The following is a 60,948-nucleotide window of genomic DNA, read 5'->3' as shown; positions in this document are numbered from 1 at the left end:
TGACAAAGAATCTTCTTGGTAGGAACGAGGAGTAGAGATATTACCTAAAATTTTAGATTATGAAAACCAATTAAAAAGATAATGCTGGTTGCTGATATGTAACACTTTAGACTGAATATAATACTTAACTCTTGATTTGATCATTTTGAAGCATATTGTTTAAGATTTTCTGAAAATTTTTATTTAATTTCCACGTTGCTGCTCTTACAGATAGTCCTACCTATTAAGTCATTGATAAATATTTAATCCCCAATTATACCTGGATTAATGCGGGAAGAACTTATCTCAATGCAAAAACGTTGTCAAATACTAGTACATAATTATTGTGTCACGTCAGAAAATGTTTTAAGTCTAATAAAATAAATTCAGATCCACTGTTTAAGCTGAAATTTAGATACAATGTTATTTGTACCATATCACACATCATATATAAAAACAAGAAAAAACTCTTCAGTATTTACGATGAAAATCGACATTACAATGAAATGACTTATCACTAATTTTTAACTATACATTTACTTCGTTATTCCTGTTAACTTGTGTCATGCAGGTGAACAGGTAAATACAGGATAGGATTAGTATTTGTGTCATTGATTGATCTCTAGGACTATGTCTACGAGGAGGTCGTCCTGCCAACATCTTCCTCTTCCAAAGAACTAGCACAAAATTGCAGCGACTTCTTCATCGAAAAAAAAGATGGAATAAGAAATTAAATTAGATCAGAAACCGAATTACAAACCGGTGCGGTATTGAGAACACGCAAATAGATAAACTTGTTAAATTTACCTCAGTCTCACAGGATGAAGTGGAAAAAGTTATTTCAAAATCTAGAAGTAAATCGTGTGAGCGTGATCGAATTCCGACATGGCTTTTGAAAGAATGCTTAGAAGAGCTGCTACCATCTTTCATGAAAATAATCAATGATTCTTTGGAGAAAGCATATGTACCGGAATCCTTCAAAAGTTCGTTGATCAGGCGACTCATCAAAAAGTCAGATCTAGATGCAAATGTTCTGAAGAACTATACCGTACGTGTCTAAAATTGAAAAGGTAGTCGATGCTCGTTTGGAAAGCCACTTGTCTTTGAACAATCTCCACGAAGGACACCAGTCTGCATACAGAAAATTTCACTCCACTGAGACTGCATTACTGAAAGTTCAAAATGACATTCTCAACACCCTTGACCAAAATGATGTGAGAATGTTAGTGATGCTTGACCTGTAAGCTGCTTTCGATACCATCGACATTATTGCATCGCTTCGACGACAACTTTGTATAGGAAAGAAACCCCACTCGAATGGATAACTTCATATCTGAGCCACTGCTACCAAGCTGTGACCATAGATAGTGAATTGTCAAACAAAGTGCGAATGAAATAGTGCTAAACAGGGGTCCGTTCTCGGACCAAAACTTTTCACAATGTACACTAAACCAGTTAGTATAATAGGCAAGAAACATGGACCAAATCACCATTGTTACTCCAACGATGGATGCTTTACGCTGTGTTGGAAACTGTCTCGTCGAAATTGCATCTTGGATGAACAGCAATATGTTGAAAATCAATGCCGATAAAATTGAAGTCATTGTATTTACATCTCAAAGAAACGAAAAATATATTGAATCCGTTCCTGTGAAAATTGGAGAAGAGAACATTAAACCATCTAAATGTGAAAGGAATCTTAGTGCTTTTCTAGACTCCAAAATGAGTATGGAAAAACATATTAACTCTGTTTGTAGATCAGAATACGGACAGTTACGTCAAATAGGCCGCATCAGGAAATATCTAAATCTCGTCACGTCACGCCTTGATAATTGCAATGCGCTCTTGTATGCTGTTCCGAAGATTTCAAAATCTTCAAACATTGCAGCTCGCATCACAAGTTATGATCACATTACACCGGTCTTAAAAGAACTGCATTGGATACCAGTTACTCAGAGAGTGGACTTTAACATTCTAGTTTACACATACAAAGCATTACATCACCAATCACCGATCTATGTAAAAGACAAGAAATTTGAGATCCAAGAACAACTCAAAACAACTAGTTGTTCCAAAAAGCAGAGCTGTGAGTTACGGTGATCGTAGTTTTTCATCAGCTGCACCAAAGTTATGGAATGTTCTTCCGGCTACCATTAGAGACGCTAAATGTTTGGATGTTTTCAAATGATCATTAAAAACACACTTTTTCATTAAGATCTATGGAAACTAACTTTGCACTGGAAAGCAAGCTGTTGTAAGACTGTGCAATAGAAGTTATTTTACTGTTGTTTATTGTTCTTTATAATATCTAGTATAATTGATATATATATAGTCAAACCTTATTTTAGCTAACTTCCTCTGGTAATTTTAATGCCGATATTTTAAATATATTTTTATGTTGTATTGTGTGTCCATATCATTCTGTTATATGTAGTTTGTACAGCGCTTTTGAACGTTTACTTTTTACATGAAAAGAGCGCTACAAAAATCTGGTAAATAATAACAATAAGACATGTAACAATAATAATAATAATAATGATAATAATAATGATAATAATATAATAATAATAATTTATATAAGCCGCTGTGGTCACGACAGCATGACTTTACTTTAGCGGAGAAGTTATCAGTTCGAGCATGTGTAAGTAGCTTCCTTACATCAGCTCATTGTTCTCTGTATGCTTGATCGTCATGTTTTGTTTCATATTCTTGTTGATTTCTGACATTTTTGTTCTGTCCCTCTATCGAATGTTTATATGTTTATGTTACAGGTGGTTGTGTATAGTCTAACTATCATTGAGCAAAGTTCTATAATGCTATTTCATTTCACAATATCAGAAAGTTAAAAGGTATTTTACATTCTATAATATACTTTATGGTAAGCTCACTACTTTAAGCATTGCGTTTCATGTTTTTGTGGAAATTGTAAATGTTGATGATCATATGGGCCAAACATATGAAAATAAACTTGTAAACTTGATACCGCCAAAATGACAGAACGATAGTGTGCGGTTTTCGTATTGTTTCGCCCCTGCCACAAGGACAGAACGATATTGCGCGGTTTTCGTATTGTTTCACCCCTGCCACAAGGACAGAACGATATTGTGCGGTTTTCGTATTGTTTCACCCCTGCCACAAGGACAGAACGATATTGTGCGGTTTTCGTATTGTTTCACCCCTGCCACAAGTACAGAACGATATTGTGTTGCTGTCTCGTTGTTTCTAGGTCTCGTTCTGTCTCTCCCGCCAAACGATAGAACGACACAAAGTGAAGATCGGCTGCTTTGTACTTTGTGCGAAGTGGAGCAAGAACATAAGTAGTCCGCGTAGCGATGTTGGAGATGTGTAAGTGCATGTGGTGCAGAAAAAATGTACGCCAACAACACGCACCGTAATAACTGTCTTATATGAGAGCTAAAATCTCTCCACTTCTCTTGCTTTAGCGAGATACATTTCTAATCAAGCAAATAACAATTAGCTACAAGTTCGCCAATACCATTTACACTTTTTATGTGTTTTCGAACACAATTTTGCAATCTGTATTTATATTTTAATTGTTTATACAGTAAAGGAGACTTCTCGGGATCTTGAAGTGACTTTTGTAAACGTCCCCGAATATATGCCGGAGCATTTCTACATGAACACCATTTCACGTGAATAATTTTGACAAAATTAGGCTTTCGACACGGCTACTTTATCCACAGATACTACATTTGTCCTGCAAGCAATTTTCAAAAAAACCTTTATTTGTTTGTTCTGTGCTAGTTTATTTGTCTGTACTTTGTCTATGTACTTATGCGTAAATGTCAATCTTGTAAAAGGTACACATGCGCTTGTTTCAGTATAATATTAAATTATATTATATTTCACCGCATAAACAGCAGATGCAGTAGTTTCACAAATGGATCTCAGCCACGAGAGAACATAGAACTTCTGGAACTCTTAACTTTAGTTCTAAAGTGAAAGACATTTTTCATCTTGCATGTAAAACAAAAACATGAAGATTTTCAGTAAAACAAGGCAATATTGATGTCACGTTAACCTGTTATTTGGCGCTATAAAATGGCTGGAAAGAGTGCTACCAAATTTGATCTAAAAGACGTTTTAGAATAGAAATGTTTATTAGAACGGTGTTACGCACTGAAATGATTATTAAGCGCGCAGGATAACTCACTAGACTACCTCTAAGTTATTCATCGTGATGTGTTACCTCCCGTACTTTAACACTAAAAAGATCCTTAATTAAACATGGTTTTGCGTTGACGTCACGTCGGCCTACTATATTTTGCACCATAAATGAGCCATGAATAATGTTTCCCTAATTCATCAATTGTTTACATTAAAGACATACTAGAATCATAAAAACATATAGCAGGTCCATGTTAACACTCCGAATCAGTTATATGCCGCGCGTAATAATTCTGCAGGCGACTATCCACTTCGTATTGTTTCGATATATTAAAACACGGTTCTGCTTTACATTTTTTTTTGAAGAACATGAAATACTGGAAACAGTTGGTTGATTAGGATAATATATATCACCACTGAAAAGCAACAAGTAACCGACAATATATTTATCTGTCAAATAGAAGTTAAAGTTCCATATATTCTTGAATACAGATTAAAGTCCCGGTTCGCTGTATTAGTAAAATACAATAGGGTTATTATAATAATAGCTCGAACTGGGTGCTGTATTCGGCTCGAGTGGATTTTGCCAGATCGGATCTCACGAGGGGCGCAAGCGCCGAGTGTGATCTGTCCTTGCCAAATCCACGAGAGCCGAATACAAAATCCCAGATCTAGCTACTGTTGTAATGATCCTTTTAATATGTTATCGAACAAAATCTTAAATCTTTGTCGAAGCTAAAATAAAAACAAGTGAAATTTTTATGTTCGCTATTTATAGAAGTATGTCAGGTTATGTATATTAAATGAACGTAGTCCGGCAACATACAATACAAAAGGTACAATACGGATTTTTTTCTGCCAGTTCAAATTTACTTGTAAAATACACGCTGCAATTTTGACAGAATTTATATAAGTATATAATAAAAATGCATGTCCCATCTAGCATTTGAGTTCTCGATGTAGTTATTATACACAGACTAGAGTCCCATGTATTCTAGTTCTCGCTGTATCTGGCACATGACACAAAGTTGACAGCATTCTGTAGCCAAATAATCTTTACAGATTGATCCCTGAAAATAAATAATCGTCTTAGTATCACTTTCAAGCAACTTGTATTTAAAAAATTAACAGCCCTTCATCATCAGACTGGTTCTAGTTTTTCAAGGAGATGCACAGTGAACAGTATATTACTTATAAACAAAGATACTTTCTTCAATTTTACACATATTTTCAGTAAATTTCTCACAGAAGAAAATTGTACATTAGCTTTGATCTATGACTATTGAATATGTTTAGAATAATCGAGATGGATCCGACTGCATTTCGTTAGCTACTGTGTGGATGCAACTTTTCATTAAGTTCTACAAACCCTGATACCACCAAGAGTTCGAACACGTGTACGGATAGTAGCGATTCCCCCGGGAACACAACATGTCACGAAAGCACATTCTCCAAGCCTAGCGGAGATATCAGCTAGTACGCAACTCGGGCAGCACCATGTCCACATACCTGAAAATGTGTCAAAGTGAATATAAACTAGGACTTATCTCTGACAGTACGTTGAGGCCATACCAAATTGATATGTCGTTCGTCGGAACTACCGCATCAATAATTCCATTCCCGAGAAAAAAAAATAAAAATTACCCGCCCGCACGTACATAAAAATCTCCGAAAAAAAATTTTTTTTTCGATTACGCGGTCCGGAATAATAACGGCAAAACAGGTTTTATCGCTGTTTTAATGCGTCAAAGTGATATTGATCGGATTTCATGAGTCCGTAATACATGTAGCTGATGATCCAAACTCAAAAAAGTCAGGAATTATGGTGTTGTTCATCATCTGTTTTAAATCTGGAGTGTCTGTGCTAGTGCCACACATGGCCTTCGATGTGCCTGTAGGTAATGAAATAGGCACATTCTACTTTTGTTCAGTACAGTGAAAAGAACGAAGTCCGACTTGTAAGACGTGCACGGGGATGCAGTTAAAATATTTGGAAATATTGTTCAGATGATATAAAGTTTCCAAACCTTTTGTTATCAGTTGTTTAATTCAGCATGTTAGATCTAGAGCCCAAAGCTGAGGCCAACTACTATCTTAAAAAAATATTTGTTCACGGATCCTGACCGACCTATCACATTGTCTCGACCCAAATATTTTTGAACGTAACTCCTTTAAATAGTACATCAGTCAGATATTCTATCAAAAAGCATTTAGTCAATTTAAAAATTGTTTAGCTTTTCAAATAAGTAGTGTTGGTATGAAAATAATTTCTAACAAATTCTGTCCTTTTGTAACCTCAGTTTTGCCTGTTTGTACACATGATGCCAGGATATATTTGAAATTGGCTGTAAATTGATTGAACGAAAGAAACTGAAAAAAACCAGACTTCCCCAACTCTAAATTTCTAGTTCAGTCAAAGCACAACAAACAACACTTTTAAGGGTGGTCATATTGGGATCGTTCTTTGTCCGTCTGTTATTATTTTTGCCTGAAATGAATCTCTACCACAAAAGCTTAAGCTAGCCTGATCATGATCTGTTAAAAATTATTCCAAAGGGATTCGAGCAATGTCTAAGCATCTGTATGCCCAGTTCTGTCAGGTCTCACTGGTCAAGTGGTTTATTACTTCCCCTGTGCGTTGGAGTTCCACTAGGGGCACAAATTTGTTCATGTGTCAAAGCCATCTAACTGTGTTTCAGAAGAAATGTTATTCCACACAATCATGTGCCTGTTTTGTCTTAAATATTCCTCATCCTGTGCCATTAAATAAGCACATCTTCAGATTAATGTAGAAAAATCAAAATTAAAAATAAGACACTCATTCCTTAGTAATTAAAATTACAAAATAAAAAAGTGATTCATTGAGTTCTGGCAATAATTTATTTGCAAAATCATTCATGTAGTCTTTAAAACATATAGAAAAGCTATATACTGTGTTACCCACACTGTAAATATTTGATTTCTGTGTTATTTCTAAAGAAATGTTAACTTTATATATAATCATAACCGCCTCCTCAAGGGTTCAAGCTGGGGAAAAAAATAAAAAAAGCCCGCTCGCTCCATGTAAAATCTACCCGCCTCTGAAAAAATCAAAATTGAGAAAAAAAAATAAAATAAAAATTTCGCTCGCCCGCTCCTATTTTTTTTGAAAATTTTCCGAAGAACTATTAATCAATTTGGTATGGCCTGAACGGTATGTTCATGAAATAGCCCGCATTCCTGAAAGTATGTCAAAGTGAATATTAACTTTAACACAACTCGGAAAGTACATTGACCACATACCCGAAAGTATATTCATCTAGAATATCTGACAGCATATTACCCACATCCCTGTAGGTATGTCAAACTATAATGCCAGAAATGACACAACTCAGCCACCACATTGTCCACATACTTGAAAGTATGCCAACGTACATTATAAGCTAGGACTGGCGAAAACGATCCAAAGTTACAAGACAGTCAAAATCAAACTTTATTCGCCAGGTGTTATATTAGAACAGCAGTATGAAGCTAGTTATACACATATACCTTTTAGCGTCTGATAAGGATCGGCGTTCGATTCGGAGTTCCTTCCGAAGTAGTGGAACATACTGATGAAATAGGGGTTAGGCCGAGTCACGTACTGATTTTAGAATTGAATATTGAACGTATCAGAAATAAATTGCAATTTGATTTTGCGAAAAGTACTTCTAAACTAGCTATATACAGTAGGATTGTTAGAAACTTAGGATATAGACATGTCATAATTTAAAATGTTTTTCCCCAGGAATTTGCAATCATCATTTGCAAAACAGTTAAAAAAAGGAATTGTCATAACCTTGGAGGTACTATAGTTTAACTGCGATAAAGTGCATCTAATGATGTAAAGCGTATTAATGAAGATATACTGTACGGAATTTCAATAAAATGACGAAAACTTTCCATGATCGAACAAATATTTTTTGAATGTTTGCATTTAATTTCCACCAGTAGGTTCTACATTTTATGTGGATAAAATGGAAACAAGTTTTCAGTATTCAGAGTCAAAACTCCTAAAATTTGACTATATAGATAACCATAACTTATTGAAGTGTCTTGATTTTAATGCCTGAACCGTAGAAGCTGCTAGCTACGTTGTTTGTGAAAATGTGATGAATGTGACTCGAAAGCCTTAAGATACAATAACTGATAATTTCAGTCGAATTTAGATTGTTGTGGGTCCTCCGTGGCCGAGTGGTTAAGGTCGAAGATTTTGAATCAATTGTCCCTCGCCGATTTGGTTCGAAATCTCGTTTTCGGTGTAGACTTTTTACCCGAGGAAGTCATCTAGTTGGCTTCCGGGCGGTCGGTGGTTCTGCCAAGATCATTTTTCTTGCCTACCGTTAATATTATTGCAATATTTACAAAAATATTGTAAATTAAAAATCGCTCACACGCTATACGTAATAATATGACGTTAAATTACGATGATATGTGCACGTGTAGCTTACGGTAATTTCCTAACAGAATAATCTTTTATCCTACCGCAGTGCAGGCCGATATCTGCCTGCCGTAAAAACTTCAGGTTTACATGCAGTCTAAACAACTGACGGACCATTTTTCAAGTACATTCTACCTGAATACGAAATAGTGCGTTGACTTTGTGCATTTTAGTGTTTTTACTTTTTGGTCAGAAATTCAATATTTTAACCAGTTTTAATCAGTCGTTTATTAGCTCGACTTTTCGAAGAAAATGTAGAGCTATTGCACTCGCCCCGGCGTCGGCGTCAGCGTTGGTTAAAGTTTTTGATAAAGTCAAATATCTCTGTTACTATCAAAGCTATTGACTTGAAACTTAAAATAGTTATTAACTATCAAAGTCTTCAGCAGGAAAAACAATTCCCATAACTCTGATTTGAATTTTGACAGAATTATGCCCCTTTTTAACTTAGAATTTTTTGTTAAAATTTTTGAAAAAGTCAAATATCTCTGTTACTATCAAAGCTTTTGACTTGAAACTTAAAATACTTATTTACCATCAAAGTCTTCACCAGGAAAAACAATTCCCATAACTCTGATTTGAATTTTGACAGAATTATGCCCCTTTTTAACTTAGAATTTTTTGTTAAAATTTTTGATAAAGTCAAATATCTCTGTTACTATTAAAGCTTTTGACTTGAAACTCAAAATAGTTATTTACTATCAAAGTCTACACCAGGAGACACAATTCCCATGACTCTGATTTGAATTTTGACAGAATTATGCCCCTTTTTAACTTGGAATTTTTTAAATGTTTTTTTGATAAAGTCAAATATCTCTGTTACCATTAAAGCTTTTGACTTGAAACTCAAAATATTTATTTTCTATCAAAGTCTACCATAGGAGACACAATTCCCATAACTCTGATTTGAATTTTGACAGAATTATGTCCCTTTTTAACTTAGATTTTTTTTTACTGGCAAAGCTTTAATTCAGAGTCAAGCACTGAGAAAAGTAAAGCGCGCTGTCTTATTGACAGCTCTTGTTGTCATTGTTATGATGGAAGGAATTTGAATAACTTCACATTGTCCCACACAAAAATAGAGTATATTTAAGGTATTTGATAGAGATAGGCCCTAAAATTTTCAATGATAGAACTACATTAGATAAAGTCTAGAAATTAATTTCCAAGTCCTTGAAATAACCAAAAATGATTTCACAAATGTGAAGTTTATGATAGTTTTGTTAATATCAATAACAGAAGTTTTAATTTTTAATTTAAAGTTGTGATCCACAAAGAATGACAACTCTTGCCTTGGGCTAGTACTTATAAGTAGAGATCTATTAGTTTACTTCCCTTGCAATTACACAATTGAGTGGAAAATGAAAACTGTTTAAGACACAATATCATACTTTTTTGCACAACAAAATCATTAAGGATTTATTCATTTGTGTTTGATTTACCCCTCAAGACATGGTTCCTATGATTCTGTCAACTTACATATGGTAAAAAATTAACTTTTAACAAGCCAATAATAAAACGAAGTACCAGTAGGTAAATAATAGTGCAGATAATACAGTTTTGCTTGTATCAAAATGTCACAATAGATCCATTTTTGTAATACAGAACACCTGGTAGGATTAGTAAAGGTGCAATTATATTGATCTCTATTTCCTATGCCTATATTTGAATTTATTTCCAGCGTTGTTTTCGGCTGTATTTTATTCAAGTAAAACCACTGCTTGTTTTGTACATGAGCACTCGGTTGGCACCTATTATTGGTACAAGATGTATTGCACAGAAGGCAAACTATTAGCTAAGGAATAAAGTTTTTACTGTAAGGAATCGTGTGTTTCTGAATCAAGCAAAGGCATAGGAATTTACAAATCAGTAAAAATCTGAATGGATTATTTTTGTATCAGAAAACATTTTCAGCCAGTGCACATTAGACTAAACATGGGGCGCACTGGATGATAGTAGTAGCAAGTGCACAACTTAGACAGCATATGGACCGAAAACACACTTGTTAATTAAAGTGTCGGTCAGTTACACACTGGTCACATACAACCACTTTGTCGTCAGTTACATATGGGCCACATACATGTAAATATGTACAATAACTACTTGATCGGTGCAATAGCTTGACAGTATAGCATTGTAATGTAAAAACATGATTTTACATAAGAATGTAAGAATGAATATCACATCCTGAAATTTAGCAGTACAGACAGTCAGGTGAAATGCTTTTGCTATAGAGTAGTCAAACTTTATATAAAAATTCATACGGTAAAATTATATTTTTCTATATATATCCTTTTTCAAGCTTGTACCTACATTTTTCAACATCATCACAACAAGAGAAAAGTCCACTGCTCCAATCTCTATGTCCGTCTTTATGGCCAAGGATACGGTCGTTCTGAACGGCTGTCGGTTGCTGGACGATCACGGTAGTGGATGTGTGATGTTGGGGATGCATCATCATAGGTTGCGGATGTTGGCCGTATTGTTGCTGGGGATTCATTTGACCTGGATCATATGGTTGACTGAGAGCAATATGTTCATACGGCTGTGGCTGCGGACCTCCTTGTCCATACGGCTTTGGCTGCGGACCTCTTTGTCCATACGGTTGTGGCTCAGGACCTCTTTGTCCATACGGTTGTGGCTGCGAACCTTTTTGTCTATGAGGTTGAGGTCTACCTTTTTCATAATATTCTGGCGGCGGATTGCTCATTTTGAAATATATTCAAGCGCGATTACTCCTGAAAACCAATATATATATTTGATGTTATATCTCACTAGCTACGCGTCAAAGGATGTAAGGTCTCACTAGTTACGGGTCATGCGATATAATATACTACCAACTACGAGTCCAACGATGTAAGATCTCACAATTTACGAGTTGAGCAATGTAAGATCTCACGACGTACGAGTTGAGCAATGTAAGATCTCACGAAATACGAGTCGAGCAATGTAAAATCTCACAAGTTTCCATTCGAGCAATGTAAGATCTTACGAGTTGCTAGTCGATCAATGTTAGATCGCACGTGTTACATATCGAGCGACGTAAGATCTCACGAGTTATGTGTCGATCGATGTAAGATCTCACAAGTTACCAGTCGAGCAATGTAAGATCTTACGAGTTGCTAGTCGATCAATGTTAGATCGCACGTGTTATGTGTCGAGCAATGCAAGATCTCACGAGTTATGTGTCGATCGATGTAAGTTCTCACAAGTTACCAGTCGAGCAATGTAAGATCTTACGAGTTACGAGTCGATCAATGTTAGATCGCACGTGTTATGTGTCGAGCAATGTAAGATCTCACACGCTTAAACACATTGCTAGCAAGGTAATATTTGACACACCAATAACTACAAATAAAATGTTTGGCTGCCCGATCATGCGCTGTTTCTTTTAGATTTGATCAACCTTTGTAGCAACCTTCATTAAATGCCATCTGGCGGCTATAAAATGCGAGGGATGAGGTGGGGTGCGTGTGTCATCTGAAAAACCGAGTCTGCTATTATTTAGCTACTTCTGCAATGTCTTCTTGTAGATTTCATTTTATTGATATGAAATACGAATGCTATATCTATACAAATTAAGTTTGGAGTCTCAGAAGGATATTCATTTCAGACAATTCTCGTGTAAATAATGCATTCAACCTGTTCAAGTGAAGAAAAAATGCTTATTACAATGACAGGATTTGAATAGACCTGTTATGTACCGGTATCTTAAATATTTACTTAAGAATTTTCATTTACAGTTTCAAAAGAAGAAATCAATTTCGCATTTTCTTCGTTATGTAATTTACTCTTTTGTTGTAACCGCTTTTCAAATAGACATAGATCATAAACAATTTTTAACATGGTTTAAACCGGTACACGTCAGATTCTGTATAGTGAAGAAATTTTGAATATTGACAACAGAGTAATTATGGGGTACAACTTTACTGTTCAATAACACTTACTGATATGTCAATGGATTCTAAATGTTGGTATCACATATTTGAATACTTGATGTCACCGGTTAATTTTGGATGTGTGATTTTATACAAACAACAAAGGCCAGTCGCCAGTCGGTATGATGGGATATTATTATTAAATATATAATACATGGCCACATGATTATTGACTCGTAGGTGGGGACAAATTGACCTGGTCGGAAAAAATCTTTTTCACCGATGTACATGTACTTTACATACTGTTTTTATGTTTATCAGCTATGTGCAGTGTTGAATAAAATGATAGAGCGCTGAAGTTTTTTTTTTACAATTTTGTTAATCTGTTGGTGAAGCTTAGTAAATGTAAATCCTGATCAGTCATAAATTGAAAATAAAGTAGGTTGGATTTAGATCGGTATCGACCTGGGAAATGGCAACGCCCTCGGTCGATATCACTTGTCCAAGGTCAATCAATCCCCTTATGGACCTCAAAAAAGGCAACACGTGTAATTGTATACTGAGTTGCACGTATTTTAGTGTGCAGTTATATATACTTTACGTATAATTTTACAAGTGTACGTGTATTTACAAGCGAACGTATATATGCGTGCATGTCCACATATGCGCGCACCGGCATACGTATAAAAAAACTACATGCATGAACGTATACAATCATAAGTGCACGCATAATTTCATACATGCACGTATATTTTGAAATGTGAGTGTGTGCGAAGCGGAGCTTTGATCTTAAATATTCCGTGCACTTGTACATTTATAAGTGCACTGGGTCAAAAATATACATTAACGCAAAGTTTTACAAAGTGCACTGTGCTCTTATTTATATGCGTACACGTTCATATATCTTTGCACCTTCATACTTGCACGTACACCTACAAAATGTATACATACACATATATATATATACTTATGCGTGCATGCATATTTTTATATATGCACGTTTTTTTTTGCTCACACGCAAAGTAAACTTTCGATCAAAATAGTACACCATAATAGTAGGTATAAAATTCAAGATGTAAAAAAACAATCGCACATCGTAGTAGCGACTCGGTCCCATCGCAGCATTGACTCGGCATGTAACTATGTCAGCTGCCATTCAGCAGCAACTCATCATAGTTGCATGAGCGATAACTCAGCATGTATTTGCGTGCTTGACAGGTAACTGTGTTAGTGATTGCTCTGCAAATCACCGTGTTAGCGATAACTCTGCATGTAACTTCGTTACACATTACTCGGCATGTATAACATTGTTAGCTTTATTTGGCGTGTAACTATGTTAGCATGTAGCTATGTTAACGTTAGTTCGGCATGAAACTGCGTTAATGATAACTCGGTATGCAACTGCGGTAGCGATAGTTCGGCATGGATCAGCGTTAATGAAAACTCAGCATATACCTGTGCTAGCATAACTTCGATATGCAACTGTGGTAGCGATAACATTTCATGGAACTGTTAGTTAAACATGTAACTATGTTAGAGATATCCAGGCACGTTTGATAAACCGGAAGTGATGGCATAACGTCATTTATCCGGAAAACGTAGAATAAAGCCTGGATTCGGCGTACGGAAATGAAAATCATTTTATGAATTAATGACACATTGTGAGTAAATTTATTAAAATGACACCATATTTCTAAAGTCAAAATATGATATTAAAACATATGACATGTTAAATTATTCAAAATAATGTCTTAAAATTAGCGTGAAATATTCGATTCACTTTAATCATGGTCAAGTATCTCAAAACTAAGCACACGGACCTATACATTTTATTTCACCACATAGGCCATATGTTTATTTACAACTGTGAAAAGTTTCATCAAAATCCACATCGTAGAAAAAATCCCATTCGCGAAAATATGTTTTGAAAAGTTTGACTCCCATGTTTTGACTCCCATTATGAAAAATTGCCCGAGGTCCAAATTTTTCAAATCAGTCTAGCAAAAAATCAAGCACACGACTTATACTTTTTATTTGCTGAATTTCCTAAGTATATTCTGAAGTTTTGAAAAATCAGAGTTAAATCAAATTCTACATTGTAGAAAAAATTTCGATCCAAACGTGCAGAACTCCCTTAAGAATGTAACATGTGTGTTAGAGATAACTAGGCACGCAGGCATGTAGCTCTGTTAACGATAGTCAAGCATGTAACTATGTTAGAGATAACTAGGCATGTATGTTAGAGATAACTAGGCACGTAGGCATGTATGTTAGAGATAACTAGGCACGTAGGCATGTATGTTAGAGATAACTAGGCACGTAGGCATGTATGTTAGAGATAACTAGGCACGCAGGCATGTAGCTCTGTTAACGATAGTTAAGCATGTAACTATGTTAGAGATAACTAGGTACGTAGGCATGTATTTTAGAGATAACTAGGCTCGTAGGCATATATGTTAAAGATAACTAGGCACGTAGACATGAAGCTGTGTTAGCGATAGTTAAGCGTGTAACTATGTAAGAGATAACTAGGAACGTAGGCATGTAGTCTGTTAACGATAATTAAGCATGTAACTATGTTAGATATAACTAGGCAAGTAGGCACGTAGGTCTGTTAGCGATAGTTAAGCATGTAATATGTTAGAGATAACTAGGCACGTAGGCATGTATGCTAGAGATAACTAGGCACGTAGGCATGTATACTAGAGATAACTAGGCACGTAGGCATGTGGCTCTATTAACGATAGTTAAGCATGTAACAATGTTATGGGTAACTAGGCACGTAGGCATGTGGCTCTGTTAACGATAGTTAAGCATGTAACAATGTTAGGGGTAACTAGGCACGTAGGCATGTGGCTCTGTTAACGATTGTTAAACATATAACTATGTTAGAGATAACTAGGCACGCAGGCATGTAGCTCTGTTAACGATAGTCAAGCATGTAACTATGTTAGAGATAACTAGGCATATATGTTAGAGATAACTAGGCACGTAGGCATGTATGTTAGAGATAACTAGGCACGTAGGCATGTATGTTAGAGATAACTAGGCACGTAGGCATGTATGTTAGAGATAACTAGGCACGTATGTTAGAGATAACTAGGCATGTAGCTCTGTTAACGATAGTTAAGCATGTAACTATGTAAGATAACTAGGTACGTAGGCATGTATTTTAGAGATACTAGCTCGTAGGCATATATGTTAAAGATAACTAGGCACGTAGACATGAAGCATGTAGCGATAGTTAAGGTTAACTATGTAGAAACTAGACGTAGCAGTAGTCTGTTAACGATAATTAAGCATGTAACTATGTTAGTATACTGCAGTAGACTAGGTCGTTAGCGTAGTTAGGCATGTATATGTTAGAGATAACTAGGCACGTAGGCATGTATGCTAGAGATAACTAGGCACGTAGGCATGTATACTAGAGATAACTAGGCACGTAGGCATGTATGTTAGAGATAACTAGGCACGAGCAGTGGCTCTTAACGATAGTAAGCTGTAACAATGTATGGTAACTAGCACGTAGCTTGGCTTTAACGATAGTAAGCATGTAACATGTTAGGGTAACTAGGCACGTAGCATGTGTCTGTTAACGATTGTAAACATATAACTATTAGAGATAACTAGGCATGCAGGCATGTAGCTCTGTTAACGATAGTTAAGCATGTCACAATGTTAGGGATAACTAGGCACGTAGGCATGTATGTTAGAGAAAACTAGGCACGTAGACATGTAGCTCTGTTAACGATAGGCAGGCGAAAGTTCAGTATGTAACAATGTTAGGGATAACTAGTCACGTAAGCATGTATGTTAGAGATAACTAGGCACGCATGCATGTAGCTCTGTTAACGATAGTTAAGCATATAACAATGTTAGGGATAACTAGGCAAGTAGGCATGTAGCTCTGTCAGCGAAAGTTAAGGATGTAACTATGTTAGGGATAACTAGGCAAGTGGGCATGTAGCTCTGTCAGCGAAAGTTAAGCATGTAACTATGTTAGAGATAACTAGGCAAGCGAGCATGTAGCTCTGTCAGCGGAAGTTAAGCATGTAACTATGTTAGAGATAACTAGGCAAGCGAGCATGTAGCTCTGTCAGCGAAAGTTAAGCATGTAACTATGTTAGAGATAACTAGGCAAGCGAGCATGTAGCTCTGTCAGCGAAAGTTAAGCATGTCACTATGTTAGAGATAACTAGGCAAGCGGGCATGTAGCTCTGTCAGCGAAAGTTAAGCATGTAACTATGTTAGAGATAACTAGGCAAGCGAGCATGTAGCTCTGTCAGCGAAATGTAAGCATGTGACTATGTTAGAGATAACTAGGCAAGCGGGCATGTAGTTCTGTCAGCGAAAGTTAAGCATGTAACTATGTTAGAGATAACTAGGCAAGCGGGCATGTAGCTCTGTCAGCGAAAGTTAAGCATGTAACTATGTTAGAGATAACTAGGCAAGCGGGCATGTAGCTCTGTCAGCGAAAGTTAAGCATGTAACTATGTTAGAGATAACTAGGCAAGCGGGCATGTATCTCTGTCACCGAAAGTTAAGCATGTAACTATGTTAGAGATATATAGACTAGTAGGCATGTAGCTGTGTTAGCGATAGTGAAGCATGTAACTATGTTAGAGATAACTAGGCACGAAAGCATGCATGCTAGAGATACATAGGCACGCATGCATGTAGCCCTCTTAACGATAGTAAAGCATGTAACAATGTTAGGGATAACTAGGCACATAAGCAAGTAGCTCTGTTACTGATAGTTATACATGTAAAAATTGTGCACGTAGCTGTGTTAGCGATTACTCGACATGTAACTGTGAATGCGTTAAATCAGCACGTAGGTATCTCTGTAGCTCGGCTAATGTTGTTAATAATAATTAAACATATATTGGAAACGATGAATGAATCAATTTGTTTGGCAAAATTGATTTTACCTTGTGGAAATATATACGTAATTTTGTTAAAACGTTGAATAAAAAACTTACCTGCTCTTACGACGACCAAGTTCAGCTCAAATGATCACAAGGACTGCAAAAGGTTTGTGTTAATTACAAATGAAACATTTTGTTTGCATAATGCAAACTGCATGTTAGGACTCATTCAGTGTCTATTTGTTACAGACCCGCCACAATCTAGTGACCTACTTCCCAACATAAACTTCATTAACAGGTATGATAAAGCTATATTACAAAAGGACAGGCGGACAACTTTAGGTCCTTCTTGAATTAATTGTTATCACAACTTCATCAGAATATCTCTTTTCAGTATAGTTTTAAAACATAGATGAATAACCATTTTACATTCAATAAGATCTTAAATAAATACACCAAGTATTGTGCATTCAATAAAATGTTAAGACTTTAAATTCATTGTCTTAGCTTAATATATGTCACTGTCAAATAGCAAATAGATACTTGTATTCCTCAATCTATTGGTGTATTTCTTTATTATTGCCGTCATGGAAACACAAAACAATACAGTTATTCCGTGGTGGGTCTTTAACCATTTTCAAGAGGGTCTCGTTGCTGTCATAAAGGATACCTGATAACTTGTATATCTGATAACTTGTAATCGTCTGAAGACCTTAGATAACATGCTCATGTTGAATACAGCATGACACTGAAGCATATGAAAATTAATTTAAGATGTATTGCTAGCTCCACGATCTGAATAAAGGTTTAACTTACAAAAATGTTTCGTATGAATGTCCCGGGTGATTCTTTTTTATGATTTAGGGCGGGCGTCTTAAATCAGCATTGCAATGTTTGTGGCTAATGAAAAAGGCATGTGTGTGTGTGTGTGTGTGTGAATTGTATTGAATGTTGGTTTTAAAAATGAGAAAATCGAACTAATGTGGCATAGCTTTACATTAAAAGATACCCGATTGTTTTGAACGACATTTTCTGTTTCTGGACTATTATATGGTTTAGTTCCCTTGAATGCATGCACTGAAAAAAAAGAAGTAGTTGGAATAGAACCTTTTGTTCTGTTCTGCATGGGCTTCAGACAGATATGCATGCATCAATTTTCTGTATGATAGTTCAGGTAAGATCATGCCGAATATGTACTTGTATCCCTTTGAAATGGAGACATGGAATTCGTGGTAAATCACGTTAATATGATACAGGGGTTTCTTAAACGACATAAATTGTTACTATACAGTGTAATTGTTTATAGCCAATTTAGAGAAAATACAAAAACACCAGAATTACAATAAAATGAAATTGTTTTGTGTGATTCTTTTGTGTTGTTAGCAACATTTCTCCGAGAACGATCAAATGCGCGCTTAGCTTGTGTAGAAAAAGAATGATAATTAGATGGTTTTCAGTACATGAAAAAGTCGAAGGAAGGATAAGTGTAACTCGAAAACGAAGTAAATATCATTTAAGCAGTGTTTGTTACATGCAGGTATCATTTAGTGACTAATATAGGGAAATTTTAGACGTCCTACCTTTCTAGTGTCTCATTGTCACAGGGGCAATAATTATTCAAAATGACTTTTTGGCATTTTTTCTCGGAAAACATCGTTGTAATAATTCTAAAAGTATATGGCTCACAGACCTATACAGTATCCTAGGTACGTTACTTCCACATGTAGGCACCTATGTGGTTTCGCTTATATCTACGTTCCAAAGTGATGGTTCAAACTTTTAGATGTTAAGGTCAAACCAAACATACTGTATCGGAGCGTATTGTGGGGTCTTACATAACACCAGTGCACCGAGATTGCCTACCTAGCGGGGAAAGTATACATTTTTCCGAGCACGCGCCGGGGATAGTTATTGCATGACTGCGGCATTTTCCTTTGAAGTGTTGTGTTTTCTAAATTCTGGTATCGCCACGGTTAGCCGTGCTCTAAATTCCGTTGCACACAGGTATCGCTCAGTTTTCTCTGTCTGGGATGCACATAAATTACTAGTAGCAAGTGTTGCTGTGATAAGGTATTGAGAATTGATAAGCTATTTGAAATAATTTATTACTGTAATTCTGTAGTTTAGTTCTCTACATCTTGATTTAAAACTTGATTTTTAAATAACATAAAAATATAACTGCAAAAATGATTATGATATTCTATTCAGTTTAAAATTCAAATTACGTTTCTGGCAAAGCTTTACACTTATGCTCTAATTTCATTGATACATCAAACCTTCTGCTTGTCAGGTTTGTTGATAAAATTAGCCATGTGGGAATTGTTTACATTCTCTATTTCTCCGGGGTTCGTGACCTCGTTAGCGCCGCCCCCACCCCCCGGCAAATTCAAATTTTTAGCAGTTAGTTTAAATTAGTTTTGAAACTCTATTTCACAACTTTTTGCTTTAAAAATAATTACACCAATTGATAAAGAATGTTTCAATTTTATCTATGCACTTTTTTATAACTTTTTTTTTCAGTAGGCCTAGTTTATTTAAAATTTTGAAAAAGGGATCTCTGATGTGAAGCATGCACAATTTTACATCTTCTAGCTTTTAAATAAATATGGCAGTTGGGGGTTTATCATGAAATGTTTCTAAGGGAGGCTCAAGAGGGGAAATATTTTTAAATATTTCAAATTTAAGATATTTAAAACGTGTTCAGTTTACTGTTTTTAATCATGCAATAAATCAGTTAGACAATACATACGCGTGTGTTACCGGCGAGTATCATCATTCTTGGGAGAATCTCAGGGAACGTAATTTAATAGCAAACTCGCCTCTACGAGGCTCGTTTGCTACCCAAATTACGTTCCCTGAGATTCCCCCGCGCATGATGATACCAGCCGGTAACACACTTTTATGTATTATCTAACTTATACATATTCCTGTCTTTCCCTAGGGAAAAACCTTGTCTAAAATAGCGTGCATTAAGGTGACGTCACATAGTACTAGTACCATTGTGACGTCATAAACTTTATACATAATGTCAGGAAATACTCAAACCAATTTGTCTCCACGATCTATTTTGAACAAGATAGGCAAGAAAAATGATCTAACATGTCTGCCTGTGTAAGACAGCTGTTTTCACTACCCTGGGAGAGCATGGATAAAAAACCTCGCTAACGCTCGGTTTTCAATTCCACACTGTCCCTCGGGTAGGAAAAACACCGTCTTAAACAGGCAGGCATGTAAGATCCTTATATTTTTGCCTACCTAGCGGGGAAAGTATACATTTATCCGAGCACGTGCTGGGGATAGATATTCCTGTCTTTCCCTAAGGAAAAACCTTGTCTAAAATAGCGTGCACTAAGGTGACTTCACATAGTACTGGCACTATCGTGACGTCACAAACTAAATAAATAATGTCAGGAAATAGTCTCCACGATCTATTTTGAGCGACGTGATAGGCAAGAAAAATTATCTAACATGTCTGCCTGTGTAAGACAGCTGTTTTCCCAACCTTCGGGACAGCTTGGATAAAAAACCTCGCTATCGTTCGGTTTTCCATTCCACACTGTCTCTCGGGAAGGGAAACCCCCGTCTTACACCTGCAGGCATGTAAGATTTTTATAATCTTGTATGTAAAACAGACAGACAATTTGTTATATTATGCTTTTAATTATCTTTACAAAGTTGCAGATCTACTCATCTTGGAAAAAATTAAATAGTTCTACAGTTCTACACATTTATAATTTTTTTCTATATCTAAATAAGAAGGGACGACTATTTGTCTTGTTAGAAATTATAAACCTCTACAGTATGTCGTACGAGTTCAAATGTTTTTCCGTACATTTTACCATTCTTTTTCATTCTGATATGAAAACAAAAACATGAAGATTTTCAGTAAAACAAGGCAATATTGATGTCACGTTAATCTTTTATTTGGCGCTATAAATGGCTGGAAAGAGTGCTATCAAATTTGATCTATTATTTTATATTAAAGACGTTTTAGAATAGAAATGTTTAATAGAACGGTGTTAAGCTTATAAAAACACACATTGAAATGATCCATCTACTGTAACGCCTTTAATAAAATCTTAATTGAACATGGTTTTGTGTTTACGTCACGTCGGCCTACTATATTTCACCATAAATGTTCTTTTCCTAATTCATCAATTGTTTACATTAAAGACATATAAGAATCATAAAAAACATATAACAGGTGCATGTTTCAACTTATCTAAACACTCCGAATCAGTTATATGCCGAGCGTAATTTAATTCTGCAGGCGACTAACCAGATATATTTAAACACGGTTCTGCTGTATTTTTTTTTTCTGAAGAACACTTAATACTGGAAACAGTGGGTTGATTATGATATAATATATCACCACTAAAAGACAACAAGGAACCGACAATATATTAATCTGTCAAATACAGGTAAAAGTTCCATATATTCTTAAATACAGGTTAAAGGTCCGGATACATTCCAGTTCCCGTTGTATTAGTAAAATACAATAGAGTAATTATAATAGTAGCTCGGTCTGGTGTGCTGTATTCGGCTCGAGTGGATTTTGCCAGATCGGATCTCACGAGGCTCACAACTACCGAGTGTGATCCGGTCTTGCAAAATCCACGAGAGCAGAATACAAAATCCCAGATTTAGCTACTGTTGTTATAACCCTTTTAATATATGCCTTATTTAAATCTTTGTCGATGTTAAAATAAAAACGAGTAAAGTTTTTATGTGCGCTATTTATAGAAGTGTGTCAGATTATGCATATAAAATGAAAGTAACCCGGTAACATACAATACAAAAGGTACAATACGGATATTTTTTTCTGCCTGTACATATTGTCTTGTGAAATACACACTGCATTTTTGACAGAATTTATATAGGTATATAATAAAAATGCATGTCCCATGCATTTGAGTTCTCGATGTAGTTATTATACACAGATTAGAGTCCCATGTACTCTAGTTCTCGCTGTAACTGGCACATGACACAAGGTTGACAGCATTCTGTAGCTATATAATCTTTACAGACTGATCCCTGAAAATAAATAATTGTCTTAGTATCACTTTCAAGCAACTTGTATTTAAAAAATAAAAAGTCCTTCATCATCAGACCGGTTCAAGTTTTTTAAGGAGATGCACAGTGAACAGTATATTACTTACTCGTATATTACTTATAAACAAAGATACATTCTTCATTTATACGCCCATAGTTTCAGTAAATTTCTCACAGAAGAAAATTTGTGAATTTGTGAAAATTAGCTATGATCTATGACTATTGAATATGTTAAGAATAATCGAGATGAATCCGACTGCATTTCGTGGATGCAACTTTTCATTAAGTTTTACAAACCCTGATACCACCAAGAGTTCGAACACGTGTACGGATAGTAGCGATTCCCCCGGGAACACAACATGTCACGAAAGAACATTCTCCAAGCCTAGCGGAGATATCAGCTAGTACGCAACTCGGGCAGCACCATGTCCACATACCTGAAAATGTGTCAAAATATAAACTAGTACGTATCTCTAACAGTACGTTGAACGGTATGTTCATGAAATAGCCCGCATTCCCGAAAGTATGTCAAAGTGAATACAAGCTTGAACACATCTCGGAAAGTGCATTGACCACATACCCGAAAACATATTCTTCTAGAATATCTGCCTCCAGTAAAAACTTCAGGTTTATATACAGTCAAAACAACTGACGGACTATATTTTTATAAAGAGTTCGAAGTTATCATTTTATCATTCTATGAAAATAGATCAGTTAAAAATTAGAAATTATTCTACTGTATTCCATTTTACCTGAATAGACTAGAACGATGACAGTGAGTTGATCGACTTTGATTTTGTGCATTATAGCGTTTTTACTTTTTAGTCAGAAATTTGGTATTTTAACCTGTTTTAACCAGTCGTTGATCTAAACCATTCATGTTGGAAGGAATTTCGTTGACTTGTCCTACACGGAAATAGAGTATCTTTAAGGTAGAAACAGTGGGTATTTGAATTCAAGCATGGCTTCCAATTGTATTTTATCCAAGTAAAACCACTATGCTTGTTTTGTACATGAGCGCTCGGTTAGCGCCTATTAATTGAATTACACAGAGCTGAGGAATGTTTTATGTACTAAGGAATCGTGTGTTTCTGAATCAAGCAAATGCGTAGGAATTTGCAAATCAGTAAAAATCTGAATGGTTTATTTTTGCGTCAGAAAATATTTTAAAAAATATGTATTGACAGATGTTATTGGCTGCAGAATAAATATAATATTAGGTTAGGTCTTTCTGAACTTAAGTTTATCCGACTCGTTCCCGAAAAGTTTATTCCCCGAGGTTCATACACTTTTATTCGACTCCAGAAAGACAGTAACCTACTATTCTTTATGTCTTGCCCAGATAGGTGGACAAGAATACATATTTTCGGCATGCAGTCATAGACACTGTCAGCCAGAGCACATTAGACTATACATGGGATGCACTGGAGGATAGTAGCAACAAGTGCACAACTAACACAACACATGGGCTGGAAACACACACTTTGTAATGAAAGTGACGGTCAGTAACATACTGGCCGCATACAATCACTTTGTCGTCAGTTACATATGGACCACATACATGTAAATATGCACAATAACTTCTTGGTGGGTGCCAAAGTTAGACAGCGTATCACTGTACTGTAAAACATAATTTTAGTTAAGAATGAATATCACATCCTGAGATTGTTTAGCAGTAGTGCAGACAATCAGATGAAATGCTTTTGATATAGAGTAGTCAAACTCTTTCAAAGGAAAATTCATGCGGTAAAATTATATTTACTGTAAGGAATCGTGTGTTTCTGAATCAAGCAAAGGCGTAGGAATTTACAAATCAGTAAAAATCTGAATGGATTATTTTTGTATCAGAAAACATTTTCAGCCAGTGCACATTAGACTATACATGGTACGCACTGGATGATAGTGCAAGGGCACAACTTAGACAACATATGGACCGAAAACACACACTTTGTAAAAAGTGTTGGTCAGTTACATACTGGCCACAGTGTTGGTCAGTTACACACCGGCCACATACAACCACTTTGTCGTCAGTTACATATGGGTCACATACATGTAAATATGTACAATAACTTCTTGATAAGTACAAAAGTTGGACAGCATATCATTGTTATGTAAAACATGATTTTAGTTAACTTAATGTAAGAATGAATATCACATCCTGAAATTGTTTAGCAGTAGTGCAGTCAGGTGAAATGCTTTTGATATAGAGTAGTCAAACTTTATAGGAAAATTAATGCGGTAAAACTATATTTTTCTATATACAATTTGTACCTACATTTTCCAACATCATCAAAACAAGAGAAAAGTCCACTGCTCCATTCTCTATGTCCGTCTTTAAGGCCAAGGATACGGTCGCTCTTAACGGCTGTCGGTTGCTGGACGATCACGGTAGTGGAAGTGTGCTGTTGGGGATGCATCATCATTGGTTGCGGATGTTGGCCGTATTGTTGCTGGGGGTTCATTTGATCTGGATCATATGGTTGTAACTGTGGGCCTTCTTGTACAAATGGCTGTGGCTGCGGACCTTCTTGTCCAAATTGTTGTGGCGCAGGACCTACTTTTCGTCCATGTGGTTGGGCCTGAGGTTTACCATTTCCATAGTCTGATGGTGGATCGCTCATCTTGAAATATGTTCAAGCGCGATTACTCCTGAAAACCAGTATATATATATATGTATATATATATGAGCACCACCTATACTTTCATGAATTAATCAGTACTGTTGATGTCTGGTGCTATACGTGGCAAGATATATATAGTTTTAGGAGAACCGTTGTGTAAAAACAATTAGGGGGGAAATGTAGTAATTTTAGTATCTATCCATTTTTTTGAGCTATGTAATATGAGAGTATAATATGCATTACGAGGAGCTTTATGTTTTTTGTCTATTTCCACTAGTGTCCATCTGCAGTCAAACTAAGCTACAAATCACGAGCCTCGTGTCGAATGATATTAGAAACCGCAAACTACGAGCAGAGCAATATAACAAATAGTGAGCTTTGTTATCGAGCATCTTTTGGAAAATCACGAGGTCATGGTCGAGCGATGTTAGAAATAAGGAGATTAGTGTCGAGCTATGTAAGATCTTGAGCAATGTTAGGAGTCGGGAGATGTTAGAAATCACTAACACTCTGTGTAGGAATGTTATAGATCACAAACTAGAATCGAACACTGTTAGAATTAGCCAATTCCATGTCCAGCGATGTTAGAAAGCATAAGTCTCGAGTCGTGCGGTGTAAGAAATTTTGGGTCCCGAGGCGGAAAATGTAAGACATCATGAGCCCCGAGACGAACAGTACAAGAATCCATGGGATAAAAGAAAAGGCAAGAGGTGTTACAAATCTTTCGCACCTTGTAAAACGATTTAAGACTCGTCAACTCCCAGTGTAAAGACATAACAAATTACTCTAGCCAATGGCCAAACGATGGAAGATCTCACGAGTTATATGTCAAGCGATATAAGATATTACCTGTTACGAGTCGAGCAATACGAGATATTAACAGCGACGAGTCAAGTGAAGTAAGTTCTCACACGTTACGAGGTGAGCGATGTAAGATACTATCAGTTACGGATCGATTGGTGTAATATCTCATTAATAACGTGTTGAAGGATATAAGGTCTCACTAGTTACGTGTCGAAGACTTTAAGGTCTCACTAGCTACGCGTCGAAGGATATAAGGTCTCACTAGTTACGCGTTGAGGATATAAGTTCTCACTAGCTACGCGTCGAAGGATATAAGGTCTCACTAGTTACGCGTCGAAGGATATAAGGTCTCACTAGCTACGCGTCGAAAGATATAAGGTCCCACTGGCTACGCGTCGAAAGATATAAGGTCTCACTAGATACGCGTCGAAGGATATAAGGTCTCACTGCTTACGCGTCGAAGGAAGTAAGGTCTCACTAGTTACGCGTCGAAGGATATAAGGTCTCACTAGCTACGCGTCGAAAGATATAAGGTCCCACTGGCTACGCGTCGAAAGATATAAGGTCTCACTAGTTACGAGTCGAAGGATATAAGGTCTCACTAGTTACGTGTCGAAGGATATAAGGTCTCACTAGCTACGCGTCGAAGGATATAAGGTCTCACTAGATACGCGTCGAAGGATATAAGGTCTCACTGGCTACGCGTCGAAGGATATAAGGTCTCACTAGTTACGCGTTGAGGATATAAGATCTCACTAGCTACCCGTCGAAGGATATAAGGTCTCACTAGTAACGCGTCGAAGGATATAAGGTCTCACTAGCTACGTGTCGAAAGATATAAGGTCTCACTGGCTACGCGTCGAAGGATATAAGGTCTCACTAGTTACGTGTCGAAGGATATAAGGTCTCGCTAGTTATGTATCGAAGGATATAAGGTCTCACTAGTTACGCGTCGAAGGATATAAGGTCTCGCTAGTTATGTATCGAAGGATATAAGGTCTCACTGGCTACGCGTCGAAGGATATAAGGTCTCACTAGTTACGTGTCGAAGGATATAAGGTCTCGCTAGTTATGTATCGAAGGATATAAGGTCTCACTAGCTACGCGTCGAAGGATATAAGGTCTCACTAGATACGCGTCGAAGGATATAAGGTCTCACTGCTTACGCGTCGAAGGAAATAAGGTCTCACTAGTTACGAGTCGAAGGATATAAGGTCTCACTAGTTACGTGTCGAAGGATCTAAGGTCTCACTAGCTACGCGTCGAAGGATATAAGGTCTCACTAGTTACTTGTCGAAGACTATAAGGTCTCATTAGCAATATGCTTATGTGTTTGAACTATAGGGATCAAAGTGTTTTTGAAAAGCAAGTCTGGGTGTTTGGATTTTGCCGACTTTCTCTAAAAAAAGATCGTGGATTCAGATTTTTCCAGGATCTGGACACTAGCCAGGTTCTTGAGCAAGATAAGATAGTGTCAATGTATTTGTTTAGTTTTGCTACAGTGGAGGCTGGATTTCAGCTATAATATAAAGACTTGTTTCATCAGCAAAAATCTTGATTTTATAGCCGATATTTTTAACGATGTCGTTGAACCTAGTAAAGAGCCTTAAATATATCAACCGAGTTAGAAGACCAAGAAGAGGTGAAATAATCATACTGGACCCACTTGCTCCTGGAATCTCTCACGCCAAGACGGGACAACTTGCAAAGAAGACCGCGGTGCCAAACCCTTTCAAACGATTGTGCTATGTCAAAATACAGCAAGAACTTTCTTTCCTTCACCAAGAAAGTGGCATAAAATAGTTGGTTAACTGTAAAGTGGCTTTTCACAAAGCCTGACTGGTTTGGAGTTAAGAGGTTGTTTAAGATTAAGTGGTTTTAAAGACATTTATGTCTACAGGGTTCCATTAGTTTCCCGATACAAATGAGGAGTGAAATTGGGCGATAGAGGGTAAGACATCTTAAAGATTGGAGTAACGTTGGAAACTTTCTACTGTTAGGGAAATGTAGAAGAACGAAGGAGTGTATTAAAGAAGGTTTCTCGAGGCTGTGTCAAAGCAGATGCGCCTTCAAGTGACTAACCAGGTCTTGACTAGAAGCCTTGAAAGGATCAATGGATGAGATGTCATCGGCGAAATCTTCAGGAGTTATGCAATGTTAGAGAGGACTGGTACTACAGTGTCAGTAACAGGTGAAAGATAGGTATCTTTATCGTCAACCATGGATTGTGAGCAAATGTAATTCAATCTTTTGTCGATTTGATGTTGCTTCTTGACCATTATGGTTAAGTGGAGGCAAATTGTTGATTGTTTGGTGTTAAGTTGCTTGCATAGTTTTAACCAATCTTTTGCACATAAGTTCTCAGACTTGAGTTTTTCATTAAGTTTATTCTATACTTTGTTTATATTTTCTTATGAGTTTGGTGACTTTGTGTTTGATTTTTCTACCTTTTGCCAAACTTATTTGTCGTGTTTTGTTGTTTAGCTTTTTGTGAACTTTGTTGCGTTTACATAAGTTTTCATATGTTATTTTTCATCTAATAAACATCTATGGGCCTTAAATTAGCAGTTTTGTTAAGTATAACTTTGGTAGCTTTCAAGAGTATTGTGTCTGTAAAAGATTCAGCAATAGGTTCTGAATTAGGATCAAATAGGATAGATCCGCAGTCAACCGAGTTTGGTTTATTTACGTACGTCGTGTAGTGACCCTTGTCGCAGAGCTAAATACGCATTTTGAAACTGTAAGGTTTGGTTTACTTAACTTTAAGACCACTATAGTGTGCATTTAGGGATAAAATCAGATCCACAATATTTGACTTTCCAATTTAATTGAGAAAATACATACATGTAATTTAAATATAAGGCTGATTTCTTTCGCTAACATATTAAACGTCTGATCAACGAAACCCAGTCTGGACATAGAGCGGGATACAATAAAATTGGTTCTATTTTGCAACGTCTTTAAACAAAATTGTCGTAACAAAAAAAAAAAAAAAAAAAAAAACACACCCAGGGAACTGTATGTAGTGTTTGTAGATTTCAAAACCGCTTTCAACAGCTTTTACTTCAGTAAACTTTGGTACATTCTACAAGCTGCTGCTGTTCAAGGCAAGCTGTGCAAATCATTCGAAGCATGTATAACTTGGTGTAGTCATTCGTTCGTACACATATAGTAATGGAATGTATACAGATTATTTTGAATGTCCCATCCGCTTGATTTTACATTCTTTTTAAATGAACTTACTGACCAATTGGAAAACGGTGATATAAAGTGGGATACCCGAATTAGGATTTAATACTTTTCGCTATGAATGGAAATATTTCAATACTTTTGGAAATTTCACAACTGCATGGCTTGACTAATAAACCTCGAATGACAACTTCTACTACCAAAAAAAACAACAACTCATATTTGCCGCCAAATCGTAAACCCGATTATTATTTCCTAAATACAGTATATTCTACCGATAGTAAATTCAGTTGATTTGATAATCAACTGCTTAATCAGTGTGCTGTCTACTATAGCTGTATTAGTACCGATCGTATTTGTACATGATAAATAATACATCCAGTGAACTTTGCTGATTACTTTTCTGAAAACATTACAACTTCTATGAGTCTCTAACAGAAACCATATTAACATTTCTTTTGATGTGCAAATACATATACCGTTTTGAGAGATGTCTGCTTGTCAGAATTATGAGGTTGTACTGTTACTTTGGAGTACCTGCTTCGTAAATACTCATTCGGCTATTTGACATTATTCATTGATATAAAATGATGACACGACACTTTACCATTAGAGTCGAGCACCCTCAAACATTTGTTCAGTTATACATGAGAGGATAAAGTGTACCGTTATCGTATAATTTGAATGTAATCTTCAACACAGCGATAACTTATGTATCTCTTGTACCTTTTTTTCAGACTATTTCATATTAAATTTATCTACATCGTATATTCATAAACAGTTTTTACGCAGTTTCTCATCCAAGTGTATCTAATAATACACAGTATTGCAAACTCGAAATGCCTACGGCTCTATCTCTGTTATTCTGCTGAACGTAATTGATACTTTTCACCGTTTTTGTTATAGGAAGCTGATGTTGGAGATATTTTTGAATTTGCAGTTAAAAACCAGTCCCTAATACTAAAGTGATTTCCCTATATCCTGGTGTATACAAGTAATATCGTAAGACTTCAATTTGGGAAGATTTAAAATTTACCAATTCGAGTTATGAGTAAATAATTCATTAGTACATTAAAAACAAGAACTGTCACAAGAGACAGCACGCTCAACTATTTCGGTGCCGGATAGTGAAACTGGAAACATCTTAGGGAGCTGGAGCTGTCACTGTAGTGTTTAATAACTCCACTGTGGTATATATTGGGCAATAGCTTAATTCTTTGTCAAATGTATTTAGTAATAACATAGATAGAGATGAAATGTATCAAAACATTAAATAAATATAAAGGGACATAATCCATGGAAAATTTCTGTAAGATAATGTACCGTTTGTTTTATCATGAACAAACAGTTTAAGCTTGAATCAAATCTATTTAGTAAAAACTGAGACAGAGCAAAAGTGCACCACAATTTGAACTTGAATCTCTTAGTTAAAGGGGCACATAACTGATAACATATTGATGCTAGCGTTATGGACAATGTGTCATATGTGGGTGATGATGTGGAACAATCATTTTAAGTTTGAATCAAATCCATTCAGTAACAATAGAGATATCGTGAAAAAACATAAAAATTAAACCGAAATTTTAAGCAATAAGGGGATATAATTCATGAAATATTTGCGTCACAGTTATGGCCTTTGTGTCATATGATGAGGACGATGATTGGAAGAACTCTTGTAAGTTTGAATCAAATTCATATAGTAATAACAAAGGGAAAGTAAAAGGGCACCACATTTAATATAAACAGTGAGCATAATTCATGAAAAATTAGTGCCAGAGTTATGGACTTTGTATCATATGATTTGGATGATGATGTAGAACAACTGTTTTAAGTTTGAGTCAAATCCATTACGTAATATCTGAAATAGAGTGAAAGTGCATCGTGAAAGTGTATCATTATTTTGACCTGAAATTCTGAGTAAAAAGGGGTTGTGTTTGAGGGCAATTCATGAAATATTGGTGAATTATCCTGTCATATGTGTCGAGAAGAATAATTTTCATATGTGTCTTATATGCTTTCGTTGTCACCTTTTCTGTAACATATAAGAGCTCAGCTTGAAACTTGCCGTATTATATAGTGACTACGAGCAAGAACATAACTCTTATATCATTTGTCAAAGTTATGCCCTTTTGTATTAAAATTGATTTTTGATTAATTTTGTTAGGTCCACCTCTTCTCAAAAACTTTAAAAGCTACAGTTTAGAAACTTTGCACGCCTATTTACCATCATTAGATGACTACGCAGACCAAGAACCATAACTCTAACTGCATTTTGCCAGAATTATAGCCCATTTTGTATTTAGAAATTCTGAACAATAACACTTTACTTTCATTCTGACCAGCACTTGCAGACGAGCGATGGCACCCGTAGGCGGTGCTTTTGTTATTCAAAGTCGATGTGATATGAATATAATCCGTCTGAATGAGCCGTGGTGACTAATCTGGTTCCCTGTCCAATATTGGTTCCCATTCAAAGTTCGCAGGGGACCAGTCTACCGTGGTGACGAAACGAAAAGAAATGAAAATTTTGCGTTGAGAATTGATAAAACAGAGATTACAAAAATTTAAAATAGATGAAAATTATAAAATATTTAGTAACTGCATGTGATAACAAGAGCATCGCCTGCGGATTCCATCGCTCGTCACTAAGTGCTGGACAATATGTAAGAAAAGAGTCATAGTTCTTGGCATTCTTACTCAAAGAACCAAGATATACTAACTTTCTAAGTAGAAAAAGGGCCATAATTCCGACTAAATGCATATTATAGTTATGACTCTTGGTCTACAGTCACCTAATGGCGATAAATAAGTGTGCAAATTTCAAAGCTGTAGCTCTTATAGTTGTAGAGAAAAGGTGGACCTAAACAAAAAAACAAAACAAAGAAAATCATATTTTCTAAGTACAAAAAGGGCCATAACTTTTACAAAATGCATACCAGAGTTATTGTTTTTGGCCTACTTAGTCACCTAATGATGATAAACAAACGTGCAAAGTTACAAAACTGTAGCTCTTATAGTAGTACAGAAAAGGTGGACCTAAAGATAAAATTTAACCAACGCTGACGCCTACGATCAAGTGACGACAATACCTCGTAGATTTTTTAAAAATATCAGACGAGCTAAAAATCACAGTATGCTTGCTACCAGCTCTACATACTTAGTTTATTAAACTCTGCCTTACATCCGGAACAAATGAACCAAATACATGTTTTAATAACATACAAGTCAGTTCAGATATGGATGTGAAATCTGCAACTGGAGAGATTTCATCACATATGCATAAAATCCAATCAGAACCTGACATTGTCTAATTCGACGGATATTTCCATTGGCTCTACCCAATATAAGCAGAGACTGATATGAAAAGTTCTTTGACCAGCTATGTACTCTTCAAATTAAATGAATTTCAAAAGAATTCTTCATCCCATACGCTGATCACTCATATGAATTACGATAGTCTGGCCAAATTAAAGAATTCCTGACATATACATAATGTTCATAAAATGTTATTCTTGTACTATCAGTGTTTATTGAAACAGAAGTATACATTCAACGCCAATGTATAACTACAAAAAAGAAAAACAAGAGCTGTCACTATTGGTGCCAAATGCCCCCGAATTGGGCCCAAGAATGCCACAGTTGTATGCTCAAAAATCACATATCATTTTGTGACCTTGACCTAAGGGACTTCGGTCATAAGTGTGACACATCTTCTCAATATGGTTAACATTTGTGTCAAATTATTTTCAAATCCCTTGATAAATGACAGAGTAATGGACCAGACAAGAACACCTTTGACTTCTAAGTGTGACCTTGACCTTAAACTAGGGGTCTTGGTCTTGTACAAGACATCTCATCTCATTATAGGGAACATTTATGCCAAGTAATTTTAAAATCCCTTCATAACTGGCAGAGTTATGGACCGGACAAGAAACAGACCATGTTAACATTTTACCTCTAAGTGTGACCTTGACCTTGGAACTAGGGGTCTGAATCTTGCTCATGACACGTCGTCTCATTAAGAGGAACATTTATGCAAAGTAAATTCAAAATCCCTTAATGAATGACAGAGTTATGGACCAAAATTAAGTCAGACACATGGACACTTAAAATCACACTGTGGATAGGTCATTCGAACATTTTGCAGTCTCTTCTCATTCACATACTGCTATTTGTTGCCATAAGTGTTGTAGAAATGTTGAAAATAAGACCGTTCACTTCTCGATTCGTGTGTAAGTAACTAAGCTGTGGATGGAAGTTTTACATACTCTTGGAAGTCAAATGTACTCTGAATTTATCTTAAGTAATCCTGTTATTCAGTATTAACACATTGTAGATACCTGGTCAACAACGTTGATGGTGCATTTTTTTTGGTGTGTAATCATATAGTTATCTAAACTGCTGTTTTAATATTTCTCTTAAAAACTTTGCTTCTTCACTTTGGTCCCTTATATTTCTCCCGTTAAAGGACTGTATACAGAAGCGTAACGTGGCGTGTTTCTGTACTTGCCCATAACAAGGTTCTCAGTATTATCCTTACTTCCATTTATATCCTTTAGAATGTTTCCATGTTCCATTCCACTATGTAAAGATTGTATTAATATAGTAACTTCTGTTTAAGAATATGATACATAACCATCGTGTCTTGTTAGAAAAAATATGCATTGCCGTTGTGTAATAAATCACATATAACTCTTTTGTTATGCAATGCCTGTGCAGCAGGGATGTGCCTAATTATTTTCAAAAATAATTAATTATTTTCAATTACATTGAGAAAATTGCTAATTAAATTAAATTAAATTACAAGCCATTTTCAAAAAGTAATTAATTAATTACAATTACTTTGCCAAAAGTAATTAATTATAGTTAATTATTTTTATCTCTAACAATTCAGTCATTTGCAAAACAATTTTTATTATTCAACATAATTATTTACAATTCAAAGCTTTTTTGACAAAATGTGCGTAAAAACAGAAAATCAGATCATTTACTTAATACATGCATGTTAATATCAGCAAATGTCAGCAAGAAAACATATTGAAATTCAGTCATTCAGTTCGTATCAGCAAATGTACACTGACATTCATATGAGACAGTATCCTGCAACTCACAAAGGTAATACCACGACAGAATAAGTTTCTATATTAGTTTTTCTGTACATTCCTAATTATTAGGTTTAGTGACTAAAATGTTCACCCAGTGATCACACTTTACAGAACTGAATAGGGAGTAACACCTCTAACACCTGATTGTTGATACAACAATACCTGTCAGCTATTTACTGTCACTGTGGAAATTTCACACGCCCATTGATCAGTAAAAAAGCCAAAGTAATTGAAAGTAATTAGATTTAATTGACAATTACAACCCAAATCTAAGTCAGTAATTAATTAATTTCAATTACTTTACTTTAGTTTCTGCTTAATTATTCATTATTTTCAATTAGATCAAAATTTGTAATTAATTATAATTAATTAAATTACAATTATAATTAGGCACATCCCTTTCTGTGAGCATATGATATATAATGAAGTAATTACGTAAGGTTTTGAGTAAATATGACATTTATTATATGCCTATATAAATTCTGTAAAATATTGACTTGTATTTCACAATTAAATATGAACAGACAGAAAAAAAATCCGTATTGTACCTTTAAATTTTCGTATTGTACCTTTTGTATTTTATGCCGCCGGACTACTTTCATTAATATGCATGACCTGACACAGTTCTGCAAATAGCGCACATAAAAACTTTACTTAGTTCCATTTTAATATCGATAAACATTGAAGATTTCGTTCAATAACAAAACATCAAAAAGGTAGAGGTATATAATAAAAGGCTAAATTCTGTGGGATATAGCATGGATAATCTCCGGACCGTTTAGGTGGGGATTGACCCAATCATCCGGTACGGTTTGCATGTTGTGATGCATTTCACAGGTATCATACTGATTAATTATGTCTGTTCAATATGTAGGATATCTTCTGTTCTATTCTGTTCTAACCTGTAACTTTGATAGGTCAGTTAATAGTTACTTTTTTACGCTATTGTACTTTGTTTCATGTTTAGATCTGCTTATCTTTAATTTAAAACGCTGCGTATCTTATTACCGTAATGTAATTTTAAATTTATTCTATAATAGTTCAATTACCATTTTTATTGAACATTATATGAATGCTTTTATGTAAAGCACTTTTAAACGTATTTTTATATGAAAAGAGTGCTATATAAATGTTTTATATAATAATAATAATTATAATAATTATAATAATAATAATAATAACAACAAAGGCTACAGCTTAGAGGATCAGGAAAGTTTTAACCAAAATAATTAATAATAACCAAACTTAATTCGTAAAAGGCCATTATATTGGAGAACATGTGAGAATATTGCTTGATGTTATTGAACAAGAAAACAAAATGGACGAAGAAGGTATTATCTTCTTTACAGACTTTCAAAAAGCATTTGATAGTATAGACCACTCGTACATGTTTAATCAGAGCTGCCCTATCCCGTGTCAGCATATCTATATGGTTTCCACAATGTTCTTCAATAAGTATGGTTATAATTTATGTCAGTGCAGTTTCTGTCAAGGACTTCCTTATCAAACAAGATTATTTAAAGCATACAACGCAAATAGCAGAATTTTATTATACCCATATATAGTCCAAAATTTTTGAAGTGTTATTGAACTATAAACTTTAAGATACGACTGATCAGACTTTGATCAGAACTGTTTTATTGTAAAACAAAATAGTATTTGTGTTATTTTAAGCTGACAATATTTGCTTTTAACTTTTCATGGCTTGAATTATAAGAGCTGATTAAACAACATTTTCTCACAAAACAATAAATTACATGTAAATACATATAAGTAAACAATGTAAAATTGCCAAAGACCAAGGGAGACTACTTTTATATAGCACATTTCAAACAATATTAAAGTATGATATATATATTTTTTTTTAAATATCGTCATGCCAGATGATATTCATTTGAATGACACTCTTCTGAGAGATTTTCATTTGAATAACACCCGGGTGATATCCGTTTGAATAAGAGCTGCCGGGTGATATTCACTTAAATAACATCAAGTGATATTCATTTATCAATGATACCCGTGCCAAAAAGCGTTCCAATTATTTGACCATTTGACAGAGTTTACAATGCTATGCAATACAGCGTTAAATTAAAGTCGGTCCTAATATTAGTACGGGGGCCAATGAGGTCTACCATGCACCCCCAGACTTTTTTATAGGTACCAAATGTTTCGGCAGGACCAACTCTTTCAAAATCAAAAATGTTCCCATGAAAAAACTCTTTTGAACTATGTATGATTTCACTGTTTCCATGGTAACCGTTCATTTTTTATAAGGACGATCATATAGATGATCATCAGTCATATCTTGGTCAGTTTTAGTGATAAAACAATAAAAATGGTGTTAACATGGAGCTAAGACATTGGCCTTTAAAAAGCAATATTTTTATGTTATATAACTAATTTGCATATTCATGATTATTCATGTAGGGAAGTTGGCAGTTACTTGCGGAGAACAGGTTTGTACTGGTACAGAATCCAGGAACACTGGTTAGGTTAACTGCCCGCCGTTACATGACTGAAATACTGTTGAAAAACGGCGTTAAACCCAAAACAAACAAACAAATTAATGAGAATGTTAAAAAATAACAAAATTTTGTTAAAAAACAACAACAACATTTTCTAAGTTTCAAATCAATTTGAATGTTCTAATCAGCTTTGTTCTGGTCTAAAGTCTTGAAGTGTTTTATAATGTATTATTTTGTTATTTTATGGCACATTTGTTTACTCAAAACTGGATTTGCTCAGCTAATTTGAATAAAATGAACCAGTGTCACAAGCAACGAATAAAATTCTGAAAACCTAAAACTGAATAAAATGATATAATTATTTTTTTGTCGATGAAAAACCAATTTTTATGCGGTCTATAACGTTTATAAACATAGAATAAACACTTTATTAAAGGAAGAATAAAAATGTAACATACACTACACATGTTACGTTACCATATCAACAACATTGTTGTATTGCATCAATTATTCTGAAAATATTTCATAAACCTGATTAATATTACTTATTTTATACTTTTATAATACAATATACTTCTTTACTTGTCAGAGAGTGTGATAAGTTTTCCGTAACACACTTTAAAAGACGTTACCACTACCATTGTTTTTAAAAAGATATTTGAAAAGAAGTTGAAGCCCAAATTGTCGCATACTGATTTCTTTAAACTCTTTGCTGTTAGTTTTAAGAAGATTTTCTTCTGTTATTTCAGAAATAGCTTAAAATATATATTGCACTATCCATGTAACTCTAATTTTAGATGGCATTTCAATAAAACACGCAATAATATCCATCTGTGCATCCATAATATTATGATCATACAGCTGATATTTTCAGTCTTTCTTGTTAGTAAAAGTCAAGTTTAATAAAAGGTCTTTTTGAATTTTAGAAAAAGTAGCATTAAAAGAAAACAAACAAAACCAACACTAGCTTTATAGGATGAATCATAGGGTCCCTAGTCAGGTATCTGGATGGGGCCTTTGCTCTCCGTGACGATTAAATAAAGACATCGTGTTTAAAGTCAGCTTAGTAGAAGTAGACTTACACCCACTTGTACAATACGGAGAACTTAGCACTTGCCTGCAGAGAACTGAGGAGTTCCATTACAGAATCCATGGACACTTGTTATGTTAACTGCTCAACATTACATGACTGAATTTCTTTTGCAAAGTGGTGCTAAGCCAAAACTAATAAACAAAAGAAAATATACTGGTATTCAAAGTAAACACTTTAGATTTAAAACTAAAACCAGCTGGACAAATAGTTTTAGTGATACCAAATCAAAATATAAGAAATATATAAAACTTGATACATACGAAATAAAGAAGATTATTGCAGTCATTTTAAAACATTTACAAAAATGACAAAATGTACAAAGTGTTTTTTGGTATTCTAAATTGTACAGACAAGGACTAAATGTGTTGGAATATTCCTTGATATACCGTAACATTAAAAGAAACTCTTCTAAGAGTAACTATGCATCAATCATAACAAAAAAGTTTGATTATCAATAAAGTTACATACCAAAGGTTATGACAAAAGACATTACATCTCTTTGTCAAAAGTTCAAACTGTAGCAAGAAACTCAAGAGAATGATTGCTTCAGAATCAAAGTGTAATCAAATTCCATTCATAAAAATAAATTGATTTTGAGAGGCTATGATCTTCTTTTGTCATTTGCTTTCTCTTTTATGAATGGTATGCTATAAAGCAGCATATTATTTATAACAGATAACCAACAAGAGAGCAAATATGCTATATTAGGTAACACTAAAGTGAAAACATCGTAAGTAACATCTTAATCAAGACATGCAGAATTTGATCCTTGTAACACTACTGCCTCATAATTTGTGCATTCCATATTTTTCAGGCATTTTATCTGATGTTAAGTTCAAATTTTAAGAAATCCATAAAATTATTTCGATATAACAGAACACTGTTTAAGCTAGTGCTAGGGGTATGAGGGCAGTTTCACATTTCACTACATCTAACGAACAGACATAATCAAATCAAGTCAGCTGATATTTTGCTCGTTGTGTTGTTATGCTTCAAAAGGATGCGCTTAAAAACAAATTGCTATCCCTTAAAATACCCTTTAAGTGCCATATGATGGTTTTAAATAGTTTCCCTGTACTCACTTTCAGTGTTGTTTGATTTCGGGTCCTTTTGGACTATACTTACTAAAATAGAATTCCTCTTAAGCCAGTGCTAGGGGGCGTAAGGTGCTTTTCACACTTCATTACCTCTCATAAACAGCCATGATCCAACTGAGTTTGCTATTTATTTGCTTAGTTACGATGTTTGCTTCAAAGGGATCTTCTTAAAGTCTATTGCAAAATGTTTTCAGCAACTCAGAAGTGTCGTTCATACAGCACTCAGTATCTTTCTATCAGTTTTGAATAGCATTATGTGATTGTTTTCCTAACAATTTGGTTTTCACAGACTTATTATAATATCATTCACATTCTTTCCTGCTTTTTCCAATTTTATAAGTTTGAATTTAAAGATTACTTGAAGTACCTGAAATTATATTTTGTTTTTTCTTAGTTTTTGTTCAGTGCAGCTTTTCAACCAGTAAGCCCATGACTATCTCAATACAATTCGTGCGTTTTTGAAACTAAAAAACAAAATGCTTTATTTCTCACGTAAATAACTGCGATGATGCACTTCACAATAACACAAAACAAGATAAATATTCCATTAAAACAATTTTTATGAAAGGAAGCCCAAATTGTAATCCTATTATCAGTGTATGAATGTTAGCAGGGATGTATACATTATTAATATATACAGAATATATACATGAAAATATATTATCAATATAAAATGTACGTATTGACAACACTATTGAAACCATCAAATTAAAGAACAACATATTTGAGAAACAGATATTAGTATAATTAAACTGATCAATGCATTAATTCAAAATGAAAAAGGGAACATTGAATGTGTAATGAATGATTCAGATGATTTCTTTATTGACAAAAGTGAAGAAAGAATGTTAACATTAATACTTTAAAGTTTTAACAAATCCATATCATAATATTGAATTCAATGGTTCAGATTTCTTCATATATATTTCTAAATACAGCAAAGTGCAGTGGTAATGTACTTTAAAGCGCCGTTATGGAAAAAATCTCATTGCTTGGAAAGTATGGAGCTGTACTATTTTGTAGAAGTATTTAACAACTTGAAAACTAAATATTCCTCTACCATTTTCTGAGAAAATAATGATACAATGAAACAAGATTAGTGGAATGGTAACGTACCATGTGTAAAGTATGTATCAAACAGATTCCTCCTTCTAATAAGTATTTACAATACTAGTATATTTTTATGTGCTTCAGCTTAAATAACACAAGTTTATTGATCACAGTTTAGTTCGTAATGTTTGTTCAGTTTTAGTTATAATTATCTTGTTTTCAGCGATGTTTGTTTCAGCATAGATTAATTTAAACAAATTTGCTGAAATACCTAATGTAAAAAAATATTTACCTTTACGGTAATAAAATACTATTCTAGAAAACAATGAGAGACATTAAGACCAGATCAAAGCTGTCTGATCTATATTTTTAAATAACTTGTGTAACAAAACAAGGCTATTGAAATGGTAACGTAGCATGTGTAAAGTATGTTACATATTGATTCCTTCTTCAAAAAGGTGTTCAAACTTCATTTCCAAACAATATAGCTCACATAATTGTTATTTCTTTGATAACATTTAATTATATCATTTCATTAAATTTTAGTGCTATCTTGTTTCCTGAGATGTTGGTTTTGGTTATGGTTAATATTATGCAAATTAGCTAAATATACCTACTTTGGAGTAAAAATGTTACCATCAGTGTTACAAAATACTATTTAAGAAAACACTGAGAGACTTTCAGAACAGATCAAAACTGTTTGGTACGTTTAAATAGATTTAAAACTTAAAAAATATTATTTTCTAATAAAATGTTGTCATTTTGTAACAATCTCATTAATATTCATGAATATGCAAATTAGATAATTAACATACAAATGCTGTGTTTTAAAGGCCAATGTCTTAGCTCCATTTGGACACCATTTTATTGTTTTATCACCAAAACTGACCAAGATATCACTGATTATCCTCCATATTGTCGTATTTTTCCATATGGTTCTGTAGAGTCTGTTTATAAGAGATAATGAAGCGGAATTCTATTATGGCAAAAACTGGACTTCTGGACCAGAAAATATAATAACGTTGAGTATAAGTACGGCGAGTCTTTTTGCATCCGCCGTTCGGCACTAAAGGACTGCTGCTGCGATAGTTAATAAGTTAATAAAATATTGGAAGTACAGAATGCAGACTGATTTTATTGAAAGATTTACAGGTTTTTATGATACATTATTATTCAACTTTACAATATTACACCTGTATTAGACCAATTGCAAACATCATATGAAACAGACAGAGCTAATACAAAACATAACTGAGCCAATATGAGAAAAACAGGGCTAATACGAGAAAAACAGGGCCAATACGGAATTCAAGCATTTTGATTGGTTCAAAAGAGAGGACCAATACGGAGAAGTCACTTCCGTTAGATTTTTAAATGACGCCATTTTGTTTTACATCAGAGTTATAGATAACATTTTTTTCTTTCACATTTTGACAAAAAATCATTTAACGTATTCATGTAATAACCAAGTATAACTGAGCGAGGTGCAGATTACAATGATACATTCGCTTATTCGGTATTATGTAAAATGCAAGTGTTTCCTGTCAGAAATTCTGGCAGTTGTCAAGGAAAATAATGAGAAAACACGGAAACTTAAATAGAAGGATGAGACTTATCTTTAACAGACATTTTGATAGTGTAAACAAATAGCGATTCAAATGCTGGAAAATGGATGAATAAATTGGCGAACAAGAGTGTCAGTTGTGAACTGCAAACAATTTCGGATAAGAATTAAACGAGGCATGGGAGTGTATAATGTGTGCTTGGTTGGTTGTATTATCTTGATCAACACATATGTGTACAATTTTGTGTCTCGTTGCCTGCAGCCTAAAAGGAAATGACTTTTAAAGCAGTTTTGTCACAGTTCACATGATAAGATAACTCACTACTGTAAAGAAAATAAATAGGAATTCAAAAAATAAGGTAAGTTCTAGTTACTCTTGATTATGTCACATCAAAAATATCTCTCAAAATTATTCTCAAGTACCCACATACAACTCATTCTGTTTTACCGGCTAAAATGATTATGATTTCTAAAATAAGTCTAAACAACTTGTCAAGATTTTTCACCTGAAACGCGCATAGCTGCCATAAGGTTACTCACTCACTAGTGAGTTCTTGTACTGTTACCGCCAACAGTCGAAAGTTGAATAATAATATTATCATTAATCAAGCGATTTCATATTGGCCTAGTTATTTGTCCTCGGGCAGTCGTACGGCCTCGGGCCAATACGACAACCCTTGGACAAATAACAAGGCCAATATGAAGTTGCTTGATTAATAACATTATGTATTTAACAGACTTCATAATTATTTGCTGAATGTAATTTTGTTGTAAATGTTTGTACGGATTTTTTTACTAAGCTCAAAAAGCATTACCCAGTCAAACATTTAAACACTGTTTTCTATAAGTTCTTTATTTAATGTAATTTCTTTGAATATTACACAAAAGATAAAAATATTTGATCGCATGATTTTACCGATCCTTAGCTATGAATCAGAGGTATGGGGTTGTCACAAAGCACCTGGCATTGGAAAGGTCATTAAAGGCCTTTAAAACATGAGGTCTTGGTGTAAGTCAATAAACTAAAACATCTGCAGTTGTAAGATTCTCCATTAGTGATACGACAATGGTACAGAATTATAAAATTCCCTAACTCTCTATTACACAATTAAACGTTCAAATGAAAATCTGTTGAATGAATGGTAAAAAAAAGAAACAACAACGACACCACCACCACCACCAACAACAACAACAAGCGTTAATAGACTGTTGTCACACTGGGACTTTTTGTATTAACCCTTACCCTGCTTTTCTATAATGAACTTGTCCATATTTCAATTTGGACAGTAACATTAACTGTTAAAAGGGGTGCTTACCAAAAAGATACTGCTGACTGAATGGCAAACAGCGCAGACCATGATCAGCCAGCACGGATGTGCAGGCTGATCTTGGTCTGCACTGGTCGCAAAGGCAGAAACACTTTCCGCCAGTTGGCTAAGTGTTAATTGAATAATGAAAATGTTACAAATGTGCATGTCAGTAGTACAAAAATAAATGGTCATCAATTGCAACAATGGTTTGCTGAACTTAGTACCTTTTCTAAACGGAAAAATAAAAGTTATTTCGAAAATATTTATTGATTTGGATTTATAATAAGATGTTTCTTATATAAGGTAAACTATAGATAAAGAAATATTGAAAGAAGCCAATTTTTGTTTACCAAATATAGATATAATATTAAAGGAATTAAGTTGAAATAGAAAAACACTTTAAATAATGTGACCAGTTTATAATGACTCGAAAAAATCATATTTACCTACACATTATTGGTTTTAGCCTAATATAAATAAATGCAATCTACCCAGTGAAATGTAATTATTAATTCATCAAAGTTTGTAAGTACGGCAAAACAGCAAAGGATTGAAAACTAGTTAAACTATATGTTTAAATGTTATGAATATGTATAAACGTTGACATCATGAATTAAAAAAATATCAAAACATTGTTTATACTATATTTTCTGTATTTTAATATTGTATATAGATGTGTAAACCGCCACAAAGTTATTTGGTGGTGAACATTTATGTTTGTCCCAAGAAAATATTTGATTTGACTGGACTTAACGTTTTAAAAGTTTTTTTTCTGATTTTCAACGATTTTTATTTCATCAAACTTCTTGCAAATAATTTTACAGTTAATATGCAGCACATGGCAAATATTGTAGTTATGTTTAAATAGCTATTAAAACAACAACGCTAAGAAAGAAAAAGATAACTTACCAGTCCACGACTTGAAAACCAAACAGAATTATTTTTTTGGGACCATATAGCAGTTTTGTTTACACCAACAGTAACGATGGGCACGGTTTGTTTTCTTTTGGCTAACCTGAGCGAACATTTTTCATATAAGGTGTGTTCATTTTTAAACGTGAATGAAAACTAAGAAAAAAGTAACTCAGTGAATTATATATCATTCATTCATAAACACACTAGTATGATAAGTGCAATATCTACTGCGTCTATCACTCAGAAAAAAACCTGGTCAAATGAAGAACTTTAGTGCTACTCAACTTGTACTCATAAAATGATAATGATTTACGGATACGTTTTCTGAATTCTAATTTTTTAAACCTTTACGGTTTCAGGTATTTAATAGATATTATCTGTTTGAAGAGATATTGTGTTGCACACCTCTGATTCTCCAGCTTTAAATAAACCTGGCCGCACCCTTCTAAATAACCGGCTATGTATAAACTTGGCATAACCCCTCTGATTAACCAGCCATGTATAGACGTGGCATCATCCCTCTGGTTAAACAGCTATGTTTAAATCTGGCAGCAACCCCCCAAATTTACTAGCAATGTATAAATATGGCAGCAACTCTTATAAATCAAGCTGTATCAACCTGGCAGCAACCCTCCGATTAACCAGCTATGTATAAATCTGGCAACAACCCTCTGTTTAACCAGCTATGTATAAAACTGGCAACAACCCTCAGATTAACCAGCTATGTATAAATCTGGCAACAACCCTCTGATTAACCAGCTATGTATGAACTGGGCAGCAACCCTCTGATTTACTAGCTATGTATGAACCAGGCAGCAACCCTCTGATTAACCAATCGTTGTATAAATCGGACAACAACCCTCTGATAAACCAACTATGTATATTTATGGCAGCACCCCTCTGATTTATAATCATGGCAACAACTCTCTGATAAACTAGCTGATAGAAACTCTATGATTACCCAGCTATGTATGAGCCTGGGCAGCAACCCTCTGATTAACCAGCTATGTATAAATATGGCAATAACCCTCCGACTAGCAAGCTATCTATAAATCTGGCAGCATCTCTCTGATATACTAGCTATGTATAAATCGGGCAGCAACCCTCTGATTAACCAGCTATGTATAAATCGGGCAGCAACCCTCTGATTAACCAGCTATGTATAAACCTGGCAACAACCATCTGATTAACCAGCTATGCATAAACCTGGCAGCAGCCGTCTGATTAACCAGCAATGTATGAACCTGGCAGCAATCCTCTGATTAACCAGCTATGTATAAATCGAACAGCAAACCCTCTTATTAACTAGCTATGTATGAACCAGGCAGCAACCCTCTGATTAACCAGCTCTGTTTGGACCTGTCAGGAACCCTCTGATTTACCAGCTATGTATAAATCGGGCAGCAACCCTCTGATTAACCAGCTATGTATGAACCTGCCAGCAACCTTCTGATTAACCAGCTATGTATAAGTCGAGCAGCAACCCTCTGATTAATCAGATATGTATGAACCTGACAGTAACTCTCTGATTAACCAGCTTTGTATAAATTGGGCAGCAACCCTCTGATTAACAAGCTATGTATGAACCTGGCAGTAACCCTCTGATTAACCAGCTATGTACAAATCAGGCAGCAACCCTCTGTTTAACCAGTTATGTATGACAATGGCAGCAACCCACTGATTAACCAGCTATTTATAAATCAGGCAGCAACCTTCTGATTAACCAGCTATGTATGAACTTGGCAGCAACCCTATGATTAACCAGCTATGTATAAGTCGGACAACAACCCTCTGATTAACAAGCTATGCATGAACCTGGTAGCAACCCTCTAATTAACCAACTATCTATAAGTCGGGCAGCAACCTTCTGATTAACCAGATATATATGGACCTGGCAGCAACACACTTATCAACCAGCTGTAGAAACATAGCAACGCCCCACTGATAAGTCAGCTTTACATAAGACTGACATCACCGCTCTGAGTAACCAGCTATATATAAAGCCAGTTTAAAAGCTTGCTTTTTTCAGATTGTTGAAGTTTTATATTAAGAATAAAAAGTAAATGTAGGACTAGAATTTACACTGAAATAAAAAGAGGTAATTCTTTTATTGTCCATTTAATTGCTGTTCTTAACATTTACTTAAATGTTAAAAAACATTTACATTCATTCATATATATAATCCTATATACATAAAAATAATGCAAAGAGTTTCATTTTCTCCGAGTGAAGGGAGTTTCCAATACAACTAAGTATGATCTTGGACCATTTATACATTATACGAAGGCGAGCGACTCAATAACTTGAGTTCTCTAACCATTTTTGTCGTCACCCGTTTGTCAAGATATAACTGATAAGTGAAAAATCTATATGATCTGTTTGTCCTATAAAATTTAGCTTATCAAAATAAGATATAATCATTTAAAATGAATCATGAATGTAGAACAAGTGAAGAAATGCAAAGGTGTTTAAATTTGAAGGATAAACTTTTCTGAAATTTTCTCCAACAATTTATAGTCATACCAATATTTACTGTCGTATTATCCAGAAAGACACCTTGATTTTTAAATTAAATCTTGGAAATACTTTGAGTTGATTTTATTTTCAATTCCCCATTAGATCAAATGATCCATGGGAACATACAATACATGATAAATTGCAAAACAGCATACAAAATAATTATACATAAATACAGTGTCCAGTTAGGACATCGCCGCATACTGTGAGCCCGACACAACGATTCTGCGATGTTGAATAGACAAAATAACGAAACAACGATGGTGAATAGTCGAAATCTACATGATTAGGATGGTAAAAAGTCGAAACAACGAAACATTGATGGTGAAAAGTCGAAGTTATTTCGTACGTTTGGCTTTTCAGCAACGTGGTTTCGTTGTTTCGACTTTCAGCATCGTTGTTTCGGATTTTCACCATTGTAATGTCAACATTTCACCATCGTGCTATCGACTTTCCACCATCAAGTTTTCAACACCGTAGTATCGCCTTCCTGTCAGATGTCCATGTGCACTGATCTGTTTACCAACACGGGGTAGAACGCAATCGTCGTCTGAAGATGAAGGTACTTAATTACTCTTTTTTTGTTTAGGTAGATACTCCGTTTGATTAAGTTATATCAAATATAATGTCACAATTATACCCTCAATAAAATAATAGAAATAAATCCTGCAAGGTGATGCTTTGTAGTTACTTAAATGTCAAATCATAACCGTTTAATAGTGTTTTTATGATATTCATTTGTAATTCGGTTTTAGCGTAACATTTTTCTTATGTGTCTTCCAATGTTCTTCAATCAGCTAAATTGTAGCAGTAAATACTTCTCCTGACCTTGATTAGATACATGTGTAACTGATCCATAGGATCAAACACTTCGCAAGTATCTATTTTCCGGGTCAGTTATCTGACTGACGTTGATGGAGTAATCTGATTGTGACTTTTAGGTAGCTTAACCTAGTGTTTGGGTGTAGGGCCTACACCAGACTAGTCCTTAAACACGAGTATTAGCAGTACATTTCTGTGGTATTTTTGGAATGAATACACATTTAAAGGCTAAAGTTCATAGATTTCAAATTGAAAAATGAAAAAAAAATCAGAAAAAAAATCATAATATCTAGTTCATTATTATGATAGTAACACTACTGTTATGCTCCATATCGAATAAATAAAATAAAAATAGGCGAAACTGGTATGAGGTAGCCTAGTGCAGTGGTTTTATTACCTATGACGTTCCTCGTCGTTAGAAATTATTCAATTTTCAGTATATTGTTGAAGAGACATTCTTCTTTGGAATTTTGGTATTTTTGTTATTTTTCAGGCGTTTTTAAATAGAAAAAGTCAACAATTATATCAATATAAGGCATACAATATGCACATCGGTTGTTGGGAAGTCCCACGTTTTATGACCTGTGACGCCCATTACAGTAAGATGTTGTTCAAATTTCAGTATAATATTGAAATATAGTCATTCCCCTTGAGGTGTGGTTGATTTTTGTCACTTATCAAGAGTTTTTAAGTAACACGTATTGAGCAATTATTATACCCCTTTATAACAGCCAATGCCATTGCACATTATGTTAACTAAGTTTCTGTTACGACACCCGTCACGATTTATATATAAAGTAGTAATGTTTTTTTAACCAGAGAAGTCAGGACCACTTCTTAGAAAAAAACAAGGGCTGCAGTTGAATGACAGTTATATCTCCCACCGATGCCATTTGAAAAAAAGGGCCACAACTCCAGAACGGGTTGAGCAAATCCATGATTTGTTTCTCCCTTCACAACTAATCATTAATAGTAACTCCCGAACAAGTGGAGCAAATCCAAAATTGTTTTCTTCCTGCACAGCTAAGCATCAGTAGTAGTAATCCCCTAAAAGCTTGAATCGATTCCGTCCAATAACGAATGAGGAGTTGCGGTCACAAAAATGTTGCACGGACACGTACGGACGGGTGCCATTACCATATTCTCCTCCGATGCCTGTCGATGGGGGATAATTATGTTGTAAGTGTACCTTAGACGGGTTAGGGTTAGGGTTTGGGTTAGGCGTCGTTATTCTATAGGGGTCACAATTCTATGTGAGGGACATTTTTCTACGTCTGGGGGAGTCATGATATTATGATCCCCGGTCATAATATTATGACCGGGGAGTGGTCAGTTTACAAGGTTACACCGTGACCAGCCCTGAAAAAACACGGAGGCAGAATTCTTTCGGAAAAAGAGTTGTAACATAGTTACATATTTGTATTATAATGTGTGTATGAATTATTGTTTTGTAATTAATCTTATTTACTTTTAATGTCCATTCAATGTACATGTATTACATGTATATTGCATTTCAATTTTGTCTTAAAGTTAAACATGTAACCGGCAATTTGCCGGGTCACGTATTCTTTTTGCAATGTTGTAAACAACAGCTGTTATATGTGTGCTACAACACATTCCTTATTAACAGTATCCATGTATTTTTCATGCTTTTTCACGTGCGTTTAAATTCATAATTCGTAACTTTAGTAATATGTTAGTTCAGACGTGGTATACATGATGTCTATCTAATCAATATTCTAGCTAGTGCGTGATGTGTAATATCTGCCATGCCACCAAGTAGATAAAAATTATAACTTAAATGCCAATCAAAGATGTTTTACTGTAAGTCCTTTAGACGAGATATAATTGTGAGACCCCAAGATACAGTCTATGTGCTATAAAAATTTGTGTTCTAAGATTCGTTATCATTTTTCTGTTTTGATTTTATATGAGTAAAGATGAAGTAAGAATATAAGTTGAAGTAAACCTTGTAACTTAACTTGTTGTTAGCAATTATACAATTACGGGTGTGACTACGCTATAGTGTTTCATATATGGGCTCAGGTACAAACTACGATTTTACAGGTCATCAGTTAATTTGAATATTTTTTTCTTCAACTATAGAAATCACGATGAGTTGTAGCATATGTTAATGCAGGGTTACAGGGGCCCACCCTGAGATTTTGTTTAAAATTCTGCAAGACATAATGGTGTATTTTTAGTTATTTCAGACAAAACAAATCTCGACAAAACATTTTTAAAATGTACACACAACTCGTCTGCAATACTGGAGCCAAGTTGATGTCTTGAAAAGTTTTGACACTATACAATACAACTATGCTTGTTTCAAGCGATTTCAGACAAAAATATGAGCAAAATGCCCCACTACTTGTTGGAGTTCACGTAGATGGTTGTGTTCGGGGTCAAAGCTGTGCATTTAAACAACCTTCAAAAAAAAAAAAAAAAAAAAATGAGGAAATAAGGTTAAAAAGTTTGCACTAGTCGCCTGCATAATTCGTATACAAGTAAAAATGCGATTTCAAGGATCCTCCCCAAGAGCATTTTGATATTATAAAAGACAAAATGATGCAATTTATGACATCTCTGATAAAGAATTTGAGAGAACCAGGTTGAAATGTATACATTTCCCGGCTGCATAACTAGAGTAGAAAATAGAGATGGGGTCCAGGGTCCTCCCCGCGAAATTTTTAATTGATAGAAGATAAATGGAACATTTACACTATCTCTGACAAAAAACCTTAGCAAATCAGGTTAAAGTGTACGTATACGACTACTCGTCTGTGTAATTTGAGTAAAAGTAGAAGTGGGGTTCGGGAAATGCGGAAAATTCAATGAGGCAAAACTATGCATTTAAAAGTCATTTCAGAAAAATGAATTTGAGCAACTCGGGTTGACAGGTTTACCATAATAGACTGGTAAATCGGAGAACAGGTAGTGGGCTCAGAAGTTCTTAAGTTCCACAAGAAAATGGTACGTTTGAATACTTATATGAGAAATGATTGGAGGGAAATGTGTGACTATGTTTAGGAGTTACCGTTGACTCTACAACTGCTCAATGTCTCTTTCGTACGCCAGTGTAAAAAAAGTCAAGTCGAGATATCATTTCCATCAATATGTGACACGGGCATTTCTTGATGGGACACATCAAAATGCGTTTTCAGTACACAGAAATCCTAAAATGGACAAAGAAATATTTACATCTAGGAAGAGGATCTGAATAAACCATTTACAAAAATACCTGAGTATATAGACAAATCAGGTAAGATATTTTTATCAAATGTATCTGTTTTGTTTAGAGCGAAAACAGAACTCTTATAGATATATCAAATGTAAAAAAAAAAGGAAAAAAACAACAAAACAAAACACCTTGCTTAAAAAAAAAAAGCACCGAGGAATCTGCCTCGGTGTGCCTCAACGTAGTTACGGCACTGAACATGCGAAAAACATTGACGCGAAATTGACAACTGATGTATACTTTTTATATAAAACTTGTCGTTTTCTATTCAGCCCAATAAACAATTTCATTTCGCCGATGATAACATCTAAAACTCGTCTTTAATTATTCTGCGATATACGTGATAATTTCAGTATGTGGTCATATGTAAATGATGTCATTGATTTATCTATGGTGGCTTTTAGGGTGTTTCGTGATGTTGCATTGGCGGGCATTCGGTTTAGGCAACACGTTTCTTGGTGTTATCCTGGCACACACCTCAAACATCATAACAAAATTTTAAAAGTGTGTGTGTTGTTTTGGTATGCGCACAACTTGACAAAACAAAGTGATAAAGACATAAACACACTGAAGAATTGGGCAAAAATCGATTCTATTAACTTTCCTTGTTTATTGAGGCTATATACCAATAAAATAAATTGTTCTTTGTTTCATATAAAATTCAGCTACTTCAGAACAATTTTGTTACAGTTTCTAGATTTTCACTCCATCGTAGACCTATTTTCCACAAGATATCCATACATTTGCTTCAAGAAAACGAAAATAAAAAGGGGTGTTGAATAGTATGCAGTGAAATGCAAGTCAACTGAAGTAAGGTACCCTCATATTGCCGCATTTCAGAACGCGGTCCGCAGAAAAAACACCATACTTTCGTTTTCAAGTAAACAACTCGAACACATGCGAATATTAGCATGAAAAGTGTCCTATTTTATGCAAAATTCATTCCACGAGTGGAATAATGCCCATTTGGCCCCCGATTTACGCGCCAATGCGCGAAAAATGGAAAAATTTGGATCTATTTATTAGGGATTTCTTTCGACTACACCACGGAAGCACATTTTTGACCGAATTACTGCATTATGACCTATTGAGATAAATGCTATACCTTGGTGTCTCCCTTCGACCGTCTAGCTAAATATCGATCACTATCGGATATTTTTAGCGAGTGTTGCAGATCGTTATGGTTCGGCTATCTCCGCTTTAGTTTACCTATTATTTTCATATATGTGGCTGGAAAACACCTACGTAGGCATTTCGTGAAGATGAAAGTTTTATGTGTTATATGTGAAGTATATGCTATAAGTAGTTCATTGGTGCCGGTAGTCACAATTCTAAGGTCAAATTAAGGTATTAGATCACTAATAGTAATGTTTTCAAAATGGCCTTTGCTTGGTATATTCTGAAAGGTAACCGTGTTTTGCAATATTTTGCAATTTTTAAACAACTTTTACCGTGGCGTTTTTTTATAAATTTTGTATAACTTATGGTATCTCCTCAAGCTCCAGTAGAGACAAATTTCAAAGTGATGGCCACTATCCAAAACGTTTGCAGAGAACTCATTTTACCATTAGTTTTAATAAAAGAAACATCAGACTACTGGTAAACAATTATAAAACACAAAATAAAAATGTCAATATCGTTTTTTAGGGTGCCTCAAGTAAACGGATTTAATGAGACAGAATTCATATTTCAACATTGAAAAATTAAGGTCGAATGTTGTGTTTCTGTTTTGAATTTTGCTTACTTTATTTAAAAATAACCTTGGGACAGACGTAAAACCTACCTAAATTTCTTCCATAATATATAATCTAAGAGTAAAAGCAAAATAGAGAACTTTCGCCGCGTGTAACTCAATAGTTTTAAAGATGTGTAACTCTACCCCTTCTGTTTAAGTAGTAAATTCACTTTGAACACCAAGAAATCGCTTATCTAATATATCTTTTTCCATTTTTGTACAGAAAATCAATAATAAGTCTTGAAAGAAGTAAAACTTGAAAAAGGAAAATAAAGAACAAAAAATTTGGTCCAAGTAGGGCTTGAACCTACGCCCCCACTAAGAATTGCAGTAGCAGTAAAAGTAGGTTTATGGGAATTGAATACTCTTCAAAAAGGAGGTTCTCTATTAGTGATCTGATACCTTAAGGTCAAGAAATTAGTTCAAAGGTCATTAAGTGCAAGTTTTACTAATTTCACTTATATGGCATCATATCTACGCCATTTTGATGACATAAGTGAGCAAAAATGGTATTTAATTGAAGCCAATGTATTTAACTATGAAATAAAATCACTATATGCAAATTAGCTCATTTGCTAATTAACTAATACAGTAGTAATGTAAGCGACAAAATTGTACAAAATTACGATAAAAATTGGCATGTATGCACAGCTGTACAACATTTATTGTTTTATATATAATTTTCATGATTTGAAAAACAGAAAGGTAACAAATGATATGTATAGCTATGATGGTGTGTCTGTATATATACACAGGATACACATGTTGTCAGTCTGTATAACCCAGATACCCAAAATGTCCTGCATCTATACCTAAGGTACCGATAGTTGCCTCTATTTACGCCACGGTCACTCAAAGTGTATCTGTATGTATCGCTAACCTGACCTGTTATTGTATATCCATATTACCCAGAGTGACCTGTCTACCTTGGATACATTGCCGGTCTTTCTGTATACCGGTATCAAGGATATTCGTATAGGCATACATATATAGCCCAGATAGCCTGTTTGTATACAATGGATACATCGAGAGGCCTGTTTGTACACCTAGGATACCCTAGTTTTCTGTATATATAACCAGGAAGACCTATATACCCAGAGTGGTATTTATGTATAGCAAGTTTCCAAATAGCGGTACCCAGGATCCAATAGTGACCTATATTTATAGCCAAGAAGACCTGACAGTATACCAAGGATACCCAGATAGAACTTCCGTTATACCTAAGGTACACCGGTGGCATGTATTTATACCCAGGATATTCATATGGGTGACATTAAGCAAACGGTTAGGATTCTTGTATACCCTGTCAATATACTCAACGCATATACTGGCCTAGTGTAAAGCAACGATGGTCTGCCTGTATACCCAGTTTTTTTTACCCAGAAAGGCTTATCATGTTAATCCGGGATATCCATAATGGGAAATATATATGGCCACGATGACATGTTTGTATATCCAGGCTACACAGTGGCATGGCTTTATACCGTGGTAACCTGTCTGTATACAAATTCCATCCAAAGTGACCTGAATGTATAGCCGTGATGACATTTCTATGTACCCAAGATACCCAGAATGGTGTGTATGTAAATCGAAGATACCCTTAGTAGCCTTTATATACATCTGTATAACCAAGGTGACATGCCTGCATACCTAGAATATCAAGAGTTGCAAGGAAACTCGGTTGGCCCTTCTGTATGTCCAGAATACCCAGACTTGCCTGTCTGTGTATTCAGTATACCAGTATTTGTCAGTATGTATACATGTGTAGCCAATATGACCTGTCTGTATGCACAGGATACCTCGATACCGACAGTGGCATCAGTATTAGGCTCGGATGGGATGGAGTGTCTGTAAACAAATGATACATTTTGAAAAATGGCAGCCATATTGGCTGTATGACATAGGTTCACAGTTTGAAATAACCGGTAGATATGTACTTAATACAAATGAATTACCTTGCTTTTGTGAAAACAACTACACAATTTTGCTAAAGATAACTGTTGGTCAGAAATCAACTCAACCAATCCACTTCTAGAAATATATACACATAAAACACATACTATAGCGATATAAACATTTGCGTTTATCAAGAAATGAGTATCCCACATATATGCCAGTTATACATATATTAATTACGCTTCACAACTTTGCATCGATAACGTAAAATAATGAATCTAAGTTTCAATGCATATAAAGGATACCACGGGTGACATGTATGACTGTATTCCTGTAATACCCAAAGTAACCTATCATTAATACTAATGTGGATTGCAAGACGAAATGTGGCAGTTCAATGTGCAAATGCTACCAATCCAACCAGGTTTGCATGTTTGAATGTGCATGCAAGGCTATTTATTTACAAACTGTAGAAATACACATCAACAAGGACAATAAAATTGTGACATTTTAAAACAATGTCCTCTGGTATTGTATATAGAGAAAAGACTATGAACTGTGTAAACTACGCTGTGCAGTATTTGTATAAGTGTTAAATACTATTTATATATATTCGTAAGGCATGGAATATTTACAAGCTTTTTTTGGACATTTATAAAACTGATAAGATTCTTATCAATGGTTAAGAACAGATATATGTGTGCTAAATGAACGTTTTAAATGCATATTTGATACATTTCAGTTAATATTCATGAGTATGCAGATGAGCTGAAAAACTCTAATATTTATGAGGAACATTATTCGAGAATCAAAATATCTTACTCTCTCAAAATATGGTTTATATTTGAGAAATGTAAATATTGTCAGTCTTTTAATATTTGTTCATTTTAATGATTAATATACCCCACCCACTTTTGACAGTATTTACTCTTGCAAACAATAAATAATGCTACACACAGATATATACTTATATAAAGTAATGTTTCAAAAGTAATATTGCTTATTTTTGTCCATTTATAAACACAAATAGTGAAGATTTGATCTTAGTATCATTTGAAAATAACATTTTCAATGAATTATCTGCCCATTTTTTAAGTTTTCATAAATATTCATAAGTATGTAAATAGAAAATTGTTTGATTAAGTGTTTGTAAATAAATGTACAAAGCCCTGGCTTCATTTTGATACCATTGTTGTTATCCTACACCAAGATACAAGGTATTTTATGTGACACACATGAACATATGCACCGAATGACCTTTGACCTCGTTTATTTAACTATAAAGGGCCTCTCAAGCGTGACTACCGGGCAAGTCTTTCTTGTGGCACCTAGTAGATAACGTTTAACATGGCAGTCGTCCATCTTCAGAGAATGCCTACACAAGTCACAATTTTGAAAATTCTAGGTATACTACTTATCGTATCACGGGAGGTGCCGATCATAAATCAAAGCCTTGAGATGTCTGGTGGTTGCGGGTTTTGCTAGAGTTATTTTCATTTTAAATGCCAATCTACAAATATATACATGTATAAGAAACGAATACTAATGTGCCTCATATCTAAGTTAAACTCTGCCTGACCTTAAATGAACAGCTGGAAGCCAGTGATGTAACCACGGGGTGGAATACCTAATCATTGACAGATCTTATATAATCTAAATGGCCAGTGTGAATGGATAGAGGATGAATAAGAACTGCTTGATCATTGATAATTCATCCGCATTGTTCCTGAATGGGACTACTTTGTGTAGCACAAACGAGTTCCCTTGAATGTGATTTGGAATCAAATAAGGATGCTACGTGATTGTCAGAAATACACTTAACTTTGGTAGCGGGATAAACCCGCAACCAAAAACAAGGATTATAGATAGATAAGAGATCTACTGTGAAAACGTTGCGGGAAGGGTGATTTATTTTACACCAATTTTAAGTACCGGTAAAACAACAACAGCAAATATAGTCATAAAAAGAAATATAAATACACAAAATCGTGTATGTTAGGCGAGCATAACATACATGTACACGAAACTACTACTATCTTAAAAAATAGAAAGCAGAAAAAAATTATAATTTTTAAAAGTGCTTACAAACTTGACAATTTCATTTTCAGTTATTATAAATAGATGTGAAATACGTTGTGTTTTATTACATTCACTAGAGTGAAAATTTAAGTAATTAATTAATTGATTGCATTTAATCATATTTAACTTTTTTTTCAACATTTGAAAAACGTATTGTCACACACTAATGAAAAATGAAAAGAAAAACAAATTAACAAACATACTTGACAATGTAAAAGGTATCTTTTTATGACACCAGAGCCTGTTTAATTGGAAGTGTGACCTATTTGCCCCCGAACCAGTCATTGTGTATTAAAGTATGTGCGAATTATGACTTCTCAAGGTTTCTCAAAGGAACTGACTGATTGATTTAATAAATGCCAGATTTTTAAAATAAAAAGTAGAAAACGTATAGGAACAAGCTCATCATAGAAATAAGTATTTTAGGAAAGTTTTAGGATAAAGTGACACTAATGTAGTGTTAAGGTTATTCATAATAATTATCACGAACATTTTTACTATATGAACAAGGAATAACAGAGTTTTCATATCTTTTAGAGCGTGCTATACCCTCTTGAAAAAAGCTGTGCGTACGTGTTCAATTCAATTTCGATTTATTGCATAAATACAATGCCTACAGCAAGTGAAATCATTATATAATATGGAGCAGAGAGAGTACATAATAATTTTCAGGAGAGACAATAAACCAAAGAGCTTTATAACTGTATTTTTTGGATACATTTAATTTCGTATTTAACATAGAGCTCGAGTCGTTACTCGACTTTCATACCTTTGATGGATTCTAAAACAGTCGTAGACAAAGTGTTTCTTTTTTTGTACAGTGAAGAGAAAACGTCCGGTAAGAGGACTATACTGGTTTCTCCAAGGAAAGACGGCTTTGTGTGTATCGTAGCTAAACACCGAACGCGTTTAAAGAACCAGATTGTCTATTCGCAAAGAATTAAGTTAACCGGCCAAGCTTGTATCTAAAAGGGATTTCTCGCTCCCTCCCTTTATTATTATTATCATTATCATTATTATACAATATTTAAATAGCACTCTTTTCATATAAAAATACGTTCAAAAGTGCTTTACATAAACAACATCTGTATAATATTCAATACAAATGGTAATTTAACTATTATAGAAAACAATTTAAAATTACATTACGATAATAAGATACCTAGCATTTTGATGTAAGCAGATTTAAACATGAAACAAAATACAATATCGTAAAAAAACATTAACTGATAATTATTATTATTATTATACAATATTTACAAATGAATACGTGCATATTTGCAATAAATACTATTTGTCATGGTCCAGTTGTTTTTGTCAAAAGCTTCTGAACATTGTATGAAAAAAATTGCAATGCAATTGTCCAGATCAATCTACTTATGCGTGCATCGACATTTTATCCATTTTTTTATCAATTCTAGTTGGCACGGCTCCAACCTTAATCTTTACATGATTTTTTTTACAAATTAAGTCTATGTATACATTTTTTACATGCAGAATTGCTTAAATCAATAAAGTTCGACACGCTCCAATAATTTTGCATCAAACACAAAACAAATATATATGTCGCGTCAGCATTTAAAAGACAAATATTTGTACAAGATATTTTTAAAATTGAGCAAAAAATAAAAAATAAAATTTATGAAAAGTACAATAAAAATCTTAACTGGTAAAGTTTCCTAAAAATCGGTCTAAATTTTGTAAAATAGTTCATGCAGCGATGGGTTCTACATCAAAATTGTAATATTATGATACTATACGCAAGAATCATAGAAATTTAAAACTCTTCTAAAAAGTGCACAATCATCTGGCTTAAGCCTACACTATAACATCAGCTTTCAAGGTCAGTTGTTCAGTCAATTCTAATTAATAGTATATTTCACCGAGTAATCAGTAGATGCAATGGTTTCACAAATGGATCTCAGCCATGAGAGAAAATAGAACTTCTGGGGCTCAAAAGTGAAAGATATTTATCATCTTGCATGTAAAACAGACAATTTGTTATATCATCCTTTTATTTTTTTGTAACAAGTTGCACTCATTTTACCCACGGAATGTCATAACTTCACGTACACGTAAAATATATTTGTGTTGGAAAAAGTTAAATAAATACAACAAATTTGTAGATTTTTTCTATATCTAAATAAGAAGTGACGACTATTTGTCTTGTTAGAAATAATATACATCTATGCCGTACGTGTTAAAGTTTTGCTTCGTACATTTGATTTTGTTATCAGATATGATATACCATTCTTTTTTATTCTAATATGGAAACAAAAAAATGCCGAAAAGCAATATTGATGTCACCCCTACATATTCTTTGGCGCTATAAAATGACTGGAAAGAGTGCTTCAAATTTGATCTATCATTTTATATAAGAGACGTTCCAGAATAGAAATGTTTAATTGAACGGACTCTGTTACACTTATGAAATGATTATTAAGCGCGTAGGATAACTCACTAGACTAACTCCAAATTATTCGACTTTCAGCATCGTTGTTTCGGCTTTTCAGCATTGTAATTTCGACATTTCACCATCGTACTATCGGCTTTTCTCCATCGCATTTTCAAGTTTTCAAAACCGTAGTGTCGCCTTCCTGATGTCCATGTGCACTGATCTGTTTACCAACACGGGGTAGAACGCAAACGTCGCATGAAGATGAAGGTACTTAATTACTCTTTTTTTTGTTTAGGTAGATACTCCGTTTGATTAAGTTATATCAAATATAATGTCACAATTATACCCTCAATAAAAAAATAGAAATAAATCCTGCAAGGTGATACTTTGTACTTACTTAAATGCCAAATAATAACCGTTAAATAGTGTTTCATAGAATTCATTTGTAATTCGGTTTTAGCGTAACACATTTTTCTTATGTGTCTTCCAATGTTCTTCAATCAGCTAAATTGTAGCAGTAAATACTTCTCCTGACCTTGATTAGATACATGTGTAACTGATCCATAGGATCAAACACTTCGCAAGTATCTATTTTCAGGGTCAATTAGCTGACTGACGTTGATAGGGTAATCTAATTGTGACTTTTAGGTAGCTTAACCTAGTGTTTGGGTGTAGGGCCTACACCAGACTAGTCCTTAAACACGTGTATAAGCAGTACTTTTCTGTGGTACTTTTGGAATGAATACACATTTAAAGGCTACAGTTCATAGATTTCAAATTGAAAAATGAAAAAAGAAGAAGAAAATATTAAAATATATCATAATATCTAGTTCATTATTATGATAGTAACACTACTGCTATGCTCCAGGTCTTGCAAAAATACCGCTCGTTTGTTTTTATTTCTTATTTTACATTAGAAATTTATTATTTATCCGTTCAAATGGAAAAGACACCAACCAGTTATCCGACGTTTGTTATTTTATTTTTAAGCCGCTGTGGTCACGACATCATAACTTTACTTTAGCGGAGAAGTTGTCTATTCCTGCATGTGTAAGTAGCTTTCTTACATCAGCTCATTGTTCCCTGTAAGCTTGATCATCATGTTGTGTTTCATATTCTTGTTGATTTTTTTTAGCATTTTTGTCCAGTACCTCTATCGGCACAACCAAAATGACAGAAAGGTAGTGTGCAGTTTTCGTATTGTTTCGCGTCTGCTAGAAGGACAGAACAAAAATGTGCGGTTTTCATATTTTATTATCGCCCATGCCACATGGGCAGAATGATAGTGTGCGGTTTTGTATTGTTTCGCCTCTGCAACAAGGACAGAACGATAGTGTGCGGTTTTCATATTGTTTCGACCCTATCACAAGGACAGAACGATAGTGTGCGGTTTTCGTATTGTTTCGCCCCTGCCTGCCACAAGGACAGAACGATAGCGTGCGGTTTTCTTATTGTTTCGCCTCTGCCACAAGGACAGAACTATAGTGTGCGGTTTTCGTATTGATTCGCTCTTGTCACAAGGACAGAACGATAGTGTGAAGTTTTCGTATTGTTTCGCCCCTGCCACAAGGAAAGGACGATAGTGCTTGTCACAAGGACAGAACGATAGTGTGCGGTTTTCGTATTGTTTCGACCCTGTCACAAGGACAGAACGATAGTGTGGGTTTTCGTATTGCTTCGCCCCTGCCTGCCACAAGGACAGAACGATAGCGTGCAGTTTTCGTATTGTTTCGCCCCTGCCACAAGGACATAACGATAGTGTGCGGTTTTCGCATTGTTTCGCCCCTGTCACAAGGACAGAACGATAGTGTGAAGTTTTCGTATTGTTTCGCCTCTGCCACAAGGACAGGACAATAGTGTTTGTCACGAGGACAGAACGATAGTGTGCGTTTTTCGTAATGTTTCGCCCCTGTGACAAGAACAGAACGATAGTGTGCGGTTTTCGTATTGTTTCGCCCCTGCCACAAGGACAGAACGATAGTGTGCGGTTTTCGTATTGTTTCGTCCCTGCCACAATGACAGAACGATAGTGTGCGTTTTTCGTATTGTTTCACCAATACTGTGCGGACAGCAAAATATATCGTACTTGGTATATTTAATGACTTACCAGTAAAACTTACCGGATGGAATCAGTCTGTACTGTATGATATTTGGGTCAATAGCCAAATAATATTTTCTGGCAACACCAGCAACGTCTTGGTACCGAGATCGAACTCTGAAGGCTAGACCCCAGACCCTGTGTAGAGTCAGAGGTACCTGTCGCACCCGTAGGAACGGCAAGTTTTTTTAGTTTGTCCTCTCCGGGGGACAGGACCTGAGACTTTGAACTTGGTCGTCCTACAGTAGGCACTTAACCTTACTGTCCAGACGTGACTGTATTACCGAGGCCCTAAACAGCCTCAGTCTCAACCTTCCTTGTGGCTTAGAACAGAATTTTTAAACATATCTACCACAAAGGAGCTTACTCCTTTAGAGTAGTCTAAATCCATATTAGCACCGAAAATTACTTCATCTGGTAGGCTATTTTTCTCAGAAGGGTCATCCGGCATCTGAGACTACTATAGCAAGGACTGGCTTGCCACTCTTACACTTTGTGTCATCTATGATTCCATCGTGATACCCGTAGACAGTCGTACCCATGCCGTTGTTGGTCCCTGGTCCCCTAGAATATCTGTGATGTAAACTC

At 34.8% G+C, this 60,948-nt stretch overlaps 2 protein-coding genes across 2 annotated transcripts; both read right to left on the bottom strand.

Annotated features, from left to right (window-relative positions):
- Nucleotides 1-4,399: 4,399 nt before the first annotated feature.
- Nucleotides 4,400-17,566, bottom strand: LOC123525248 (placenta-specific gene 8 protein-like). The gene is made up of 4 exons (XM_045304138.2): nt 17,427-17,566; nt 10,880-11,304; nt 5,477-5,616; nt 4,400-5,177 (listed from the first exon to the last, which is right to left on the bottom strand). The coding sequence occupies exons 2-4, from the start codon at nt 11,274-11,276 to the stop codon at nt 5,085-5,087; spliced, it is 630 nt and encodes a 209-aa protein (XP_045160073.2). The 5' UTR covers nt 11,277-11,304; nt 17,427-17,566; the 3' UTR covers nt 4,400-5,084.
- A 1,833-nt stretch (nt 17,567-19,399) lies between these two features.
- On the bottom strand, nt 19,400-43,709 carry LOC123525249 (cornifelin homolog B-like). The gene is made up of 4 exons (XM_045304140.2): nt 43,572-43,709; nt 24,640-25,013; nt 22,662-22,801; nt 19,400-22,346 (listed from the first exon to the last, which is right to left on the bottom strand). Exons 2-4 carry the CDS (start codon nt 24,983-24,985, stop codon nt 22,254-22,256), a joined length of 579 nt encoding a protein of 192 aa, XP_045160075.1. The 5' UTR covers nt 24,986-25,013; nt 43,572-43,709; the 3' UTR covers nt 19,400-22,253.
- Nucleotides 43,710-60,948: the final 17,239 nt, after the last annotated feature.

The sequence above is a fragment of the Mercenaria mercenaria genome, chromosome 3 (genome assembly GCF_021730395.1).
Source record: "Mercenaria mercenaria strain notata chromosome 3, MADL_Memer_1, whole genome shotgun sequence".
Classification (NCBI taxonomy): Eukaryota; Metazoa; Mollusca; class Bivalvia; order Venerida; family Veneridae; genus Mercenaria; species Mercenaria mercenaria.
This window is presented reverse-complemented; position numbering and strand designations above follow the sequence as displayed.

Bases quoted from the DNA above. Each gene is read 5' to 3' on its own strand.
- LOC123525248 (XM_045304138.2), bottom strand. From the start codon at position 11,276: ATGAGCAATCCGCCGCCAGAATATTATGAAAAAGGTAGACCTCAACCT. The intron at 5,617-10,879 runs GTAGGTACAAGC...ACACATTTTCAG, and splicing joins TTGTGATGATGTTGAAAAAT to GTATGTGGACATGGTGCTGC. The intron at 5,178-5,476 runs GTTTGTAGAACT...ATTTATTTTCAG, and splicing joins GAACTCTTGGTGGTATCAGG to GGATCAATCTGTAAAGATTA.
- LOC123525249 (XM_045304140.2), bottom strand. From the start codon at position 24,985: ATGAGCGATCCACCATCAGACTATGGAAATGGTAAACCTCAGGCCCAA. The intron at 22,802-24,639 runs GTAGGTACAAAT...ACACATTTTCAG, and splicing joins TTTTGATGATGTTGGAAAAT to GTATGTGGACATGGTGCTGC. The intron at 22,347-22,661 runs GTTTGTAAAACT...ATTTATTTTCAG, and splicing joins GAACTCTTGGTGGTATCAGG to GGATCAGTCTGTAAAGATTA.